Source organism: Amblyraja radiata, chromosome 13, assembly GCF_010909765.2.
Source record: "Amblyraja radiata isolate CabotCenter1 chromosome 13, sAmbRad1.1.pri, whole genome shotgun sequence".
NCBI classification, from domain to species: domain Eukaryota; kingdom Metazoa; phylum Chordata; class Chondrichthyes; order Rajiformes; family Rajidae; genus Amblyraja; species Amblyraja radiata.
Window position 1 is genome coordinate 4,557,793 of NC_045968.1, and position 72,089 is coordinate 4,629,881.

The following is a 72,089-nucleotide window of genomic DNA, read 5'->3' on the forward strand; positions in this document are numbered from 1 at the left end:
GATTACAATCGAGCCGTTCGCAGTGTACAGATACATGATAAGGGAATAACGTTTAGTGCAAGGTAAAGCCAGTAGAGTCGAATCGAAGGTACGCAAAAAGGCTGGAGAAACTCAGCGGGTGCAGCAGCATCAATGGAGCGAAGGAAATAGGCAACGTTTCGTCCCGAAACGTTGCCTATTTCCTTCGCTCCATAGATGCTGCTGCACCCGCTGAGTTTCTCCAGCATTTTTGTGTACCTTCGATTTTCCAGCATCTGCAGGTCTTTCTTAAACACAGAGTCGAATCGGAGATAGTTTAAGGGTGTCCAATGAGGTAGATAATAGTTCATAACTATTGGTGGTGTGGCGGCACTGCGTTGCAGCTGCGGCTCGCCTGCAGTCCGTTTGTCTTTTCTGTTTTTTGTTTTCTCTGGTCCCGTTTTTACAGTTTATTTCGGTTTATTTAGTTGTGTATGTGTGGGGGGGGGGGGGGGTGTAACATGTTTTTTGACTCTTCCTTCGGGGGGGGGGGGGGGGATGCGACCTTTCCTGCCGTATCATAAGAGATTAGTATACAACCTTAAAGCACACGGCATTGGGGGTTCAGTATTGATGTGGATAGAGAACTGGCTGGCAAACAGGAAGCAAAGAGTAGGAGTAAACGGGTCCTTTTCACAATGGCGGGCAGTGACTAGTGGGGTACCGCAAGGCTCAGTGCTGGGACCCCAGCTATTTACAATATATATTAATGATCTGGATGAGGGAATTGAAGGCAATACCTCCAAGTTTGCGGATGACACTAAGCTGGGGGGCAGTGTTAGCTGTGAGGAGGATGCTAGGAGACTGCAAGGTGACTTGGATAGGCTGGGTGAGTGGGCAAATGTTTGGCAGATGCAGTATAATGTGGATAAATGTGAGGTTATCCATTTTGGTGGCAAAAACAGGAAAGCAGACTATTATCTAAATGGTGGCCGACTAGGAAAAGGGGAGATGCAGCGAGACCTGGGTGTCATGGTACACCAGTCATTGAAAGTAGGCATGCAGGTGCAGCAGGCAGTGTAGAAAGCGAATGGTATGTTAGCTTTCATAGCAAAAGTATTTGAGTATAGGAGCAGGGAGGTTCTACTGCAGTTGTACAGGGTCTTGGTGAGACCACACCTGGAGTATTGCGTACAGTTTTGGTCTCCAAATCTGAGGAAAGACATTAATGCCATAGAGGGAGTGCAGATAAGGTTCACCAGACTGATTCCTGGGATGTCAGGACTGTCTTATGAAGAAAGACTGGATAGACTTGGTTTGTACTCTCTAGAATTTAGGAGATTGAGAGGGGATCTTATAGAAACTTACAAAATTCTTAAGGGGTTGGACAGGCTAGATGCAGGAAGATTGTTCCCGATGTTGGGGAAGTCCAGGACAAGGGTTCACAGCTTAAGGATAAGGGGGAAATCCTTTAAAACCGAGATGTGAAAAACTTTTTTCACACAGAGAGTGGTGAATCTCTGAAACTCTCTGCCACTGAGGGTAGTTGAGGCCAGTTCATTGGCTATATTTAAGAGGGAGTTAGATGTGGCCCTTGTGGCTAAAGGGATCAGAGGGTATGGAGAGAAGGCAGGTACGGGATACTGAGTTGGATGATCAGCCATGATCATATTGAATGGCGGTGCAGGCTCGAAGGGCCGAATGGCCTACTCCTGCACCTAATTTCTATGTTTCTATGTTTCTATGTATCCCCCGTCTCTGTGTCCGTCTGCACTGAGGCCTATCGCGGAGCTGGCGGCCTCCAACTGCGACCGATAGGCCTCAGTGCAGACCGACCTTGAGGCTGCGGAGGCAGAACCAGGACTTACCAATGCGAGGCTGGCCGACTTCGGGGCTGTGGTTGCGGTGCGACCCAACTTCCGACCCGACTTTGGAGCCTCGGAGGCTCGGCCGCGGGCCCAGCGGACGACATCATCGGGAACTCGCAGGTCACAGGTTGGTGACCTGTTTTTCGGAGCTCACGCAACTACAGCTGCGTCCGCTGGACTGGAGGGCGGCTGCTTCGACCGCCCCGGGGCCGCGGAGTTTGAACCGGCCCGTTTGCGGAGCACGGATTCAGCCGCGGGACTTACTTACCATCACCCGGCGGGGTCACAACATCGGAGGCTTGGATTGCCTCAGCGCAGAGGGAGAGCAAGGAGGGAAGAGACAATGACTTTGGGACTTTAAACTGTGTTGAGTGTTTGTTATTTATCCTATGTTATGACTGCAGGCTAAACCATTTTGTTGTACTGAAAAGTGCAATGACAATAAATTGAATCCAATCCAATAACTGCTCTAGTTGTGGTAAGATGGTTCTGTTGCCTGAGATTGGGGTTGACAGGGAAAGATGTATCAGCCATGATTTAAATGCAGAGTAGGCTTTATGGGCCTGATTCTGCTCCTGGAACTTATGAACTTAAGAACTTATGACGTGTTGGTATTGTAATGTGATGTGTAAACTTCAGATTGTAAATTAATATTTTGCTTGTTTGAGGTTGGGGAGAATAGAATAATTGCTGCGTTGCATGGTGAAAATGCATACGGAAGTTGTTTAAGGCGGTTGCAATGTGGTATCATGTAAATGTGATACAAAATGTTCTGCAAGGTATTTTGTTTCAATTTAAATAAGTCTACTTATTTCCCATTTTTACTGTGCTATACGCTGGAATAAATAGAGAAAATATGTTGTTATCCACTGTATATTGTGCTTCTTCAATGATCTTGCATTATCTAATAAGTGTGCACATGGTACAGACAGATACAATCTTCCACTCGTGTTCCTCACTATGAGCCTGAAATGTGCTTTGATACAACCCTCAGGACAATAAAAGACTTCCTGTCACAGTGTGCAGGCAGCAACAAGACAATCTTACGGCCTGACCTCAAATGATGTAAAACTGGTTTCTAAAAGCAAAGTACAAAATCCCTCCATATCTACAGGATGTTGTAATTATCATGTTATTAAACTTGACACCTTAACACCACATGAAGGAGTTTTCATTAATACGGAAAACAAGAGCTGTAATAACCTTGGTTTCTCCCCCCCCCCCCCCCCCCCTTTAATTACATTCCCATTGGCAATTGCCTTGTATAATGAAATAATGTATTTAAGGGCAATTCAGCTAAAGGGTGTTGCGGAATAGAGTGAGTAAAAAAAAGTGCGACAAATTGACGTTTAGATATTATAAACCGGTTCAGCATGTTGCATTATTTTTTTGTTTGATTGGTTGCATCTGTTCAGTTGTGTTATGTGCCACAAGCCTCCCTTCATCTAATTGCAACATGATAGCAAAGTTAGCTGTGTTGCCCTGATTTAACATTTGTGTCGCATTCATTGTGGTATTTGTGTCTTACAATGCACATTCATCCTCTGATCTTTTACAGTGATACCGCATTTGTTGATAGCACTCTACCGCTGTGAAGCTTTTGAATTGGATATTTTCCTGGCTTGAAGTTGCAAGATTAGTGTGTTTTTATATATCGCACAAAAGATCGACTGGGCAACTTTGACAGAGTGATAAATTCCAGATAAAACAAACAAATTCAGCTCTGAGGGTTTTGAAAGAGAGCACTTTTTTTAAATTCAGGGATAAGTGGGTCAGCTTGTCAATAAGAAATATATTGGTGGGAAGATGACAAAATAGGACATAAAATACTGAAATCTAAAATGGAGTCATCTGCCTGTATTAAACATCTCGTGACAACGTTACTTTGTTCATTATGATGGAATATTGAGAGTGGTCTTCTTCATCCTGTTTTTTGTTAGAAGCAAAATTGGTTTCTGAACCATAAAACCAGCTTCCGACTGGGTTGGGATCAATTGTCCTATTGGGAAAAAAACAGAAACAGTAGAAGGACAATTTCAACCCAGTTTTCCAACAAATCTTTTACATTTTCAGATTTTTTTTCCGGAATAGAACATTTTAATGTGTTACATTTATATGATAAAGATTCCCATCTGAAGGGATTAGGGAATGGAGAGGCGATAAGAAAGGGATTTACTTCCAAAATTCAGAAACATTTGGATCAGTCAGTTGTCTTTTTGTAAATCGTCAGTCAAGGCAAAAGTAGACACAGGGAACTGCAGTGCTGGTTCACAAGAAATGGGCACAAAGTGCTGGAGTGACTCAGAAGGTCAGGCAGCATCTCTGGAGAACATGTTAGGTGACGTTTTGGGTCGGTACTCTTCACATTGATTGTAGGTGGGAGGAAGAAAGCTGCACAAGGGGAGAGGCAGGACAAAGCGTGGCAGGTAATCGATGGATATAGGCGAGGGGGGGAGTGGGGGGGGGGGGAGATTTTAGGCAGCAGCGTCACCTATCCTTGTTCTCCAGAGATGCTGCCTGACCCAGTAGATTAAATCATCAACTCGGGTTTATTAATTTTGTGCACATATGATAATAATAATAATAATGGATGGGATTTATATAGCGCCTTTCTAATACTCAAGGCGCTTTACATCGCATTATTCTTTCACTCCTCAGTCACACTCGGTGGTGGTAAGCTACTTCAGTAGCCACAGCTGCCCTGGGGCAGACTGACGGAAGCGTGGCTGCCAATCTGCGCCTACGGCCCCTCCGACCACCACCAATCACTCGCACACATTCACACACATTCACACACAGGCAAAGGTGGGTGAAGTGCCTTGCCCAAGGACACCACAACAGTATGCACTCCAAGCGGGATTCGAACCGGCTACCTTCCGGTCGCCAGCCGAACACTTAGCCCATTGTGCCATCTGTCGTAATGATGAGGTACAAGTACAAGTACAAGTACAATTCAAATCTTGTTTTCAGCAGTATCACAGGCACATCGACTCAGACAACACACAAAATCATAAGTTAAACATACAAATTATACATAAATCACATAAATTCTGCAATTCCCAAATGTCCAAGGTTAATGCCTGAAATGGTTCAGAGGGTTCCTGTGCCAATGTAGGATGAAGGTTGTGAGAATTGGTTCATATAACTGATAATTCAGGTCAGGTCGGGGGGGAGTTCCCCCAGCCATGGGTACCGTGTAATCCCGTGCTACCTGCTCTGTGGTCGGATAGTCGGTGACTAAACCGTTTCCCCCACCCGGTTTGCAAGGTGAGGAGGGGGCTGTGGACCACCCAGCAGGACCAAAAGCAAGACCAGTCACAAGGGCGGATGAGCTCCTAGCGAGCCAACGGCCATCCACACTTCAGTAGAAATTGCGATCACTGTCGTACACGGCATTGTAAAGGCACCGTGCCCGTTGATGTTTTCAACGATGATGATGATGAACTGATAATTGTAGGGAAGTAGATGTTCCTAAACCTGGTGGTGTGCAACTTGCACCGCTGGCCCAAAGGTAGCAGCGAGAAGAGAGCCTTTTCCTGATACATAGATCCATAGATACATAGAAAATAGGTGCAGGAGTAGGCCATTCGGCCCTTCGAGCCTGCACCGCCATTCAATATGATCATGGCTGATCATCCAACTCAGTATCCCGTACCTGCCTTCTCTCCATACCCCCTGATCCCTTTAGCCACAAGGGCCACATCTAACTCCCTCTTAAATATAGCCAATGAACTGGCCTCAACTACCCTCTGTGGCAGAGAGTTCCAGAGATTCACCACTCTCTGTGTGAAAAAGTTTCTTCTCATCTCGGTCCTAAAGGATTTCCCCCTTATCCTTAAGCTGTGACCCCTTGTCCTGGACTTCCCCAACATCGGGAACAATCTTCCTGCATCTAGCCTGTCCAACCCCATAAGGATATTGTACGTTTCTATAAGATCCCCTCTCAATCTCCTAAATTCTAGCGAGTATAAGCCAAGTCTATCCAGTCTATCCAGATGGTGGGGATGCTTGATAATAGATGACGCCTTCTTGAGTCAGTGCCTCATGTAGATGCTTTTGATGGTGGGAAGGGCTGTGCTTGTGATGGACCAGGTCGCTTGCTTTACTGAACATTGGAATTACCATGCCAGGCCATGATGCAACCAGTCAGAAAACGTCCTACAGTAAGTACATCTATAGATGTTTGTTGGAATATTTGGTGACCTGGAATGTTGAAAGCGAATGGCATGTTGGCCTTTATAACAAGAGGAATCGAATATAGGAGCAAATAGGTCCTTCTGCAGTTGTACAGAGCCCTAGTGAGACCACACCTGGAGTATTGTGTGCAGTTTTGGTCCCTTAATTTGAGGAACGACATTCTTGCTATTGAGGGAGTGCAGCGTAGGTTTACAAGGTTAATTCCAGGGATGGCGGGACTGTCATATGCTGAGAGAATGGAACAGCTGGGCTTGTACACCCTGGAGTTTAAAAGGATGAGAGGGAATCTCATTGAAACATATAAGATTGTTAAGGGTTTGGACACGCTAGAGGCAGGAAACATGTTCCCTATGTTGGGGGAGTCCAGAACCAGGGGTCACAGTTTAAGAATAAGGAGTAAGCCATTTAGAACGGAGACGATGAAACACTTTTTCTCACAGAGAGTAGACAAAAATGCTGTAGAAACTCAGCGGGTGCAGCAGCATCTATGGAGCGAAGGAAATAGACAATGTTTCGGGCCAAAACCCTTCTTCAGGCAGAGAGTGGTGAGTCTGTGGAATTCTCTGCCTCAGAGGGTGGTGGAGGCATGTTATCTGGATGCTTTCAAGAGAGAGATAGATAGGGCTCTTAAAAATAGCGGTCAGGGGATATGGGGAGAAGGCAGGAACGGGGTACTGATTGGGGATGATCAGCCATAATCACATTGAATGGCGGTGCTGGCTCGAAGGGCCAAATGGCCTACTCCTACACCTATTGTCTATTGTCTATTGTCAATTAACCTGCCCAATGTCTTCAAACTTCTAAGTTCATATTTTACAATGCTGGTAATTAAAGCATACCAAATTCACATCATCACAAATAATTTTCAATAAATTCTGTACATAAATGTTTGGTAAACTAGAGATATAATATTCTTAATCACAAAAAAATGCTTTGCTTCTTTTAAAACGAGCTCACCTATATACATACACCTGCAGGCTTCTAGCATTGCAAATAACTTTGAGTAGTGAATAAGTAGTGTGACTGGGTGTGGTTTAATTATTATCTAGAACAGGTTTTTGCGTCCCATTAGATATCCTGATTTAAAACTATTGACTTTTAAAATGATTATTAACAGATCATTTTCCTGTTCTCAAGCATTCTGAAAGATTTGGAAATCTTATTGTGGTACCTGTTGACATAAGATTTTTACGGAAACATTTTTGTGGAAGAATTCTTCCTTGCCCTAAACTCGCTTTATTCTAATCATGAGATTGCCAGCACCTTTGAAAAGAGGTCTGATGATCTGCTATCAGGCAATTTGCAAATCCTGATTTTTCAGCATCAGGTTTGCCCTTGCCTTTGATATTTGCCTTTACACTTTAGACTTTAGATATACAGTGCGAAACAGGCCCTTCAACCCACCGAGTCCATGCTGACCAGCAATCACCCTGCACTATCCTACAAACTAGGGCCAATTTACAATTTACCAAAGCTATTAACCTACAAAACTGTAGGTCATTGGAGTGTGGGAGGAAACAGGAGCACTCGCCGAAAAATCCACACAGTCACAGGGAGAACGTACAAACTTCGCATAGATCGCACACGTGGTCAGAATGGAACCCGGCTCTCTGGCGCTGTAAGGCATCAACTCCATCGCCGCGCCACTGTGTTGCCCTCACTTCCCCCGGGTTCTTGTGTTCCCTTTAAACTTACCTGGTTCAGTGGAGCATTTACGACAACATTTACAACATCTTAAAAAGCCAATTACAAGTATATTGGGGTGGTTATACCAGTAACATCCAATAGTCTCGAGCCTCTCCCAGTTTGGCAACAGGCTACGCAAATGATTGAAGGTTTTGCTGTTTAGCAATGATGCAGACAATTATTCCAAAGTCTCAATTCTACTTTCAGATATTGCTCAAAACACAAATGTTCTGGTCACAAATTTTTGCTTTTATGCTATTGATTTAAGTATACATCCTCAATTTATGAATATATGTTTAACCCCAACAAATAGGATATGATTCTCGGTCCATATGAATGCTAGCCCCCCCCCCCCCCCCCCCCCACCCCCCCCCCCCGCACCCCACAAATACTGACCTTGCAGTAGTTCAGTTTAGTTTAGTTTAGTTTACTTTACTTTTGTTTAGAGAGACAGTGCAGAAACAGACCCCTTTGGCCCACCGAGTCTGTGCCGACCAGCGATCCCCACATATTAACACTACCCTACACACACACACGTGGCAATTTTATATTTATACCTAACCAATTAACCTACAACTCTGCATGTCTTTGGGAGTGTGGGAGGAAACCGGAGATCTCGGAGAAAACCCACGCAGGTCAGGCAGCATCTCTGGAGAAAAGGAATAGGTGACATTTCGGGTCGGAACCCTTCTTTATACTTCATAGGGAGGATGCACAAACTCAACATAAACAGCGCCCAAGTTCAGGATTGAACCCGGGTCACTTCCGTGACCTAAAGTTTATATTGCAGGAAATGGACGGATTTCACAAGTAGAACAATCAAAGTTACCAGATGTATATCTTTATCCTAAGATCGATCACAGGTTAAGCTTTGATTGTAAGAATTACTGTTTGTGGATCTTGCATTAATGTTTACATCAAAAGCAAACTCACTAAAGTTGGATGCATTTGTTATGATATATATTTCTAAGGCTCGCTGTGGGAGATATTGGCTCCATTTTCCTGAAATGTCTATATCTTTACTCCTGACTTAGAAACATGTCTTCTTCACTTTTCGTTTTTGCAAATGAGCGCAGTCAAGCTGGGCAATGTAGAATGTTATACTTCAGTGTTTAATCAATTTTAATTGACCACAAGCCCTTTTATGTGATTCTGAGAACAGATGCAGAGCACATGTCTGCACAAGTTGTATCTTAATTTCTCTTCATTCAAAACGATGGGCCAGGACATTGTGCAGAAGCGCGGGCGGTTTACTGCTTAATTCCTGACACTTCCGCCCGCAACTGGTTTATGGTCTCCTTGTAGATTTGATGACCCAAAGTTGCTGTCTGTCTGCTGTCCACGGTTTTTGCAACTGCATCCCAAAATCAGGCTTGCATGCATCTTACAAGGGGCAGAAATTGCAGCAACAGACTGACATTAGTTCAGTTTATTAATGTCATGTTTACCGAGGTACTGTGTAAAGGTTTATGTTACATGCTGTCCAGTCAATGTAAAGATGATACATGATAATCAAGCAGTCCGCAGTGTTCAGATACAGGATAAAGGGTACCACATTCAATACAAGATGAAGTCCAGTAAAGTCAGACTAAAGATGTTTCAAAGGTCTCCAAAGAGGTAGATGCGAGATCAGGACCCTTCTCTAGTTGGTGAGGGGCTGGTTCAGTTGTCTGATAACAGCTGGAAAGAAACTATCCCTGAATCTGGGTGTATGCTTTTTCTAACATCTTTACCTAACATAGAAAACATAGAAACATAGAAAATAGGTACAGGAGGAGGCCATTCGGCCCTTCGAGCCAGCACCGCCATTCATTGTGATCATGGCTGATCATCCCCTATCAATAACCCGTACCTGCCTTCTCCCCATATCCCTTGACTCCACTAGCCCCTAGAGCTCTATCTAACTCTCTATAAGAGAGGTCCATCCAGGGACTTGGCCTCCACTGCCCTCTGTGGCAGGGAATTCCATAAATTCACAACTCTCTGGGTGAAAACTTTTTTTTCTCAGCTCAGTCTTAAACGACCTCCCTTTTATTCTTAAGACATTAGAATAGACATAGACATTATTCTAAGACAACTCTGTTGGGAGAGGGGAGAAGGTAGAGTGACCGGGGTGAGACTGGTCCGTGTTTATGCTGGTGACCTTGCCAAGGTAGCGTGGAAGTGTAGAACCCATGGAGATAACACTGGACCTGTCACCAAATGTGATTCTGAAGAAGGGTTTCGGCCCGAAACGTCGCCTATTTCCTTCGCTCCATAGATGCTGCTGCACCCGCTGAGTTTCTCCAGCAATTTTGTGTACCTGTGATTCTCTATTGGTTGAGTTGAGCGATACAGCACGGAAACAGGCCCTTTGGCCCAGTGAGTCCACACCGACCAACAATCACTCATACCCTAGTTCTAGGTTATCCCAGTTTCACATCCTACGCACCAGGGGCATTTTACAGAATTACAGAAGCCTATTGACCTGCAAGTCTTTGGAATGTGGGAGGAAACTGGAGCATCCATAGAAAACCCACATAGTCACAGGGGCAACGTGCAAACTCCTGTATGCAGGTTCGAGCCCAGGTCTCTGTAATGCAACAACTCTACTGCAGCACCACTATACTGACCCTCTGTAATTTCAGTGGGGGGGGGGGGGGGGGGGGGGGTGGGGTGGAGTGTCTTAGCTTGCTGTTAGTTACTGTCTGTTGTGTGGGGCCTGCACTGTCCCTTGCCCCTGTTCCTCCTGCGCATGTTGCCTTTGCATCGTAGAATACCCTGTCGGCAAGCATGGCCTCACCTCAATGAAAACAGCGGCGTCTGCCTGGGTTATTAAGCTAGATAATGGTGACATTTCTTTTGTAGATCAAAGCTGAATTTTAGACAAATTTATACAGCAATGTCATAGAAACATAGAAACATAGAAAATAGGTGCAGGAGTAGGCCATTCGGCCCTTCGAGCCTGCACCGCCATTCAATATGATCATGGCTGATCATCCAACTCAGTATCCTGTACCTGCCTTCTCTCCATACCCCCTGATCATACCCTTAGCCACATGGGCCACATCTAACTCTCTCTTAAATATAGCCAATGAACTGACCTCAACTACTTTCTGTGGCAGAGAATTTCCCAAATGCACCACTCTCTGTGTGAATTTTTTTTTCCTCATCTCGGTACTAAAAGATTTCCCCCTTATCCTTAAACTGTGACCCCTTGTTCTGGATTAGAGTTCTGGACTAGAGTCAGAGCATGGAAACAGGCCATTCGGCCCAACTTGCCCATACCGCCCAACATGTCCCATCTACACTAGCCTGCGTTTGTCCCATAAATCTCTAAATCAGTTCTGTCCATGTACCCGTCTGAGTGTCTCTTTAACGTTGCAATAGCACCTGCCTCAAGTACCTCCTCCGGCAGCTCATTCCTTACACCCATCACCCTTTTGTGTAAAAAAAAAAAGATATCTCTTGTGTTCCTAACAAACCTATCCCCTCTCACCTTAAACCTATGTCCTCTGGTTCTCGATTCCCTTACTCTGGGCAAGAGACTGTCTGTGGTTACCTGATCTATCCCTTTCCTGAATTGTTACATAAATGTGTTCAAGCATAAGTGCATGTTACTCATTTCTGAATGAGAGGCATAACAATAATGTTGCATTTTTATCGTAAAGCATTCTAGGGCCTTTCGTGGGTACTGTTCATCAAAGTCTTCTGGGACTGAACTGAATGTAAATAAAACAGGAGACCAACATTCAGATGTACAGGAAGGTTTCTCAGGAGTGGCTTTAGAAGAGATTTTTTGGATTCAAGCACTTAGGCAGTATTAAGAAAGAAGCCTAAAGATCAAGGAGAGTTGCCAGATTATAAGAGCTGATAATAGTGAGGAAGGGTAAAGTCATAAAGGAATTTGAAAACTAGGCCGAGAATAATTAAATCAAGGTTTTTGTGGATCAGGGCTTCAATGCAGGTGCTTGAGCAGTGAGATGAAGGTTGGTGCTGGATAATATATAGTCAAAAGAGTTCACGTGAATAGAGAACATTATGGTTCACTTTAACATTTCAGGCTGGTTTCATTGAACTTCTAGGCGGGCACAAAATGTTGGAGTAACTCAGCAGGTCCGGCAGCATCTCTAGAGTGAGGGAATGGGTGACGTTTCTGGTTGAGACTCTTCTTCAGACTGAGAGTCAGGGGAGAGGGAGTCTGGAGATATGGAAGGGTAAGGTGTGAAAATGACAGATCAAAGCATACGATGATCAGGAAGTGTAGAATGGTTCCTTGTTAGCTGATGGGAAGGTGACAACACGGCATACAATCAGTAACATTGAACATCTCTTTTACTGGATTCTGAAACTTATTTATTTTGTTCTACTGAAGACCATGCAGGTGTCCAATTCTTTGTGACTGAAACCCTCGTCGAAGGAGATGTAAGTTCATAAGCTGATGGTGACTATAACCAACTTTTGGATCTTGAATTTGCTCTGAAATTCTTCCATCATCTTGACCCAAAGAGGAGCAATTTGCATTGTTTTTACAGCCCAAGTGGGAACATTTCACCCAATGCTTTGAATACAACATTTATGCTCCACAAGTCTCCACATGGCCAACCCCTTGCAGTAAATCCTTCTGAGATCTATTTATTATTTAATGTGTCTTTTCGCCATTGAATATAACTGAGAAATAAACGTCATTTCATTTAAAAATTCTCCATCTTGCCTCCTATTCCTTTTCTCCAGCGAAACACCCTCTATTCCTTTTCTCCAGAGGTGCTGCTTGCCCCGCCAAGTTGCTCCAGCATTTTGTGTCTATCTTCGGTGTAACCCACCATCTGCAGTTCCTTCCAACACAACCTTCTGTGGTCCTTGCCCAAAGCTTCCTGAAATCCATAGATATCATGCTGGCATCATTTATCCATTAAATTATACCTTCCACCTCTTCAAACAAGTCTCATCAGTTCTGTCGATCTTCATAGACATGGAAACTCCTTTTGCATGGTGCAATCTATTTTGTACACTGGACAATAGACTTTAGACAATAGACAATAGACAATAGTGCTCAGGTTGTGCTGTTTACTCAATTGCCCCCAACTCTTTCATGTATATGCATGAAGACTTGTCCATACAGATGATGGATTGATGTCAAATACATTGCAATAAATGTGTTTACCTCATGTAAAGAATTTATGCAGAGAAAGTCATAAAACCATTGAGGTCTGCAGAATAAAAACATGCCAAACACCTTTCAGACCCCTTAGTTTCAAGTGCTTTTGAAGCCAATGAAGAATTTCTAGACTGTAGAAGTCGCGTTTTTTTTTTAATGTTCATTTAATTGCATCTTTCAATAAAATATTTCCAATTCTTCCCACCGATTGACTAGCCAGCACTATCTGGCCTTGTGTTGTGTCCTTTTGATTTGAGAGGGTCTGACGTTGTGTCTCAGAGGACAGAAGTGGCAAATTAATCTATATGTGGATGGATAGATATAGACATAGATGTAGATAGATGGCTAGATAGAAGCAGGACAGCATGGTCGCACAGCTGAGTGAGTTGCCGTCTCAAAGTGCCAGAGAGCCATGTTTGATCCTGACCTTGGGTGCTGTCTGTGTGGTGTGTGCATGTTCTCCCTGTGACCACGTGGGTTTCCCTGGGTGCTTCGGTTTCCTCCCACATCCCAAAGACCTGTGGTTTTGTAGGTTAACTGGCCGCTGTGCATTGCCCCAAGTAGGTAGGGTGTAGTTACAAACGTGAGGTAGCGTAGAACTAGTGGGAACGGTATGATTGACGGCATCAGCTTGATAGGCCAAAGGACTTGTTTCATCTATCTATCTGTCAGTCTGTCAGTCTGTCTCTCCATCTCTCCATCTCCCCATCTCTCCCCCCTCCCCATCTCCCCATCTCCCCATCTCCCCGCCCTCTCCCCATCTCCCCATCTCCCCATCTCCCCCCTCCCCATCTCCCTCCCCTCTCCCCTCTCCCCAGCTCCCATCTCCCCATCGCCCCATCTCTCCATCTCTCCATCTCCCATCTCCCAGTCTCCCCGTCGCCCCCGTCTCCCCGTCTCCCCGCTCCCCGTCTCCCCGTCTCCCCGTCTCCCCGGTCTCCCGCCCCGTCTCCCACGTCTCCGCTCCCGTCTCCTCGCTCCCTCCTCCCCTCTCCCCCGTCTCCCCGTCTCCAGCCTTCTCCCCCTCTCCCCATCTCCCCATCTTACCCCACCGTCCAATCCCCGTCTCAACCGTCGCCCGTCTCCCCGTCTCCCCGTCTCCCAGTCGTCCCCATCTCCCTCCCATCTCCCCCCGTCTTCCCCGTCTCCATCCCCATGGCTCCCATCTCCCCTCCATCGCTCCATCTCTCATCTCCTCCATCTCCCATCTCCCCATCTCCCCATCTCCCATATTCCCATCTCCCATCTCCCCATCTCCCCGTCTCCCCCATCTCCCCGTCTCTCCGTCTCCCTCGTCTCCCCGTCTCCCCGTCTCCCCGTCTCCCCCGTCTCCTCCCCCCGTCTCCCCGTCTCCCCGTCTCCCCCGTCTCCCCGTCCTACCCGTCTCCCCGTCTCCCCGTCTCTCCCCCTCCCCATCTCTCCCCATCTCTCCCCATCTCTCCGTCTCCCCGTCTCCCCGTCTCCCCGTCTCCCCATCTCCCCTCCATCCCCATCTCTCCCCATGTCTCCCCATCTCTCCATCTCTCCATCTCCCATCCCCCATTCCCATCTCCCCATCTCCCCATCCTTCGCCCATCTCCCCCTCTCCCCCATCTCTCCTCTCCCGTCTCCCCGCCGGCTCCCTCCCTCCCCCCCTCCCCCCCTCCCCATCTCCCCATCTCCCCATCTCTCCCTCTCCATCTCTCCATCTCCCCATCTCCCCATCTCCCCATCTCCCCATCTCCCCATCTCTCCATCTCTCCATCTCTCCCTCCCCATCTCCCCATCTCCCCATCTCCCCATCTCCCCATCTCCCCATCTCCCCATCTCTCCATCTCCCCATCTCCCCATCTCCCCACCCATCTGCAGTTCCCTGTGTCTTTTTTTTGTTTCTCTATGTGCACGAAGGAACTGCAGATGCTGGTTTAAACGGAAGATAGACACAAAATGCGGGAGATGATCTCATTTGAGATGCTGCCTGTCCCACTGGGTTACTCTAGCATTTTGTGTCTGTCTTTTATTTCTCTATGCTTTGGCTTCATGGTTTTCGTTCTTTCCTCTTTACTGTAATATTATCTAAAATGTCTTCATTTGTGGAAACTTCACAAGATACCAGCTGGAAACGCACTAAGAAATGCCTGGTGCCACTGTTCTTGTCAGCAAAATGTACAACAACTCCTGCTATCAGCCTCTTCTGAGTGCAAAGTGTTTTTTGATCGCCTTGTTATACGAAATAATGTTGGCTTATTTCTTTATTTAATTGACCACACACACACACACACACACACACACACACACACACACACACACACACACACATTAAACTATGACTATTTAGTGTACTGTAATTGAAGGGGAACCAAACATTGGTAAAATAAACTATTAATTATCCTTTCAAGGCAATGTCACCACTTTGGAATGGGGTCATTTATAGAATTCTTGTTTAAGCCTTTTACTTAAGCATTGTTTATAATGTTTCTGCCAAGATCTGGAGGCAACTCCTGATTACTTTGTAAGTTACTGGAGCTTTTGAGCATTAAGTGAACCTCGGGGCAATGAATGGAACCTTTCTATACTTCACTCCCTGAGTTTCAGGTAAAAAAAATACCATTTTGAATAATTGTATATTAATAAATGTACCGTAATATCTGAAAAATAAAATGGTTCCAGGGATGATGTGCTTTCAGCTGCTGTCAGTCTTTTTTTTTTCTCCTTTCAATAACATTAGAATTTTTTTACCTAAGTCAAACAAGGCTGACATGTATTGGTTGTTAAAAATCTTGAAAGAAGGAATAGCTGCCAGAGAGCCCTTCCTTTCACAAGTGATGTATTAAACATTTATGAGCATTTGGATGATTGAGAGGAGATGTGTATATTTAAGTATCAATCTCCTTGTCACAAAGCTGAACCAAGTACAATTGAATTCTTAATAAAGTTCATGCTTAATTTACCAATAAAGGTAATGCTTCCATCAACCCAGTGCTCCTGGATTTCATTATAATATTAAATGTGAGTGGAACACTGGCTGTCAAACTTGGAGCAGGATTGCTTTCAGATCAAGTGTGTATCAAGTATAGACTAGCTGCCCCGCTTGCTTATGCAGGACCATTGGTTTTCACCATTGGAAATAATTGATCTTAAAACAAAGCAGTAAATCTGAAGAGTGTCTACTCTGTGCTGGCGTGTTTGCTCAGTGCACGATGCTGCTTTAATAAGCTCGCCTTGAGAAAATAGCACGGATAAATCAATGGGAAAACACTTTCAAAATTGGGATATAAAGCAAATACAATTATTACTGAGATATGTTGTAATATCAGCATGTAAGGAACCTAACCAAGTAAATTGCTGAGATGTTATTATTATTATTGAGCTCATTAGTTTCTCATTCAAAGCACGTTTGCAAAACCACGACCTTGGTTCTGTAGGTTCTTCCCAACATCTATCGGGCTATTGAACATTACAAACCCCAATTAAACATCAATTTAAGGATAAGAGGGAAGTCTTTTAGGACCGAGATGAGAAAATCATTTTTTACACAGAGAGTGGTGAATCTGTGGAACCCTCTGCCACAGAAGGTAGTTGAGGCCACAGTTCATTGGCTATATTTAAGAGGGAGTTACATGTGGCCCTTGTGGCTAAAGGGATCAGGGGGTATGGAGAGAAGGCAGGGATGGGATACTGAGTTGGATGATCAGCCATGATCATATTGAATGGCGGTGCAGTCTCGAAGGGCCGAATGGCCTACTCCTGCACCTATTGTCTATGTCTATCAAACTGCTGTATGAACTGTCTTGGTTGCAATAGGGACTTTGAGCATTTGCTCAGCTTTGCTATAATATTATTTGCTATAAATTAAATGTTATTTTGTTTGTTTTATTACATTATCTATTGAGCATTGTGTTTACTGACTTGATATGCTGCAACAAGTAAAACAATAATTGTTTCATTTCAGTACATATGGCAAGTTAATACTCTTGACTCGATCCTTTTGATTGTTGTCTTGACTCTCTTGAATATAACTTGCATTACACCAAGAATGGCCGTGACTGCTAAGTGTTATCTTTTTGCTGCCTTGACAATATGATTACTTCAGGGTACACAAAAATGCTGGAGAAACTCAGCGGGTGCAGCAGCATCTATGGAGCGAAGGAAATAATCAACGTTTCGTCCCGAAACCCTTCGGGTTTCGACCCGAAACGTTGCCTATTTCCTTTGGGTTTCGTCCCGAAACGTTGCCTATTTCCTTTGGGTTTCGTCCCGAAACGTTGCCTATTTCCTTCGCTCCATAGATGCTGCTGCACCCGCTGAGTTTCTCCAGCATTTTTGTGTACCTTCGATTTTCCAGCATCCTTCTTAAACATGATTACTTCAGGGTCTGATGCATAAACAAAATGCAACTTCTTAGGGCCTGTCCCACCTAGGCGATTTTTTGGGCGACGGCCACAAACTTTTCAACATGGAGAAAAGTTTTCGGTGACAGTGGCGACAATTTTTGCTGTCGTAGGTTGAGGTAGGTGTTGCTGTAGGTTGTCGTAGGTGCTGTCGTCGATTATCGCCAGGTGTTGTAGGTGAGTTCCATTAAAACTAGTCCCAGGCAGTCGCCTAAAGAGTCGCCTATGTGGGACAGGCCCATGAGTAGCTGTAGAATTTAAAAGGGGATTCACACAAACGGCAGTGGGAGTTTGGAACGAGCTGATTTACAAGGATGTTGCCAGGGTTCGACGGCCTGAGCTACAGGGAGAGGTTGAGCAGGCTGAGACTCTATTCCTTGGAAAGCAGGAGGATGAAGGGTGATACAAAATCATGAAAGGAATAGATCGGGTGGAGGCACAGTCTCTTGGCCCCGAGTAGGGGAATCAAGAACCAGAGGACATTGGACACAGATTTTTGAATTGAATTCTGTCTTTACTTTGTGTACTAGTCATGTCTCTACTATTTATTTCATTCCCCTTACATGTTTTTCCTCTACCTGCTAAATTTTTGTAAGGTGTCCTTGAGACTCTTGAAAGGCGCCCATAAATAAAATGTATTATTATTATTATAGATGGCGACAGATGGCACAATGGGCTAAGTGTTCGGCTGGCAACTGGAAGGTAGCTGGTTCGAAACCCGCTTGGAGTGCATACTGTCATTGTGTCCTTGGGCAAGACACTTCACCCACCTTTGCCTGTGTGTGTCCTTGGGCAAGACACTTCACCCACCTTTGCCTGTGTGTGTGAATGTAATTATGTGAAGCACTTTGGGGTCAATGCAAGTTGACTAAAAATGTGCTATATAAATAAAAGAAAATAGGTTTAAGGTGAGGGAGAGAAGATTTAATAGGAACCTAAGGGATAGCTTTTTTATACATAGAGTGGTGGGTGTATGGAATGAGCCCTCCGGAGGAGGTAGTTGAGGCAGGTACGATCGCAACGATTAAGAAATATTTAGACAGGTACATAGATATGATAGGTTTAGAGGGATATTGGCTAAATGCAGGCAGGTCAAGTCAAGTCAAGTTTATTCATCACATACACATACGTGATGGGCAGTGAAATGAAAAGTGGCAATGCTCGCGGACTTTGTGCAAAAAGACAAACAAACAAACAACCAAACAAACAACAAACAGAATGGAACAGAATCACATTTTCTTTTCCATATTAAATATTGTGGACGGAAGGAAAAAGGGAAAAAACAGCAATTTTAAAAAAAAGCAGTAGAGTGGTTCAGTAAAGTTAGTCCCTGGTGAGATAGGAGTTTACAGTCCTAATGGCCTCTGGGAAGAAACTCCTTCTCAACCTCTCCGTTCTCACAGCATGGCAACGGAGGCGTTTGCCTGACCGTAGCAGCTGGAACAGTCCGTTGCAGGGGTGGAAGGGGTCTCCCATGATTTTATTGGCTCTGGAGTTGCACCTCCTGATGTATAGTTCCTGCAGGGGGGCAAGTGAAGTTCCCAGAGTGCGTTCGGCCGAACACACTACTCTCTGCAGAGCCTTCTTGTCCTGGGCAGAGCAATTCCCAAACCAGATTGTAATATTTGCATGGGATTGGAGTAGATGAAACATGTCGGTCGGTGTGGGCAAGATGGGCCGAAGGACCTGTTTCCATGCTGTATGACTCTATGACTCTCTCCCTGCCACTGATCGCCACATAGCTGCACATGACTCGAACAGGGGAAGAAAGCGCGAGAAACAACCGATGACTTCAGCTTCGTTTAAACCAAGGTTTCTCAAAATGCCGGCTACTGTAATCTGAGAAGCACTGACTTCATTTTGATTAAATGTCACAACATGTGACATGGATGTGATATACTCCTTATCATCAGGATGGTTTTACAATGAATCAAATCAGTAAAGCATTAGTAATTTATGAGGTGAAGTTCCCACCATTGAATATTTTGGAGGTCCACAAATAGAAAGGTATTTTGGATTTGATAAATTTCTCACTAAAGATATCAATAGTAGAGTTTCAGACATAAAATCATTTAATATATACACTGCGGTTAGGTTATTAATATTTGAAAGATGCTTTCTCATAACCAGTATTTTAATCATTTCTAAGTTACAAAATAAATATTTTTCTGATGAATTAAGTGCACCTAGTTACCAGTTTCAGGAACGTGAGCAATTTGAGGAGATCATAAAGAAAGAAATCCCTTTTATAACTCCATATTTTTGTTTTGTCTGAAAGTTAATTTGTAATTCCAGGTGTCACAGTAACACAGTGGTAGAGTTTCTGCCTTACAGCGCTAATAGCGCCAGAGACACAGGTTCAATCCCAACTACGGGTGCTGTCTGTACAGAGTTTGTACAGTTCTATCTGTGACTGTGGGGGTTTACCTGTGAAATCTTCAGTTTCCTCCTACACTCCAAAGATGTACATGTTTGTAGGTTAATTGGCTTGCAATATAATGTAAATTATAGTGTGTGTAGGATAGTGTTATTGTGTGTGAATCGCTGGTCGGCGCGGCCTGTTTTTCTAAACTAATAGACAGCAGATGCTGGAATCTTGAGCAAAAACACAAAGTGTTGGGGAACCCAATGGGTCAGGCAGCATCTGAGGAGGGAATGGGCAGCCAATGCTTCTAGTCATGACCCCTTTTCATTCCCGAAATGTCGCCCGTCCATTCCTTCCCCAGATGCTGCCTGACCCACTCAGTACTTCCAGCACACTGTGTTTTGTTCCACAAATTTACTGCTACTTTCCTCCATTAGAATTTGTAAAAACCAGTCACAGAAATCGAATCAAACCAATAGAACTATCCAACGTTGACCTGTGAAACTAAACTTTTACTCCCCAGAACCTCAACAAATTCCACAAATTTCAGCTAATTTCAATGTCATCACTTAACCAGTGCTTGTGGTTGTGATATGCTTTGTTCGATTCACAAACGCACATAAAATCTTCCACCTCACTTTGCACTAAACGTCTTAAATGTAATAGACACAAATGCTACACCAGTCTGAAGAAGGGTTTCGGCCTGAAACGTTGCCCATTTCCTTCGCCCCATAGATGCTGCTGCACCTGCTGAGTTTCTCCAGCACTTTTCGACTTTCCAGCATCTCCAGTTCCTTCTTAAACAAATGCTGGAGTAACTCAGCTGGACAGGCAGCATCGCTGGAGAGAAAGACTGGGTGACATTTTGGGTTGAGACCCATCTTCATATCTTCTTCTTCTTCATCTTGCGTATGGCGTGCACAACCTAAACTTGTAGGACAACTTGTTCTATTTGATCTTATTTGATTGTGCACACCGGGTTGATTGCATTGGTCGAAACAGGGCGGACCACGTGAAGGTTGCAATCTCCCGCCCCTTCAGTATCTTCGGTGTAATCGAGCATCTGCAGTTCCTTCCTACACATTTTTGAAATGTAATGTTCAGCCTTAGACTGTTATTTTCTGAAGTGAATATGCTGCCAGTGTTATACAGCACTTAGTCAAGGGCTTAACGGCAGAAAAGCTCTCAGTGCTACTTGTTTGCATGGCACTTGGTGTCACACTTGCAAAGTATTCTATTCCCATTTGGATGACAAATACAACTTTGCGACCGTCAGAGAATAAAGGGTTCTTTTCAGATGTCTTCAATAACTCTTCAACGGCACCTTTGTGTGATAGACTTTAACAACAAGTGCGCTGCCTTCCTGCAATAATCTCAAATCCCAAATACATATTGAACTAAATTAAAAGTAAACCAGAGGTCACATATTTCCTTGACAAGCAGCCTGCCTCAGACTCGGGTCATTTAACCTTTAACAATGAATGCTTTATCTACATTCCTCCTCTAACCATACATTATGGAATCGCAATAACAAAGTCTTCACCTTTAGGTTCCAATCCAGTCTGATTTCTGATTGCTTCGAATGACAGCCAAAAGAAAGTCCAGACTCCTATTCTGCCCTTGCACTAAATTTCAAATCTTGACAATCATTGATGGGAATTGAGCGATGTTTAATATTCTGAAAATCGTGGCTGCCGCTACTGGTCTCAACAACAAAAAAATTGGGGAGAAAATGTGCATAACCTATTTATCATATTGACCTGTGTGTATGGCAGGTGGTTAGTGTTCGTGTGAAGCCACAGCCCCCCACCCCCCCCCCAGCGGTCTCCCCTCCCTCCCCTCGCCCACCCCGTCTCCCCCTACCCCCCTCTCACCCCCTACCCCCTCCCCCCCCCTGTGTGTGTGGGGGATGGTTAGTGTGTGTGTGAAGCCGCAGCAACCCCCCCCCCCCCCCCCCCACCGCGCGTTGTGGGGAACAGACCCAGCGGGTCTGCACTTGGTCTAGTATCAACTAAAGCTTAAATACTGAACACAAAACAGCAGAGTGTGGTCCTAAAGGTGAAATTCCTTTCAAGAAAGATTTATATTTGTTCCTAATGATGCCGCTATTTGCAAATCATGCTTTTTAAGTTGCTGTTTAACGTTCCGTCCAGCAAATCATCTAGTGGTGAACTCCAATCGGTTTTAAAATCTGACAATGGTCCTGATCTTTGTAGACTCCATTCACTTCAACCGTTGGTCTCCAGTTGCACAACTTCATCAAAAGAATACTACCAGGATCCTTTTTCTTTTGATTTTTTTTTTTGCTAAAATGTGAGCTTTGAAGCAAAAGGGTGGGAAAGTGGCCAGGAGACTTTATACTACTTGTACGCCTTAACTAGGTCGACTGAAGAATGAGATTGTAAAGCAGCCACCTGGCACCTTTTATGTTCGATTTAAAATATTGGATAACCATAGAATAATACGGCACAGAATGAGGCTATTCGGCCCATTGCACCTATGGCAGCTGTTTGGGAGAGCTACTCATACCCTTTGTTTCTTCCCAAGGCACCTTAAGCTTCCTAACCTTCTTTTGCATATTAGCAGTGAAATTCTTTCACAACTTTTCAATCAGCGCATTCCAGGTCACACTAACAAGCCATGCATAATTTAAAAAGAAAACATTGATTTTGCCCTGGTTCTTAAAATCTGTTGCCCTGAGTTACACGCCGCTGTGCCACCGGAAGCAGTTTCGCCTTAATAGCTGTGTGATGTGGAACTGTAATCTGATCCACTCTTCACCACATCTGCTCTCAGGGGAATAAGCAAGCTTTAAAATCTCCATGTTACTGAAGCCCCTCAGCTATAGACGCTGTTGGAGCAGCAGTAAAGTTACTGCCTTACAGCACCGGAGACCTGGTTTTGATCCTGATTACAAGGTGCTGTCTGTGTGGAGTTTATCCATTCTTCCTGTGACCTGCGTGGGTTTTCTCCAGGAGCTCCAGTTTCCTCCCACACTCCAAAGACATACATGTTTGTAGGTTACTTGGCTTGTTATAATTGAAAATTGTCCTTAGTGTAAGTGTTCGGGGATCACTGGTCGGCACGGACTCAGTCAGCCGATGGGCCTATTTCCGCACTGTATCTCTAAAATTAAACTAAACTAAACCACTCCAGTAAATTTACTTTGCACACTTTCGCTAAGTGCGGGGTTCAGATTTAAAAACAAGGAGAATCCAACGCTGTTGAGAAAGATTTAACATGCTTGTTCTTGTACACTATGCTTCCATTAATACAGCTGAGGGTCCATCACACATTTTTAAACATCCTTTTCAACTACTGAGATCTCTAAATCTCTGTTAATTTTCCTTCAGCATCTTTTCACACACTGCTTTAAAATTATAACTGTTTTGTTCATATTATCCCTCCTCATTGTTCCAACAAATGTTCTCTTGCATTTTCTTGCACTTTATCCGTCGTCCATTCTGCCTATTACCTCTTAAAATGCTATCCCATCCTTTTTGTTCTTACATTTCCGCATTCTTGAAAAGCTTTGAAATGATCCCTTGTAACACGATGCCAAATTAGACCGTATATCAAAAGACCCCCAAAATAATCCCATGTGCTTTAGATTTACAAACAAATCCTTCTGACCCTTTCTTTCCACAATGTGATTTTGTTCCTTTACATTCTTTGCATTGGAAGCTGGTCTGAGAGAAAAATGTAAACCTCCTGCAATAACAGTGAAACTTAGAAAGGTAGGCTCAGTGTTGGTGACCACAAAAGTATTTGGATTGTCATCAAGCCCTTTGTCCTTCAGGGAAAGAAATCTTCCATCCTTAATACATCTTCCATCCTAAATATTTGTGACTCCAGACCTCACCATTGTGACTGACCCATAATCACATTCTGAATTGGCCTGCAGCACTCAAAAAGATGAATTCAGTTTAGTTTATTCTCACATGTACTAAAGTGTAGTGAAAATCTTTTGTTGCATGCAAACCAGACAGTGGAAAGACAATACAAGATTACAATCAAGCCACTTGCAGTGTATAGGTACATGATAAGGGAATAACGTTTATTGGAAGGTAAAGCCAGCAAAGTCCGATCAAAGATAGTCCAAGGGTCATCCAGGAAGCAGATAGTAGTTCAGGACTGCTCTCTGGTTGTGGTTGGACGATTCAGTTGCCCGATATCAGGTTGGAAGAAACTATCCCTGAATCTGGATTATCTTATTAATTGTATAAATCATTATCTGAAATGATTAACAATTGCCCGTTCAATCCCAGTTCCATAAGCAAACATGAATATCCTTAGTCACCTGTACACCTTGTATTGGGCTGTAGAGAATGGCAGGAGAATTAACTCGTGTAATGTAAAATGTGTCTTTAATTCAGCAAGAAAGCCACCTGCCTTCATCATTATCCTCTTGCCAAATGTAAGAGCTTGGAACCTGTAGCCACCATATGTGACTAAATCTTTCAGTTTCTTCTGCAGTGTGCAAACATGCCTCAGATCTTTGATATTTAATCTACCGATCACCAGCGAATTCCATTCCTTGGGCTTCACTTTTCAAGCCTACAATTTGGCAATGGATCAAATGCCTTTGGAAGTCGCACATACCACATCAATTGCACTACAAAGAACGGAGCACATGGAACAAGCCCAGGCCTTTCATCCCACAATGTCTGTGCCAAACATGATGCCAAGTTAAATGTATCTCCTCGGACTGCATGCGATCCATTCCTTAGAAACATAGAAACATAGAAAATAGGTGCAGGAGTAGGCCATTCGGCCCTTCGAGCCTGCATCGCCATTCAATATGATCATGGCTGATCATCCAACTCAGTATCCTGTACCTGCCTTCTCTCCATACTCACTGATCCCTTTAGCCACAAGGGCCACATCTAACTCCCTCTTAAATATAGCCCATGAACTGGCCTCAACTACCTTCTGTGGCAGAGAGTTCCAGAGATTCACCACTCTCTGTGTGAAAAATGTTTTTATCATCTCGGTCCTAAAGGATTTTCCCTTTATCCTTAAACTGTGAGCCCTTGTCCTGGACTTCCCCAACATCGGGAACAATCTTCCTGCATCTAGCCTGTCCAACCCCTTAAGAATTTTGTAAGTTTCTATAAGATCCCCCCACAATCTTTTAAATTCTAGCGAGTACAAGCCAAGTCTATCAGGAATCAGTCTGGTGAACCTTCTCTGTACTCTGTACTCTGTACTCTCTCTATGGCAAAACTGTACACAATACTCCAGGCGTGGTCTCACCAATACCCTGTACAACTGCAGTAGAACCTCCCTGCTCCTATACACAAATCTTAGACTTAGACTTAGACTTAGATCCTTTATTTGTCATTCAGACCTTTTGGTCTGAACGAAATGTCGTTGCCTGCAGCCATACATGTAATAATAAACAACAAAACACACAATAAACACAAATTAACATCCACCACAGTGAGTTCACCAAGCACCTCCTCACTGTGGTGGAGGCAAACATCTTAGGGCTACTGTCTCTTCCCTCCTCTTCTCCCTCTGCGCTGAGACGATACCCCAGCGGGCGATGGTAAGTCAGTCCCGTGGCTCACCGAACTCTGCGAACGGGCCGGTTCAAGCTCCACGGCCCGGGGTGGTCGAAGCTGCCGCCCTCCAGTCCAGCGGAGGCAGCTGTTGCCGCGGGAGCTCCGGAAAACAGGCTCCAGCCTGTGACCTGCGAGCTCCCGACGATGTCGTCCACTGGCCCGTGGCCAAGCCCGGATTCAGGTCGCCGCTGCCAGAACGCCGCCTCAGCTACTGGAGCACCGCCTCAGCCCCGCGCCGGGCCACCTCAGCCACCGGAGCGGCGTCCCGGCCGCGAACCGGGCCGCCCTCACGGGAGAGCCGTCCCAGCCTCGAGTCATGCCGCTGCCACCGGAGCGTCTCAGCCCCGCGTCGGGCTGCCCTCACCGGAGCGCCAAGTCGTGCCGCTGCCCGAACGCCGCCACAACTCGAAGACGGCCAGCCTCGCGTTGGTGAGTCCTGGCTGGCTCTACCTCCGGAGCCTCGAGGTCGGTCGCAGGTTGGAGGCCACCAGCTCCGCCATTAGGCCTCAGCGCAGACGGAGGCAGAGAAGGGGGATACGACAAGAAAAAGTTGCATTCCCCCGAAGGGAGAGACAGAAAGCCCAGTTTCAGCCCCCCCCCCCCACACATAACACAACCTAATAACCAAAAATTTAACTAAACAAGACAAAAAAAACAACACAAAAAAGTAAAAACAGATGGACTGCAGGCGAGCCGCAGCCGTTTAACAGCGCCGCCACTTCCGAATGCTAACATACCATTCGCTTTCTTCACTGCCTGCTGCACCTGCATACCTACTTTCAATGACTGGTGTACCATGACACCTAGGTCTCGTTGCATCTCCCCTTTTCCTAATCGGCCACCATTTAGATAATAGTATACTTTCCTGTTTTTGCCACCAAAGTGGATAAGCTCACATTTATCCACAGTATCCACATTTATCCACTTCCTTCTATTCCCTTCATATCCAAGCACCTATCCAAAATACTCCCGATGCCGGGGCAAGACCACCCGGTGAGAACGGCCAGGGACATCGGGCCTCCGTAGAGGCAATTGCGGTGGCCTCAATAGGCCTGACTTTGGGGTGAACATGGGGTGGGGACTGGGCATTGTGCCTTCCTCCACAGTGGTAACCATTGTGGGGGGATGATTTTTTTGTCTAATTGTAGTCCTGTAGGTCTGTGTCCAAGATGGCTGGCGTGAAGAGAGAGTGGACGCTGGCGCGCTTTGGCTGCCGCTGCTCTCTCTTCACACTGTGTTTTCGATTTTCTGTTTTTGGATTGAATTCTGTTTTTAATTTGTGTCTCTGTGATGTCTTTTTTTACCTGTTCTATTCCGATTATATGTTTTTATTCCGATTAATATGTAAGGTGTCCTTGAGATGTCTGAAAGGCGCCCATTAAATAAAATTTATTATTATTATTATTACTTTCCTGTTTTTGCCACCAAAGTGGATAAGCTCACATTTATCCACAGTATCCACATTTATCCACTTCCTTCTATTCCCTTCATATCCAAGCACCTATCCAAAATACTCTATAATATGCCACTATTATATCTGCCTCCACCATTATCCCCGCCATAAAATCTATATCAATATATTGAGTGGAGATATTACTCTTGGTGCTGTATACACCCCTCTTTCAACGTTCTTGTTCCCCACTACAATCTCTGTCTGAAGATGGGTCTCGTTCTGTATCGTCACCTATCCATGTCCTGCAGAGATGATGCTTGACCCTTTGAATTACTCCACAATTTTGTGTCTTCTTTTTGTTCAGAACTTTACACCTTCTGGATGGAATATATACTCTTCCAAATGGAAGTTATTAACATAAATCAGTGGAAGCGTTATCTCCAAATCTTAACCCTGTGCACGGTGAAGAGGCTAGCGGAAGATGCCCCAGTCAATTGTGAGGTAATGTATATGGAGGAGGTGAAAAATGATGCAGACCTTCACATGGCGGGATATTAAATAGTGACAAGGAAAAGGCAGAGCTTTGAATGACTGCCCAGAGATTGCTGACAGTAGCAGGATAGGTAAACAAGGTTTTAAGGGAATCCCTGGATACTTAGATTTACTGGATGAGACATAGAAGATAATTTATAGGGAAAAAGCAGGAAGATAGGATGAAGAGACCCGCCGTGTTCGACACCTCCGGGCTGCGGGTCTGCGGAGCGGAGCGGGCGGCGCCGATTTCAACATCGGGAGCCTGGGAGCTCCAGGCCGGCGCGGCCTTGTCGGCTTCGGAAGCCGCGGTCTCCAGCTAGGAAGCGGCCGTTCCAGGTGGCCCAGCCGCTGAGAGGACTCTCCCGACGCCGGGGCAAGATCACCCGGTGAGAACGGCCAGGAACATCGGGCCTCCGTAGAGGCAATTGCGGTGGCCTCAATAGGCCTGACTTTGGGTGAACTTGGGGTTGGGGACTGGACATTGTGCCTTCCCCCACAGTGGTGTCCATTGTGGGGGGATGATTTTTTTTGTCTGTAAGTAATCCTGTTAGCCTTTGTCCAAGATGGCTGTCGGAAGGGAGAGTGGACGCTGGCGCGCTTTAGCTGCCGCTGCTCTCTCTTCACATTGTGTTTTTGATTTTTTGTTTTTGGACTGAATTCTGTTTTTAATTTGTGTTTCTGTGATGTCTTTATTATTTATTTTATTCTGATTATATATTTTTTATTCCTGTTAATCTCTGTAAGGTGTCCTTGAGATGTCTGAAAGGCGCCCAAAAATAAAATTTATTATTATTATTATTATAAGAGATTGCTCTATCAGACATTTTTTTTTTAAATTATAATTTTTATTAGAAGTAAGTACAGTCATATGGCACCAAAGTGCCTAATATATATTTTCATAATACATTTTATGTACAACTTCTTCTTTTTTTTTTTTTGTTACACTGAAAAAAGATTAGAATAAGAAAAAGAAGTTAGATAGTAAAGGATAGAAAGATGTGAAATATATAGTGTGTGAAAAAAGAAAACGAGTAAATGAAGAAAGTTGAGAGAGAGAATAGAGAAAATAAAATAAAATAAAAAAGAAAAGGAGATCATTATTTATAATCTTGACCAACCCTCGTCCAGTCCAGACTTGATTGCCCAAATGTCTTCTTTCTGCATTACTACAATAGCACTAGAACAAATTTCTTGGTTAAAGTTATCCTGCTTTTGACGAGGTTGCTAATTAGCTGTATGGCATCAATTGCAACAACAGTTCAAAAATACCACAATGGCCAAAAAGTGCTTTTGCACCATTCCTGTAAAAGTGCTGAAATGAAATAATAGATGTAAGATATTATATTTTGTGTCTCTGTAAGAAAGATTGTTCATCGGAAAGAACCTCATTTTATATTTGAAGGAGACTTCATGTTCAAGTATCATTGTGTTCATGGTGAATGGCAGCGAACTGTGTATCTATCATGTACAACCCTGCCTCAGTACTGAATTTCTATGGATTTGTGCTACTGTGCTTGCTCATCATACTTTGTTCATTGCACTCCCATGGTAGAGTTTACTTAAAACAACTGATAATTTTGTTGTATTATTTATTGTATATTTATTTGTGTTGTGCTTCTGAAGTTCCCTGTAAAGCTTCAGCAAGCAAGAATTTCATTGTTCTGGTTCACATCCGTTGAATCGAGGCAAATAAATACTCTTGATCTCTTGATCTTGATATTCATCTTGGGAATACAAGTTAAATTCAAAGCAGCCTTCTTAAATAGTTTCAGGATAATTTGTTTGGCGTTTGTCCTCCGATATTCTGATTTCTCCATTTCGAAAGCAGTGGGTGGAGGCCTGCGCTGTCAGGTCTTATGACAAGAGAAGTTTAACAGTTGCGTTGCCTGCACCTGGTGTCTATCTTTATCCTGCACTCTCAAAGGTGTACAGTCTTGGCCCGTTTCCTAATTCATTCGTTAAAGGGCAGCACTGTGGCACAGCGGTAGAGTTGCTGCCTTACAGTGCCAGAGACCCGGGTTCGATCCCGACTGTTACATTCTATTACATTCTGTTACATTCTGTGTGTTGTTTGTTTGTCTTTTGCACAAAGTCCGCGAGCATTGCCACTTTTCATTTCACTGCACATCTCGCATGTGCATGTGACGAATAAACTTGACTTGACTACGGGTGCTGTCTGTGCGGAGTTTGTACGTTGTCTCTGTGACTGCGGGGTTTTCTCCGGGTGCTCCGGTTTCCTCCCACACTCAAAAGATGCACAGGTTTGCAGCTTAATTGGTCAAAAAAATTGTTAATTGTCCCTATTGTGCAGAATGATGCTCGTGTACGGAGTGATTGTTGGTCGGCGTGGACTTGGTGGGCCAAAGGGCCTGATTACGCACTGTATCTCTAAAGCCTCTAAAGTGTGACTTGAGTTATGATGTGCATGTTATACCTGTACTTAATTTATCACGACAACTAAGTGGGCAATGGGATGAGGAATGACTCATGGAACTTAATACTTATAAGTACGTGTTGTTGCATTTTGTGAAGTCAAACCAGGGAAGGACCGTCACAGTGAATGGTCAGACCCTGGGTACGGTTGTGGAGCAGAGGGATCTAGGAGGACACGTACACAGTTCCTGGACATTAGAAGTTGGGATATTATGCTGCAGTTTGGCAGCACAGTGGCTGCCTTACAGAGAATGCAGCGTTGGAGACCCGGGTTCAATCCCAACTATGGGTGCTGCCTGTACGGAGTTTGTACGTTCTCCCCGTGACCGCGTGGGATTGATTTCGCCGAGATCTTCGGTTTCCTCCCACACTCCAAAGACATACAGGTTTGTAGGTTAATGTAAATGTAAAAATTGTCCTTAGTGTGTGCGGGATAGTGTTAATGTGTGGGGGTCACTGGTCGGCGTGGGCCGAAGGGCCTGTTTCCGCACTGTATCTCTAAAGTAAACTAAACTAAACTAAACTCGTAAAACGGTGAGCCCGCATTTGGTGTTGAGTGTTTAGTTTTGGTCACCCTGCCACAGGGAGGAGGTCATTAAGCTAGAATGCTGGAGAGAAGTTTTACGAGGATGTTTCCGGCATTTGAGGGCCTGAGCTAGAGAGAAAGATTGGGCAAGCTAGGACTTTTGGAGTGCAGGACGCTAATGGGTGATCTTATATAAAAGCATAAAATCATGAGGCGAATAGATAGGGTGTATACACAAAGTATTTCACCTCAAGTAGAGGAATCAGTAGCCAGAGGACAGTTTAAAAGTGAAAGAGGCAAGATTCAATAGACAACAGACAAGACAAGATACATTTATTTGTCACATGTACCAATTGGTACAGTGAAATGTGTGGTCATCATACAGCCATACGAATAAAAAGGAGCACAGAACACGATAGACTTTAACACAGACATCCCCACACAGCGGGATCAAAGTTTCCCACTGTGAGGGAAGGCACCAAAGTTCTGTCCCCCTCCTCTGTTGTTCACCCGTGGTCGGGGGGGGGGGGGGGGGTCCCGAACCCCTCGCTGTTGCCGCTACGGGCGGCACGATGTTCAGGCCCGCTCGCCGGATGATGGAACTCCGACATCGGAATGGGAGAACATTCTCAGCGGCTTGGACTTCCGAAACCTGAGGGGCAACTTTTACACTCATAATGAATATATGAAACAAGCTAGATGGGGGAAGGGCATTGAGGCAGTTATAAAATAGTATTTAAAGGACATCAGGACAGGTACATGGATAGGAAAGGTTTAGAGGGATAAGGGCCAAATACGAGCAAATGGGACTAGCTTAAATTGGGCATCTTAGCCAGCATGGACAAATTGTGCCTATCGGCCTGTTTTCATGCTGTATGCCTCTATGACAACAGCTAAAGTTGTGAAAAAGATGTTAATTGTAAATTAAGTTGGTTATACAAATGGATCTCAACAATAAAAACATAAAAACATCAGAAGTAAACTCATAAGGGTGTGTTTGAATCTAGGAGACTCATTTATATGTGGAAGTTCAAATCTTGAACTTAGAATATATTAGATTTTATTGGAATTTTAAGTGGCCATCCTGTTGTACTCTATAGAAACACAATATTTCATTTCTCTATGAGATGTTGACATAATATTGCATTAATATTTGAAAAAAAAACTGCTTTGTTTTTAATAAATGTGTGTGGAGGCAAGAGAAATAAGACTTTAAACAATAACAAATGATATTAATTAATTAGCCATCATTACTCTGTCTGTTTTTCACTTGTAAAGTAACTATTACTTTCTCCATGGAAATGCCATGGTGTAATCATTTTTCAATATTTTACCGAATAGTGAAAGGCTTAGATAGAGTGGATGTGGAGAGGATGTTTCCACTAGTGGGAGAGTCTAGGACCAGAGATCATAGCCTCTGAATTAAAGGAAGTTCCTTTAGGAAGGAGTTGAGGAGGAATTTATTTAGTCAGAGGGTGGTGAATCTGTGGAATTCTTTGCCCCTGAAGGATGTGGGGACCAAGTCAATTGATATTTTTAAGGCAGAGATAGATCACTGGTGAACAATTACACAGTATTTGGTTTCTCTCCGAATTGTGTATTGTTGCTGTATATGTTGTTTTTGTTTTATGCTTGTGTTAATTGTAAGGTGTCCTTGAGAGTCCTGAAAGGCGCCCTATAAATAAAATGTGTTATTATTATTTGTATTTACTCCACTTTTTTCAAGATGAATGCAAGATTGTTGAGATATATAGCGGTGATAAAGTTGATCCACGTGGTATTTATGGTTGAATATCCAAGTACTTTCAAACTTTGCAAAAAGAAAACAGGGGTTTGGTGGCAGTGTTTAACAAAGGTCTGGATACGTCTAGGCATTGGATTTTACATCAGTGCTTTATTTCCTTACAATGAGATCCAATTTTAATTTCATCTCTGCTAGGTCATGCTAACAATAATTTCTAGATGGGAATTATGAAATTGGATGGAACAGGTCTCGCCGAAAACCACATTAGTACACCTAACCTGTTTCATTATATCGGTAACGCACCTTAAAATGTCACAAGTTGTACAATGCCCATTTGTCATGAACTCAACATAAATTGGAGCTCTAAGCTTTAGACAATAACTAAACCACATTCAGACCTGGAACATATCACAGTGAATTGTTGATTGTTTTTACAATTTGTAGAGATGCTATTGACAGTGAGATGTTTAATGGGGCAGCTTAAGATCTGACTTTCAAGTTTTCAAAGACCAAGTTTTCAGAAACATATAAAATTATAAAAGGACTGAACAAGCTGGATGCAGGAAAAATGTTCCCAATGTTGGGCGAGTCCAGAACCAGGGGCCACAGTCTTAGAATAAAGGGGAGGTCATTTAAGACTGAGGTGAGAAAAAACGTTTTCACCCAGAGAGTTGTGAGTTTATGGAATTCCCTGCAACAGAGGGCAGTGGAGGCCAAGTCACTGGATGGATTTAAGAGAGAGTTAGATAGGGCTCTAGGGGCTAGTGGAGTCAAGGGATATGGGGAGAAGGCAGGCACGGGTTATTGATAGGGGACGTTCAGCCATGATCACAATGAATGGCGGTGCTAGCTCAAAGGGCTGAATGGCCTCCTCCTGCACCTATTTTCTATGTTTCTATGCAAGGTTTTTACCCAAAAAAAAGTGTGATCTTTGCAGCAGCATTTGACTGCTGGTGTACTCATTCATTGGGTAGCTAAATAGTAACAACACGGAAAAATGTTATACTGGACGCATTGTAGTGAAGAGAATAGGGCAGACACTTTAATGAAGAAGACATCATCTTCAGAGACACAGTATCCTACATGGACCTCTCTTAGATGAACAATGTATTCACAGGCTTATATTTACCAAGGCTGTCTCCATAAAGGTAAACAAATTCTGGAGCAAGACCACCAACCGAGTTGTGGTGTCTGGTTGCCTCATGGAGGACAAGGTCATGGTGACCTTTGGCTTTCTTGCCACCAGATTATCTAAGTAGCTGCAGCAAATCTCTGCCATGTTTCCCCATTTGTGGCTCATTAGGGAAGGATAGACAGTGAGTAAAGCACAACGTTCTGGAGGAACTCAGCGGGTCAGGCAACCTCTGGAGAAGAAGCAGACGCTCAGTTTTCTCTCACACTCACGGTGCAGACTCGATGCAGACTCGGTGCAGACTCGGTGCAGACTCGGTGTGCCGAAGGGCCTGTTTCCGTGTTGTGTCCCTAAAACAAAAAACGAAAGAATGACAGCATTTGCATTATTTGTTACTGTTCAATTGTTTAACATTCAGGTCCCAAACATAATATAAGCAGATGTGCATTGGAAGAATGGTAAATTCAGGCTGCTAATAAACAGAATGGCAGAACTATAGGGGGCAGGAAAATGTTGTAAGATCTGTGCATGTAAACAAGACTTACAATATATATTTTGCCACAAATAAATACGAACCACATGAGCTTCATAACATGATCGAGGGCTGGATTTGCCGCAAAGATTCTGCTCCTGCATGCTAATATAATGATGGTGTTTAAATATAATGATTTTCTCTGAAGAAGTAATCGAAGCAAGAAATGGATATGGTCAAAAAATATTAATTGTCTTTTTTTTTTCTTACGCTTTTGATAAAATTGCATTTTGTTGAATTTGTTATTGCCTTGCACTCGGCCGATAACCACAATCTAATCATTATTTTGCTCAGTGTTATTTTGCAATCTGGAATTGAAGCTGATATGGCCTTGTCGTTTAATTGGATGGTGATAAGTACACGTCTGGAGTGTCAACATTTGATGGGCGGTGATTTGACAGGTTCATCATAAAATGGTAAAGGAGGTGGCTCCAGGGACCCAGGGGAGTTGGAACCGTAACACGCTGAAAGTGGAAATCAAGACAGCGAGAAACAAGCAAAGGGGCTGATCGTAACGAGTGACAGCCACTGTTGATAAAAATGCAATCATTATTTGGATGAAAGCATTGAAAGGGGAGAGAGGGGACCCAAATATAAAGGAAAAGCTTGTCTCAGAATTGAATAATGCCCCGTGGATTTTTCAAAATTAAATCAAATGGAATTTCAGATGTTATGGGGGGCAAGGCTCTTATTCTAAAGTAACAATATTTCCGTAGCTATCCCTTGCAGCACCATCTCAAGTCAAAATGGGCTCCGACAGTGTGCTAAAGACAGATGTTTCAATCAAGTGAAAGTGAAGTGCCTGCACTTGACTGATGTCAGGTATCAAGTCTCCACAGAGCATGACTGCTTCCTGCTATTGATTTCCATTTCACTACCTTTATAGACTAATCAGGAATAACCTGCTGAGTTTTATTGTACTCATCGCAAGATTGCACCAGTGACCACAGATTCCTGATAAAGATGCCTCTTAACAAATATAAGGAACAGATTAAGGGCAACGACCTGCACACTTTGCTTCCCCTTCCCCCAGTCCTTTCTTCTGATTTATGCTGGAATGCATTCTTCCCCATGTCGTCCCTTCCGGCAAATAGTGCTAGTGGCCATTTTTCATTTGAGTGGTTTCAAGTGAGTTTTGGAGGGATTGTTTTCTCCCCATCTTCTCCCTGATCGTTACCTCTATGTATAATTTCCACCAGGTGTCCCCAAGTATAAGTCAGGATCAGAGACTCCAACAGAGGCGCTGTCTCAAAAAAGCAGCCGGGATCATTGCATGCATTCCCTCATGCATAGGAGCAGGGAGGTTCTACTGCAGTTGTACAGAGTCTTGGTGAGACCACACCTGGAGTATTGCGTACAGTTTTGGTCTCCAAATCTGAGGAAGGACATTATTGCCATAGAGGGAGTGCAGAGAAGGTTCACCAGACTGATTCCTGGGATGTCAGGACTGTCTTATGAAGAAAGACTGGATAGACTTGGTTTATACTCTCTAGAATTTAGGAGATTGAGAGGGGATCTTATAGAAACGTACAAAATGCTTAAGGGGTTGGATAGGCTAGATGCAGGAAGATTGCTCCCGATGTTGGGGAAGTCCAGGACAAGGGGTCACAGCTTAAAGATAAGGGGGAAATCCTTTAAAACTGAGATGAGAAGAACTTTTTTCACACAGGGAGTGGTGAATCTCTGGAACTCTCTGCCACAGAGGGTAGTCAAGGCCAGTTCATTGGCTATATTTAAGAGGGAGTTAGATGTGGCCCTTGTGGCTAAGGGGATCAGAGGGTATGGAGAGAAGGCAGGTATGGGATACTGAGTTGGATGATCAGCCATGATCATATTGAATGGCGGTGCAGGCTCGAAGGGCCGAATGGCCTACTCCTGCACCTAATTTCTATGTTTCTATGTTTCTATCATCAAGGACCCAAACCTACTTAGCACATCCTCCCACAATGAGAGAGAACAGTCCTGAACTACTATCTACCTCATTAGTGACCCTCAGACTACCTTTGATCAGATTTTACGGGCTTTATTCTGCACTAAACATCATTCACGTTATTCCCTCTATCATATATCTGCACCGTGGACGGCTCGATTGGAGTTATGTGTTGTCTTTCCGCTGACTGGTTAATGCACAACAAAGGCTTTTCACTGTACCTCGGTACACGTGACAATAAATTAACCTCACAACTCAGACACCACCATGGCCATGCTCTCGTTTCACTCCTGCCATTGGGAAGAAGGTACAGGAGTCTGAAAAGTGTTATGTCCAGGTTCAGGAACAGCTTCTACCCAACAACCATCTGTACATTAAACACTACAAACTCCAACCAAACTCTGAATTACAACTGCCTAGTTTGCATGAGGGAATTTGGGTTATTATATATTTTTTTATCATGTTTCTTGTTATATTATCTATCAACTACTTTACAAACCTGCTGTGTTGCTGATCCAAGTAGGAACTTCATTGTTCCATTCTGGTACATATGACAATAAAACACTCTTGAATCTTGACTCTCGGTATATCCATTCTTTTGCCTATAAGGGATTAAGGCAAGAGAGATTGAGTAATGCATTTTGACTGCCGCCTTGGGTACGATTGGCCAACTCAGCAGAGATGAGCATTAAACTGTTCTCCTGACTAATTATTAATTACTGCTCATTAAACTGCATGTCCCCCACCGTGGTCATCATATTAGTTTTACTATCGTCCTGTTGAGTTTCACTTGCTGTATAACTCGTTATCATTAGCAAACAGCCAACAATGGACCATTGTGGGCTCCATCATTCCTTGATCATTGTTACTGGATAGACTCGGCTTGTACTCGCTAGAATTTAGAAGATTGAGGGGGAAGTCCAGAACAAGGGGTCACAGTTTAAGGATAAAGGGGAAATCTTTTAGGACCGAGATGAGATAAACATTTTTCACACAGAGAGTGGTGAATCTCTGGAACTCTGCCACAGAAGGTAGTTGAGGCCAGTTCATTGGCTATATTTAAGAGGGAGTTAGATGTGGCCCTTGTGGCTAAAGGGATCAGGGGGTATGGAGAGAAGGCAGGTACAGGATACCTGAAGAAGGGTTTCGGCCCGAAACGTCACCCATTTCCTTCGCTCCATAGATGCTGCTGCACCCGCTGAGTTTCTCCAGCATTTTTGTGTACCTACCACAGGATACTGAGTTGGATGATCAGCCATGATCATATTGAATGGTGGTGCAGGCTCGAAGGGCCGAATGGCCTAATCCTGCACCTATTTTCTATGTTTCTATGTTTCTATGATCTTCTAATAGAAACTTACAAAATTCTTAAGGGGTTGGACAGGCTAGATGCAGGAAGATTGTTCCCGATGTTGGGGAAGTCCAGAACAAGGGGTCACAGTTTAAGGATAAGGGGGAAATCTTTTAGGACCGAGATGAGAAAAAAAAATTCACACAGAGTGTGGTGAATCTCTGGAATTCTCTGCCACAGAAAGTAGTTGAGGCCAGTTCATTGGCTATATTTAAGAGGGAGTTAGATGTGGCCCTTGTGGTTAAAGGTATCAGGGGGTATGGAGAGAAGGCAGGTACAGGATACTGAGTTGGATGATCAGCCATGATCATATTGAATGGTGGTGCAGGCTCGAAGGGCCGAATGGCCTACTCCTGCACCTATTTTCTATGTTTCTATGTTACTTTTTGCATATCTTTCATTCATTTGTTCTATATCTCTCATTTCCCTTTCCCCTGACAGTCTGAGGAAGGGTCTTGACATGAAACGTCACCCATTCCTTTTCTCCAGAGATGCTGCCTGACCCGCTGAGTTACACCAGCTTTTTTGTGTCTATCTTTGGTTTAAACCAGTATCTCCAGTTCCTTCCTACACATTTTGCCAACTAATTCTCACTGTGAGGTAAACTTGAATATGTCTCGAACATGGAAGTAAATATGGATATCAAGAGACCATTCATCCCATGGTTTAGAAAAAGAGTTAGCCTGGATAATCTCACCTACTTGGATTAGATATGCAGCCTCACATAGATCTTCATTTCCATATCTAAGTATTTTGTAAGGGTGATAAAGATTTCTGACTCCTAAACCCTGTTGGGCAGTGAATTTTTGTCTCCTTACCATCCTTTGGATGAAATGTTTTTTCATACTTGGATGAATTCCAGAGCCATCAGTGGAAGAATGTGTAGTCTTTGGAAAGGGCACAGAAGAGGTTGCTGCCTGGACTAGAGGGTGCTAACTCTACAGAGGAGGGAGAGACTTGAATTGTTTTCTCTGGAATGCCAGAGATCGAGGGAGAACTGATAGAAGTGGATAAAATTATGAGAGGCATAGACAATAGACAATAGGTGCAGGAGGAGGCCATTCTGCCCTTCGAGCCAGCACCGCCATTCAATGTGATCATGGCTGATCATCCCCAATCAGTACCCCGTTCCTGCCTTCTCCCCATATCCCCGCTATTTTTAAGAGCCCTTTCTAGCTCTCTCTTGAAAGCATCCATAGAACCTGCCCCCACCGCCCTCTGAGGCAGAGAATTCCACAGACTCACCATTCTCTGTGTGAAAAAGTGTTTCCTCATCTCCGTTCTAAATTGCTTACTCCTTATTCTTAAACTGTGGCCCCTGGTTCTGGACTCCCCCAACATCGGGAACATGTTTCCTGCGTCCAAGCCCTTAACAATCTTATATGTTTCAATGAGATACCCTCTCATCCTTCTAAACTCCAGAGTGTACAAGCCCAGCTGCTCCATTCTCTCAGCATATGACAGTCCCGCCATCCCGGGAATAGAGAGGGTGGACAATCAGAACCCTTTTACCCATAGTGAAAATATTAAAGACTTGAGGGTATAGCTTTTAAGTGAGAGGCGCAATGTGTAAAGGACTTGTGTGGGGCAAGATTCTTCAGCTGATGGGCGCCTGGAGCATGCTGCCTGGGGTGGTGGTGGAGGCAAAAATAATAATGTTATTTAAGAGACTTTTATAAACGCACATAAATAAATAACGTTGGGGATATGGATCATTTGCGGGCAGAGAAGATTAGTTGATCTTGGCATCATGTTCGGTACGGTATGAAACAGGCTGCAATCTTCTAAATGCTATTTCAACGTTGTTTGTCTCGGTAAAATAGATCAGATATAATTACGGGCAATGCAATCATCCTTCATTTTCTGTAGCATATTTATTTTAATGAAGGTAAAGATTAAATGACAATAGAACTATTGGCAAGATTTTACAGATGAGTGGTGACTGAGATCATCTTGTATGTTAAGGGGCTGTCCCACTGCATGTGGTAATTCAAGAGCTCTCCCGAGTTTAAAAAAATAATCTAACTCGTGTCAAGCACGTAGAATGTACGTAGCGGGTACGTCGGAGCTCGGGACGTCTCTTAGCGGCTCGTAACACTAACGGCAGGTACTCGGGAAACGCGGTAAGCTCGTGAAGATTCTTATAGAAACTTACAAAATTCTTGAGGGGTTGGACAGGCTAGATGCAGGAAGATTGTTCCCGATGTTGGGGAAGTCCAGAACTAGGGGTCACAGTTTAAGGATAAGGGGGAAATCTTTTAGGACCGAGATGAGAAAATCATTTTTCACACAGAGAGTTGTGAATCTGTGGAATTCTCTGCCACAGAAGGTAGTTGAGGCCAGTTCATTGGCTATATTTAAGAGGGAGTTAGATGTGGCCCTTGTGGCTAAAGGGATCAGGGGGTATGGCGAGAAGGCAGGGATGGGATACTGAGTTGGATGAGCAGCCATGATCATATCGAATGGCGGTGCAGGCTCGAAGGGCCGAATGGCCTACTGCACCTATTTTCTATGTTTCTATGTGAAGACTCGTGAAGATTTTTCACCATGTTGAAAAATGTCCACGAGAGTCCCGAGTACCTACAAGCGGCCATTACCGTTATTCTCCGAGTTCAAATCAGGGGAAACTCGGGAGAACTCTTGAATTAGTTCGTACAGTGGGACAGCCCCTTTGGGAGTCAGGTTATAGGGACATAAAACCATGGAAGGATACAGCACAGAGCCAAGCCTTTAGGACCACCAAATCCGTGCTGACTTTCAAGTGACCATTTCTTTACACTTATCCCACCCTGATCTGTTTTATTCTCCCCACATTCACTGTGCTATCTTTTTTTGACTGGCTGTTCAACTCGAACGTTTTTATAATCAATCATTTGAGCAGCAGCAAGTCAAGGACCTTTGTGCATGTAATTTAAAAGTGAAGTCCAGGACTTGCTGGATAACAGATGGTGACAGACCTGCCTCCGCTCCATCACTGAAGTCCAGCATTACACTGGGGAACTCAGTGCGAAGACTGGTGCAGAATGAGAGCCTCGGCTGATTTAAATGACATTATAAGCAAAGTGCTACCAACTAAATGGGAAGGTAAATTAGTTTAAGGTACACAAAAATGCTGGAGAAACTCAGCGGGTGCAGCAGCATCTATGGAGCGAAGGAAATGGGCAACGTTTCGGGCCGAAACCCTTCTTCGTTTAAATTAGTTTATTTGTTCAATTTACTTGACTTTAGACTTTAGAGATTCAGCATGGAAACGGGCCCTGCGGCCCGCCGAGCCTGCGCCGACCAGCGACCACCTAATGTGCTAACGCTATCCTACATACTAGGGACAATTTACAATTTTACAGAAGTCAATTGACCTACAAACCTGTGCATCTTTGGAGTGTGGGAAGAAACCAGACCACCCGGAGAAAACCCACGCGGTCACTGGGAGAAGGTACAAACTGTGACTGCGTGGATTTCCTCCAGATACTCCTGTTTCCTCCCACATCCCAAAGACATGCGTGTTGGTAGGTTAATCGGTTTGTGTAAATTACCCCTGGTGTGTACATGGTGGAAGAGAATATGGGATAACATAGAACTACTGTAGACAAGTGATTGATGGTTGGTACGGACTTGCTGGACGTAAGGACCTGTTTCCATGCTGTGTCTCTAAACTCGGCTCAACTAAACTAAGATTTATTATTGTCACGAGCACTGAGGTACAGCGGAAGGCTTTGTTTTCTGTGCTGTCCAACCAAATCAGATAATACAATACATATATACAATTAAGCCAAACTCAAGTACAGTAGTTTGAGTAAAGGACCCAAGTTGACCTAAGTGTTTGACTACAATTTGGCCTCTTCAGGAGATGACATGGTTTTGGCGAGAGAGTGAATATATTAGAATGCAAACGATCATAAGTGGTAGGAGTAAAATTAGGCCATTCGGCCCATCAAGTCTACTCCACCATTCAATCATGGCTGATCTATCTCTCCCTCCTAACCCCATTCTCCTGCCTTCTCCCCACAACCTCTGACAGATGCACAAAAGACAGCATGATTGTTTGGGAAAGGCTAAACCGACCATGGGCACGTTCTCGGTTGGCCAGTGTTTATATTTGAAGTAGATTAATTCAGGTAACAGAATGGCTGTACAAAATCCCACCTCCATAAATAATTTATTTGTCAAATTAATTCATCGCTTCAATCGCGCAAATCTGCTTTCTAATTCGGCAAAGCTATTCCTTCGCTAGCTTACTTTAGAATGCAATCAATGATTCATTTTCCCTGTGAGCACAATCTATCAATAGTAATCTTATCACTACATGAAAATCTTTCTCCTCATGAACCGTTTCACAGTGTCAGGAGAAAATAATTGAATTAATTTAGCGTTTCTGCCTCTCATTGTTATTCAACCTTTTCGGTTTAGTTCCGTTTAGAGATACAGCGCGGAAACAGGCCTTTCAGCCCACCGAGTCGACACCGGCCAGCGATCCCCGCACACTAACACTATCCTACACACACTCGGGACAATTTACAATTTTTACCGAAGCCAATTAACCTACAAACCTGTACGTCTTTGGAGCGTGGGGGGAAGCCGGAGCACCCGGAGCAAACCCACACAGCCACGTGGAGAACGTACAAACTCCGTAGAGGCAGTGCCTGTTCTTTGTGTGAAGTTTCCTTTGTTAAAATAACAAATGTCACACAAGAAAACAGCTACACCACACTGTACAGGCAAAGAATGAAAAGCATCGCAACGTATATCTTTAAAAGTCTGGTTCAAATCAACGAAGTCTGGGAAATAAATAATGATATCACAATAATACTTATGAAACTGTCAGCGGCTTCTAAATATTTCAACAAAACATGTTGATTTTTATCAACTTTGGCCTATTAAAGAGACTGGTTGATGTCCTCCAATTGTCAGCTAAAATTGGCTTAGATTTCTGGCAGCAAGGAAGAGGCAACACTGTGAATTTTCTGTGGAAGTTTTGGAATTAGTCAATTCGGAGAGGAATTCATGAAATAAGATTAGACATTGTTCTCCATTGGAACTGGTCCATGGAAACATGACGATACAACAGATCAGTTGCTGTTTTCACTTAAGGCTGCAGCACAACACTATCCAAGCAAACAAGCTGGAAAGGGCGCAGTGAATTTAGCCGAGATTCTTGCCAGGACCTGAGGGCCTGAGCTACAGGGAGAGGTTGAGCAGGCCAGGACTCTATTCCTTGGAGTACATACAGGAGGATGAGGGGTGGTCTTACGGAGGTGTACAAAATCATGAGAGGAATCGATCGGGTAAACGTACAATGTCTCTTGTCCAGAGTAGGGGAATCGAGAACCAGAGGACATAGGGTTTAAGGTAAGGTGAAAATGTTTAATGGGAACCTGAGGGGTAACTTTTTTACATAAAGGGTGGTGGGTGTATGGAATGAGGTGCCAGAGGAGATAGCTGAGGCAGATACTATCGCAATGTTTAAGATACAGTTAGAGAAGTACACCTACAGTAGGCACCTGAGAGCCCTGGAACAATACCATCAAAGATCTTTCTTGATTCAGCTGGGAGGACAAACGCACCTATCATCAGCGATTTGGAGGAAGCCAACATGACCAGCATCACCAGCACAATAATGCAGCGCCAACTTCGATGGACTGGCCATGTCATCCACATGTCCAACACACGTCTCCCCAAACAGATTCTGTACTCTCAATTGAAGGAAGGTCAGCGAGCCCCCGGCGGGCCAAAGAAACGCTTCAAGGACAACATCAAGAACAGTCTGAAGAAATTCCACATCACATCGAGCAACTGGGAGCACATTGCCGGAAGGAGCTGCACTTCCTAAAATTGAGTTACGCCGTGTCGCAGAGACAAAACGACAGCACCGTAATGAGAGAGAGAAGGGGGCTCGACGACTACCAACCACCGCCAGTCTCCACTGCCCACGTTGCACCAAGCTGTGTGGATCGTGGATCAGCCTCTACAGACATCTGCAGACCCACAAGTTGATGACCTTATGGAGCGGACAGTCATAAAAGGATATGGGTCAAACGCAGGCATGTGGATGGGGCATGCTGGTTAACATGGGCAATTTGGGCTGAAGGGCCTGTTTCCACGCTGTCCGTCTCTCTGGCCCTAACATGATGTGCAGCGATCTTATGTATACATATCACAGGCCGTCTTGGTTACATGAAGAAACCGTGTGCTGGCTCCATTAGAACCTCCCCAAAAGTTAGAATGTAAAAAATGGCAGGGCCACCGAAAGTGATTCGAATTTTAGAAATAGAAGTGGTTCTTTTTTTTAAATATTTTGAATTATGAAGATCACAGTCAATCAATCCATTTTTGGGTGTCCAAGCTTCATTGCCCTTTGCAAAGTGATGTTAAGTCACCTTGAACTGCTATAATCTTTTTGGTGATGGTACTGGTACAACTCTGTTAGTGATAAAATGTGGAGCATTTGATGACACATGAGCATATGATGGCAGCACAGTGGCACAGTGATAGAGTTGCTGCCTTACAGCTCCACAGACCCTGGTTCCATCCTGACTACGGGTGCTGTCTACACGGAGTTTGTACGTTCTCCCCGTGACCTGCATGGGTTTTTTTCCTGGGAGGTCTCCAGTTTCCTCCTACACTGCACAGACGTGCAAGTTTGTAGGCTAATGGGCTTGGTAAAATTGTAAAATATAACTGTAGGATAGTGTAAGTGTGTGGAGATCGCTGTGTTCTTCTGATCCCCCTTCTGACACTATGTAAGGTTTGAGACCACTTAAGGCCCTGCTGTGACTAGCACAAAGACAACACGTCCGACATCTTGTAAGTAAGATTTAATCTGAACAACCCACGGAAACTTCTCGAAGGTCACCTGACCTCAATCACGAGGCACAGGCATTTATATTAAAGGGGCACTGGCATTTATATTACATATACGTCACAGCTGGTCGGCGCAGACTTGATGTGTTTCTGCACTGCATCTCCAAACCAAAATCAAAAAAATCTTTTTTTCTCTCTTTTTTTGTATGGCTTTGTAAATATTTAATTAGTGTATAAATGTAAATAATTTGGTGTACATATAGCTGCTGGTGTACATATGGTGTACATATAGCTGCTAAATTTGTATAAGATAATTATAAGCAGTTGAATAAGGGGTGGGAATTAATAAGCTTTGGCTTCTTCCTGCTCCTTTTCGGACACATACAATTTCATTTATTTATAGATATTGTTTATGACACTTCATAAATATTCTTGTTTTGTTTTTTTGTTTTTTGTATGCTGTTTCACACTTGCTTTTTATTCTTTTATTCTGTTCGAAATAAAGAATTAAATTAAATTTAAAATTAATTAAATTAAAATGAACGACAAAGGAACAGTGAACTATTTCCAAGTTAGGATGGGGCACAATGTGGAAGCAAAGTAGCAAGGTGCGGCTGCATTTGTGATTGCAGGTAGATGGGGTCGTAGAGAAGGCTTTGGACATGCTTGCTTTTAAAACTGTGGCATTGAGTACAAGGGGCATGGTATCGTGTTGCGACGGTACGGAATATTGTACATCTGATGGGCCTCATCATTTGGAGCATTGCCATTCTGGATGCCGCACAGCAGGAAGGATGTGATAGTAATTGGGAAAATGCAGAGGAGATTCACCAGAACGTTGTCTGGTGTGGTAAGCTGTAGTTCAGGGGAGAGAGAGCTAGGCTGGGTTTATTCTCACTGGGGCTCGTGAGACCGAGCTGCGAATTTATAGAGTGATACAGTGCGGAAACAGGCCCTTTGGCCCAACTTGCCCACATTGGCCAACATGTCCCAGCTACATTAGGCCCACTTGCCTGCGCTTGGTCCATATCCCTCCAAAGCTGTTCTATCCATGTACCTATCTAACTGCTTCTTAAACATTGGGATAGTCCCAGCCTCAACTACCTCCTGCAGCAGCTTGTTCCGTACACCCACCACACTTTGTGTGGAAAAAGTTACCCATATAACCATATAACCATATAACAATTACAGCATGGAAACAGGCCATCTCGACCCTTCTAGTCCGTGCCGAATACGTATTCTCCTCTAGTCCCATATACCTGCGCTCAGACCATAACCCTCCATTCCTTTCCCGTCCATATAACTATCCAATTTATTTTTAAATGATAAAAACGAACCTGCCTCCACCACCTTCACTGGAAGCTCATTCCACACAGCCACCACTCTCTGAGTAAAGAAGTTCCCCCTCATGTTACCCCTAAACTTCTGTCCCTTAATTCTCAAGTCATGTCCCCTTGTTTGAATCTTCCCTACTCTCAGTGGGAAAAGCTTATCCACGTCAACTCTGTCTATCCCTCTCATCATTTTAAAGACCTCTATCAAGTCCCCCCTTAACCTTCTGCGCTCCAAAGAATAAAGCCCTAACTTGTTCAACCTTTCTCTGTAACTTAGTTGCTGAAACCCAGGCAACATTCTAGTAAAGAATGTTGCCCCTCAGATCTACCCCTCAGATCTTTTCCCCTTCACCTTAAACCTATGCCCTCTGGTCTTCGATTCATCTACTCTGGACAAGAGACTCTGTGCGTCTACCCGATCTATTCCTCTCATCCTCCAGATACCCCACTGTACCTTCATCAATGCAATCAGATGAGGTAGTGCAGTACTCAGGTCTGGCAACCACCGTGAACAGTCCCAGCATGTCCTCCCTGCTCAATAATGAACTGCCTTCCTGAACCATCTCAGTCCTTCTGAGAAAGGAACTGTTATTGTACCGTTGGGGAGGGAATTAATTACAACCATGAAGGAAAATCTCACCCTATGTTTTTAGCTGGATAAGATTAATCAATTCTCATAACATGCCTCAATGTAATGACTAAAGGCAATTAAGTTATCACATCCACCGCTTGTTTTTTTTAACAACATTAGCTCCAGACATTAATTACTGCTCTCCACCAAATAAAGAAAATGTCTTAATTACTCAACGAGCAAAGTCATCTTGTGGCTGTTCAACGTTTCGGATTTTGCCCTCTAGATGGTTGATTTAACTATTTGTCACCAGGGTGGCATTAATGGGAGGAAGTCAGAATGCAAACTTGAACAGACACAAAATGCTGGAGCAACTTAGCAGGACAGGCAGCATCTCTGGAGAGCAGGAATGGGTGACGTTCGGGTCGAGGCACTTCTACAGACTGACGTCAGGGGAATGGTCGGTACAGAGATAAAATATAGTCGGTGGGAGAACTGTGAAGGGGGAGGGGATGGAGAGAGAGAGGGAAAGCAAGGGCTACTTGAAGTTCGGGAAGTCAATGTTCATACCGCTGGGGTGTATGCTACCCAAACGAAATATGAGGTTGCTCCAACATTTTGTGTCTATCTTTCATTTAAACCAGCATCTGCTGTTCTTTGCTACACACAATGCAAACATGGAGTCTGAAGAAGGGTCCCGATTCAAAACATCAAGTATCCATGTTCTCCAGAGATGCTGCCTGACCTGCCGAGTGACTGCACCACTATGTGACCTTTCCTGGCAACTTGGGCTCTGTCTCTCCCAGAGCTTAAAGCTCCAAAAACCTCTGCAGCTACTGAAATTATGACAATCGCACATGCAATACATACTTAGGAGATGTACAACAGGTTACACATACTTGGACATGACAATCCAGGGGTGGCACAGTGGCGCAGCGGTAGAGTCGATGCCTTGCGGCGCCAGAGACACTGGTTCAATCCTGACTACGGGCGCTGTCTGGACGGAGTTTTTACGTTCTCCCTGTGACCACATGGGTTTTCTCCGGCTGCTCCGATTTCCTCCCACACTCCACAGAGGTGCAGAATTATAAATTAATTGGTCCCTGGTGTGTGGGATAGAACTGTTGTACAGGCGATTGTTGGTGGACGTGGGTTGAAAGGACTATTTCCACGCTGTATCTCTAAACTAAATCAAACTAAAGGCTACAATTGCCCTCTGATCCCGTGTGCTCCTTCCCAAGGGATACCCAGTCGCAAACATAATCTCGGGAAAGAGGCAGGCAATCGGGATGGATAGACCCATTGAACACTGTTGCTTGGGTCTAAGAATAGCCACCTTGCTCAGGCGCCAGAAAAATGAGTCTATGATTCAATGACTCTATCATTCTACATTCAATGACCCCTCAAGAGCGCAAGATAGCTCCTGATGATAAATTAGCAGCACAAAGCATTTTTTGATCACTCAGCTCCAGACTACACAATCTCTTCCAGCTCATACAGCTGATCACATAGTTTAATAGTTCAACCATTACTTTCTCATCAAGTTCCTAGAAACAGTGATATGTTCTGTTTTGCATACAATCGAGTAAAATCATAGTCCACTTAAGTATAATGCATAAGTAAAAGATTACATTGATTGCAGTGTAAAATATATAGTCAATTTCTTCTAAGGTAGTACACAAGGAGTCACATTTATTGGTGCCACCTTGTACTTTTAAGTATCATGTTCTTAGAAACATTGAGTCTTTTCTTCGCCTTGTCCAGGCGGCGGCTCTGGATTGAGGTTGTAATGCCCCTGTCCCACTTAGGAAACCTGAACGGAAACCTCTGGAGACTTTGTGCCCCACCCAAGGTTTCCGTGCAGTTCCTGGAGGTTCCCGGGGAGTTTTGTCAGTCTCCCTACCTGCTTCCACTACCTGCAACCTCCGGCAACCACCTGCAACCTCCGGGAACCGCACAGAAACCTTGGGTGGGGCGCAAAGTCTCCAGAGGTTTCCGTTCAGGTTTCCTAAGTGGGACAGGGGCATAAGGATCGGCCTGGACTGGCGTGATCATCAGTACATTGACAGCAGTGTATGTGGGATAGTGTTAGTGTGCGGGGATCGCTGGTCGATCCGGACTCGGTGAGCGGAAGGGCCTGTTTCCAAGCTGTATCTCTAAATTAGAGCTAGATAGGGCTCTTAAAAATAGCGGAGTCAGGGGATATGGGTAGAAGGCAGGAATGGGGCACTGATTGGGGATGATCAGCCATGATCAGATTGAATGGCGGTGCTGGCTCGAAGGGCCAAATGGCCTACTCCTGCACCTATTGTCTATTGTCCTATTAAACTAAACTCAACTAAACAAGGAGCTGTGGATCGGCTGTCTTCGCAGGATTATGTGTTCTCTAAGGAACTGCAGATGCTGGTTTGCAAAAAAAAAAGCACAAAAGCACAAAAAGCACAAAATGCAAGAGTAACTCAGCGGGCCAGGCAGCATCTCTGGAGAACATGGATAGATGACGTTTCAGGTTAGGCCCTTCTTCAAACTCCTGAAGATGGGGTTTGGAGAAGAATTACCTATCCATGTTACCGATCCATGTTCTCCAGAGATGCTGTCTTTAATTAGTAGATTAGTGTTGTGTTGGCGTTGTGCAAGAACAGAGGCCTTTGATTGGTGTTGCATGTAATTTCTGACCAATTTTACTCTTTCACATGGCAACACATGATTCTGTAAGCCTGAGTCTCAGACCCAAGTACAACAGTTCAGTGCACTTCAGCGGGTCACCTGTTGCTTTTCTCCGGAGATGCTGCCTGACCTGTTGAGTTACTCCAGCATTTTGTGTCTATCTTCAATATAAACCAACATCTGCAGTTCCTTCCAGTGTATTTGTTTTGTTTGCAAAATTGTAAATTTGCCTAATCTCACAAATGTGAAGCAGAAAGCCAATTATATTATCATCAAGACACAAGCTCGAGAAGTGAATTATTATCCTCCACCAATTAAAGAAGGTTTATTAATTACTGATAAAACAGTGAGTTAAGAGATTTGATGACATTTCTAACATAGATCTGATGCGAAGAAGTCTCTGTGTGAATGTCTCTGACAAATATATGCAATAAGTTATTGTTGTTAGCTTCTGCACATTGCCTATTTAATGTGACTTTTGAAGCAAAGAACTACTTCTGGCTGGATAGACACAAAAAGCTATCACAGTAAAAAACAATTTATTTACAGTGGGTTAAAAAGGTTCAATAATTAGTATTGTAGGGGCATTTATGCCACATATGAAAAATTGGAATCTTGAGAATGGCGCTCAACACTTTTCAAAGCCTTCACATCCTTCTAGAATTGCATGCAATATTCCAAGTTTGGCATAACCAAAATCCTGTTAAGGTTCATCATGACTCCTGACTCATATACTCAATGTCCTGACCAATGAAGGCAAGCATCATACCATACGCCATCTTTACCAATTTATCACCTTGTGTTGCCACTTTCAGGGACTTATAGACTTGGACCCCGAAATACCTCTCTACATTAATGCTGTTAAGGGTCATGCCAATAATTGTATATTTTCCCCTTACATTCGAGCTCTTAAAGTGCAACACCTCACACTTACTCAGATTACACTCCGTTTTCCATTACCCCTCCCATTTCTGCATCTGATCTATATCCTGCTGTACACTTTGGCAGCGTTCCTCAAAGTCCAAGACCCCAGAAATCTTGGTGTCATCTGCCAAATTAATAACCAACCCGTCTACATTTACATCCAAGTCATTTGTCTATATCACAAATCAGCACAGCACAGATCCGTGTGGAACTTAACTGGTCGCAGACCTGAATATCGTCCTTCCACCACAACCCTCTGTCTTCTATCAGTCAGCCAGTTCTAAATCCAGCCAAATCACTTAATAATAAATTACTGTTACGGATGTATGAGTCAAAGATAAAATGAACCATCAAAGCTGTTCCTCCATTCAATTATATCTAGTTGTTCCACAACTTAACACCATTCATCCGGCTTTGTTTTATATCCCTTTAAACCCTTAATTAACAAAAAGATTAGTAAGGCCAATTCCAAATTTTGGATTCAATCCAGCCTGAGCATCTTTGAATGAATAAGGGCTAACGAAATGACAAGCCCCTCCAACCCACCCACCATTCCCCACTGCCCTTGTTCAGGAACAGACAGACAGACAGACAGACAGACAGACAGACAGACAGACAGACAGACAGACAGACAGACAGACAGACAGACAGACAGACAAATAGGTAGATAGATATTTCCTTTTCTATTTAGTCTTTACATTAGAGATACAGCGTGGAAACAGGCCCTTCTGACCCACAGAGTCTGTGCCTATCAGTGATCGCCCCATACACTAGCACTATCCCACTCGGGACAATTTACAATTTTTACCGAAGCCAATTAACCACAAACCTGTACGCCTTTAGAGTGCGGGAGGAAACCGGAGCACCCATGGAAACCCCCTGCGGTCATAAGGCAAACGTCCAAACTCCATGCAGACTAGCACCCATAGTCAGGATCGAACCTGGGTCTCTTGGCTCTGTAAGGCAGCAACTCTACCGCTGTGCCACCGTGCTATTTGAGTGAACATAAACCATGTCCAAACAACTTAAATGACTGTAGCACCATTATCATTCAGATTAATGTGTGCTACACCAGAGGTATAGTTAGTATATCCTCCCAAAGACATGGAACTCAGATCCAAACCTGTGCAATGGCAGAATTTTCAAAGGTTTTTATGTTTCATGGTCCTTATATCTACCTTACATTGGATAAAATGAATTGATTAGTTAGAAACGTAGCTGCCTTTCCTTGAACACGTGAATCAATTGATTTTTTTTAATGCAATTGTCGTACTTGATGGAAGAAAAGACATAAATCTGCCTACAGTGGGTAAGGAAATGAAAACACTTAACTTTTCAGGATGTAATCAGACTTGCATACTTTACTGTGTCTGGGTATTCTGTGGGAAGCCTCAAATTGGTCTGATTCAAAGCAGTACTTCATTTAATTCCTTCAATTTTTTCCTAATTCAATAATTCAGGCAGCATCTGTGGCAAGAAGTACGCAGTTCACATTATAACTCAATGAACTTTTTATTCAAACTAAGCCAAGTTCTGGAGGTGAGTGTTGGACGTGAGTAAGTTAGATATGCTGGAACAGCGAGATCCAAAATTCAGCAGATGCTGGAAACCTAAAAGAAAAGAGACCTGACCTTATGTCCTGCATGAGCGATCTCTTCAGTGGGAAGAGGAAATCTGACTTCACAGTACAGGTTGGGGACCATTCATCAGACCTGGCCATTTCTATCACTGACTGGATAGAGTAATAATCGGAAATTGTTTCAGTGAATTATCAAATGCACTTTGTCGGAATGTGCAGCATCGGGTTACACGATCTTTGTATTGTCAATAGTTAAATATGAGGTTTATGAAAGAGATTGAGAATCTGGGGTCATAGTGTCGAGCCCTTAAAGTCAGTTAGGCAATAGAGTTAAGTGCCTGTCCCACTTGCATGCGATTGCGTGCGTTTGGTGCGACCAACCAGAAGCGGATGTCGCGCTAAGTTCGCGCGTGACGTCATTTACGTCATGCTTACAAATCAGCTGGGCAGGAGGCGGGCCGACTGAATTTGGGCGTCGCACGGCGTCGGGCAGTGATGTCATCACGCAACGCCACGCCGGGCGGTGACATCATCACGCAACGCCGCACGCTAGGCGTACGCCATCAAGACGCCGCATACGACGTTAAGACGCTGCGTATGACTGCAATGCGCCTGCGTGCAGACACGGTCCGACAGGCCGTTGGCACGCGAAGATTTCGCCCACTGCAAGAATTTCGGAGCCCGCGCGATGTCGGGACCAGCCCCGCACAACTCCGTGCTTCTAAGTGGGACCAGCCCCGCGCGGCCATATGGTGCCTGTACGCCTCAAGCGACCACGAGGTCGCGTAATTTGCGAGCCAAAGTCGCGTAAGCGGGACAGGCCCTTTAGTTGTTGATCGAAGGAAACAGGAAACAAGGGAGAGAACTTAATCCTGTCCTCAATAACGGGGCTGCTGTAGATATGGTTTCAAGTTCATCGGCATCTAAACCCCCAGCATCTTAACCTGGTCCCTACCCATTGACGCGTTGATCAAGAAAGCACCTCAATGTATTTACTTTCTTTTGCAGAAACAGGCCCTGTGGCCTCTCGAGTCCACACCGACCTGCGATCCCCGCACATTAACACTCTCCTACACACAACAGTGACAATTTACAATTATACCAAGCCAATTAACCTACAAAAACCTGTACATCTTTGGAGTCTTGGGGGGAAACCGAAGATCTCGGAGAAAATCCTCGTGGTCACGGGGAGAACATACAAACTCCGTACAGACAGCACCCATAGTCGGGATCGAACCCGGGTCTCTGGTGCTGTAAGTGCTCTAAGGCAGCAACTCTACCGCTGCACCACCGTGCCGTCCTCTTGGACTTCTACAGATGCGCTGTAGAGAGCATCCTGATGAAATGCAACTTCAACCTAGCATGGCAACTGCTCTGTTCCTTAGAATTTGCAGTCAAATCTCTGCAGATTTAAGCTGGTTTAAAAGTAAATCATGCTTGAAGTTGACCCACCTATTTCTTAAACCACATCCTCCGCCTACAATGTGTATTTTGAATGCACCATCACTGCCAACACTTGGTTTTTACAACTTTTCAACATGCCTGTTTCACAGCCCTTTCAATCAAACCTTTAGGCATCAAATGCAATGGTATTTTTAGACTAATAAAATGCATTCCAAAGTGTTGATGTACTGACACACCCAACAGGTCTTCAGCGTGATTATTCAACCTTCTGGTGTATATGTATGTAAATGCTTCCATCACTTGGCCTGGCAGGAAGATTGTGAACAAATTTAAGATGGAGAAAGGAACTTGAAAACAAAACATTGAGATAAATTACCTATATGCAGCACGACAAAAATTATTGAGTGTAGCACAATTAATTATTTAGAAACGTCGGCAAAAATGAACACATCTAAGCCTCCACCATTCTGTTAGCATTTGTGTTGGTTTCAGCACCAATTTAGTGGTTGCCCTTTCAACGCTTTCACAACGGGATCAATTTGTGTTGGCACGACCATAGAATCATACAACATGGAAACAGGGCGTTTGGCCCAACTTGCCCACAGTGGCCAACATGTCCCAGCTACACTAGTCCCACCTGCCAGAGTTTGGCCCATATCCCTCCAAACTTGTCCTATCCACGTACCTATCTAACTGTTTCTTAAACGTTGGGATAGTTCAAGGGAGTCAAGGGATATGGGGAGAAGGCAGGCACGGGTTATTGATAGGGGACGATCAGCCACGATCACAATGAATGGCGGTGCTGGCTCGAAGGGCCGAATGGCCTCCTCCTGCACCTATTTTCTATGTTTCTATGTTTCCAATCTCAACTACCTCCTCTGGCAGTTTGTTCCATACACCCACCACCCTTTGTGTGAAAAAGTTGCCCCGCAGATTTCTATTAAATCTTTTCCCCTTCTACCTTAAACCTATGCCCTCTGGTCCTCGGTTCCCCTACTCTGGCCAAGAGACTCTGTGCTTCAACCGATCTATTCCTCTCATGATTTTACACACTACCGAGATTTGAGAGGTTGTGTCTATTCTCCGAATACTTTGGACAATTTGTTATGTATCTCCCTGCTACACCACTTCAGTTTGGGGATTGGCCACTGAACCAGCGCATACCCCAATGTTTTACACTTGCTTGCACTTCAATTAAGTTATTGTCTAGCTCTTGCTGTTCACTGTTTTTACAAGAAACACGGCGCTATTAGAACAGTGGTTCAATTTCACATAACTGTGGTAATCCTTTGCCTTATAATTTAGGCTCTTAAATTACAAATGGTTGAAGCTTTGCTGATTTCCAAATTGGTTCCTTTCATTTGCGGGTTTTGGTTCATATTTCCATCAATCGCAGACGTACAGCTTTTAACATTGGAAATTTCTGATAGATCATGCTAAATGGGTGTTTGACGGCACTGGGCCTGTACTCGCTGGAGTTTAGAAAAATAAGGAGGGATCTCATTGAAACGTACCGATTAGTGAAAGGCTTGGATAGAGTGGATGTGGAGCAGATGTTTCCACTAGTGGCAGAGTCCAGGACTAGAGGTCATAGCCTCAGAATTCCAGACGTCCCTTTTGGAAGGAGATGAGAAGGAATTTCTTTAGTCAAAGGGTGGTGAATCTGTGGAATTCTTTGCCACGGTAAGGCTTTGGAGGCTAAGTCAATGGATTTTTTTTAAGGCAGAGATAGATAGATAGATACTTGATCAGTATGGGCGTCAGGAGTTATGGGGAGAAGGCAGGAGAATGGGGTTAGGAGGGAGATATAGATCACCCATGATTGAATGGCAGAGTAGACTTGATCGGTCAAATGGCCTAATTCTGCTCCTATCACCTTAAAACATCTTTGAAATATTGCATATTGGACTACTTTCCTCAGTGTCCAGAGACAACTTAACTAAGCAACCAATTTCATATTTGCTGCTCAAAAAACAAAATTTATTTTCCAAAAAATCCATGGCTACAGCTCTGTGGAAATTTACCTGAAGCGAGTGATTAAGTTACTTGTTAATTTTTCAGCCTGAAGGTTCGGGCTGAGGTCTCAGGTGTCCCTGACAAGAAGAGTACATATATCAATTGAATTCATATCAAGTACTCTTTTCCCTAATCTGCCACAGGGGCAGGTAAGACTTAGCACTGGTGGATACATTCCATTGTCATCAAACAATATTGCAGTCCCCCAAAATTAGTTTTGAATCTTTTTATTCGGGGTGTGAACAGAGTCATATAGTATGGACACAGGCTATTCTGCAGCGCTGCCCATGCCAGGTGTGCTTTATAATAGATTTAGTCCTATTTGCCGATGTTTGCCCCATATTCGGCTAAACCTTTCCAATCCATGTACCTGCTGAAATATCTTGTATATATCGCCATTGTACTATAGATTCCTCTGCCAGCTAGTTTCATATTTGCACCACCCACTCTGTGATGAATTTGCTGCTCAGGTCTCTTTTAAATCTTTCTCCCTTCACTTTGATGGTGGTGAATCTGTGGAATTCATTGCTGCAGAAAGCTGTGGAGGCCAAGTCATGTATACTTTTTAAGGCAGAGATAGATATATTCTTGATTAGTACGGGTGTCAAGGCTTATGGGAAGAAGGCAAGATATTAGGTTTCGGAGGGAAAGATATACCAGCTATGATTTGAATGGCAGTAGCATGATGGGTCGAATGGCTGAATTCTGCTCCTATCACTTATGAATTTATGAACATATGAACATTTTAAACCAAAGCCCTCTAGTCCTGGACCCCTCTGCTCTGGGATAAAGATTGTGATCATTCACTTTAACGATTGTTCTCATGATTTTTTGTCCATATACAAGGTCAGCCCTCAGTCTCTGACGCTCTAGGGATATCCAACCTCTCCCCAGAACTCGAGAACTTGAGTCCCACAACATCCTGGTGAATCGTTTCTGTGCCTTTTCCAGCATAACGAAGTCCTCTCTATAACAGGACAACACACAATAAGCCAAATGTAGTCACACCAACTTGTTGTCGAGCTGTAACACGATGTCCCAATTCCTGTAGTCTATACCCCTAAGGGCCTGTCCCACGAGCATGCGACTGCATGCGGCAAGCGCGACCAAACCAGAAGCGGGGGCCGCGCGGAGGTCGAGTGAGTGGCATGAAGTTCGAGCGAAGTCCGCGGGAAGTTCGTGCGTGACGTACGGCGTCGAGGCGGCTGCGGGCCGGGAGGCCGTTGCCGCGCAGAGTTTTTGAACACGGTCAGTTTTTCGGAGCCCCACACGATGTCGGGACCAGCTCCGCACAACTCCATACGGCTCCGGCGATCAAAGTGGGACTGGCCCTGCGAGGCCGAACGGCTCAAGCGACCACGTTAGGTAGTGCTTGTCGCATGGAGTCGCATGCTCATGGGACACGCCGTTAGGTCGCGCTTGCCGCATGGAGTCGCATGCTCGTGGGACAGGCCCTTCACCAATGAAGCCAAGTGTGTTAAATGTCTCCTTCACTCACCTATCTACCTGTGCCGTCCCTTTTAAGGAACCGTATGCCCAACCTCTCAGACTCTCTGTTCTATAATACTACCCAACCCCCTTCCATTTCCTGTGTAAGTCCTGGCTTGAATTACCAAAATACATCATCTCACACTTGTCCCGAGTTAAATTCCATCTGCCATTCCTTGACCTATCAACCTCGTTTATCCCAATCCTTTTGTAACCTTAGATAACCTTCATCACTGTCCACTATAAATTACAATTCAAACACAAAGTACATGTGCTATAACACCAGGATAAGCGCTCAACCAGGCAAACCAAGCCCAAAGCCAAAGTGCTATCTAAGCTGATTATACAAGCTTATGCTAAGGACCATAACTAACTCCATATGCAACAATAAGCTACTTACATGTTAACAAGCACATACAAACTGTTGGTGTCATCCTCAAATTCACTCACCACACAAATGACATTGTCACCTATATCACTAACATAGATGACAAACAACAGAGGACCCAGTACGGATCCCTGCGCCTCTCCACTGGACACATGCCTCCAATCAATAAAATATTTGAATAAGCACAACACTAATTTCACGGGTATTGCAACCTACTGCCATAACTGGTGGGGGACCTCATTGAAATGTCACGAATAGTGAAAGGCTTGGACAGAGTGAATGTGGATAAAATGTTTCCACTCCATTAATGAATCTGGGAGAGTCTAGGACTAGAGGTCTTAGCCGCAGAATAGGAGGACGTTCCTTTAGGGAGGAGATGAGGAGGAATTTCTTTAGTCAGAGGGTGGTGAATCTGTGGAATTCTTTGTCACAGAAGGCTGTGGAGGCCAAGTCAATGAATATTTTTTTATGGCAGAGATAGATAGATTCTTGATCAGTACAGGTGTCAGGGGTTATGGGGAGAAGGCAGGAGAATGGGGTTAGGAGGGAGAGATAGATCAACCATGATTGAATAACAGAGTAGACTTGATGGGCAGAATGGTCTAATTCTGCTCCTATCACTTATGACCTTAACTGGTAATCCAGTTGGATTTTCCTTTTTTTTGGTAGCTCAAGTGTTTATGGCAGTGATCGTATTGACTGATGTAAATGCTCTCCTGTTGCAAAGCAAGCTGGCTTCTTGCCCAAGCTGGGAAAGCATTTTGCCAAAAGATGTTGGTAGATGGGGCATGTTGGTCGGCGTGGGCAAGTTGGGCCAGAGCGCCTGTTTCCACGCTGTATGACTCTATGACTGAAGGTCACTGTAACTCACCAAATGCAGTAAGTGCCATCGTCCAATGGTCAACTTACCTGTTTTGGAAATGTTAAGGCTGAGAAATATATAAAGGCTAAATATCAGAGCAACATAATGCTGCAACATATAGTTAATACAACAACAGCTATCATTATGTGGGGGAGGGGGGTAGGGTAAGGGGGAAAACGTTTCCCAGTCGCTTCCTGGTGAGGATGCAACTATTTCTCTGTCCCTACAAATAACAATTCTACCTGGAGCAACTAGGGTGTGAATTCAAGAGCTAGGAGGTAGGAAAAATGAGTGAGGAAATAGAAATGAAAAGGAATAATACACTTCCAAGAAACTCGGTTCTGTCAAGGTGAGAGTCTTAAGAAAGAAAGTCTTACGTTCTGATTTTAAATTTAGTCGCAGTTCCTGAAAATAACAACCAGGGGAAGGTGTGAATCAGAGATTAGATAATGCTGATTGTAATAAAGATAGTTACGAACATTGGAAGATTAATGTGACCAGTGGAGGATAGAATATGATTTAGTTTAACTACAATCTTTAGAAACCCAAGCAGTTAACATTAAACCTACAAAGTAGCAGGGATTGATCAAATGTCTTCTATAAACATGTCGGTGGATAATGAAACTGGGGATTCTATTAAATAAAATAGAATGAGAGAAAATAACTTGTTTGTGTAACAACTCCAGAGGACTTGAATGTGTTGCAAAGAAAGAGTACACAAGCGAAAGCTACTAAGTTATTTTGCTGAATAATAGGAGAAACTAATTGGATATATTCTGGGTGGCCCAGAGGAAGTTAAATGCTCTTTAGTATTTGATAAATTGGAATCATATTTCAAATTACCCCAAGCCAACAGTGAAGCAGACAGCAAGACATTTGTGATATATACGAAAGTCACAATTAATGTGGCTTCAACAGAAGCAGTCAGTGAACTGGAAGTTGAGTCAGTCTCGGAGGAATCCAGGAAGGCAATTGCTCGAAAAAAACACACACACACAAAGCGCTGGAGTAAGTCAGTGGGTGAAGCAGCGTCTCTGGAGGAGGTGGATAGGCGACGTTTCGGTTCGGGACTAAGTCTAGTTGGGACAATGCTCAATGAACTGATGAAATTGATAGAATGTGATTTCCCCTTCCCTGTCGTAAGATCATGTGATAGGGGTAGAATTAGGCCATTTGGCCCATCAAGTCTACTCTGCCATTCAATCATGGCTGTTCTATCTCTCCCTCCTTACACCATTCTCCTGCCTTGGTCCCCATAATCTCTGATACACATACCAATCAAGAATCTATCTATCTATCTCCGCCTTAAATATATCCACTGATTTTGCCTCCACATCCTTCTGTGGCAAAGAATTCCACAGATTCACCACCCTGAATCATCTACTTGTGATAGCAGATAAGCAGGTCATTTTAAAGACGATAGAATGGCCCTCATTTTAAATGGGCAATCATAGTTTTCTGAATAGTTTGACTACTGGAGAGCACTTTTCACAGGCTTTACTTTGGTCTATGTTCAATAAGGTATTGAGAACAAGATAGTTAGTGGCTGTAATGCTGATCCTGAGATGAAGGATACAACAGCAGACTGGAATAAAAACATGACTATCCTTCAATTACCTTAACAAGAAGAATCCAGCAATTATCTGCCTTCGAATTTGTTTCCATGGGTGATTGTTAAATGTCATGACAGCATGGAAATTGATAAACGATTTATTGATCTTGATTATTATGGGGAGAAGGCAGGAAAATAGGGGTTGAGAGAGAAAGGTAGAACAGCCAAGATTGAATGGTGGAGTGGACTTGATGGGCCGACTGGCCTAGTTCTGTTCCAATAACTTCTGAACTTATGATTTCATTGAACATTTATGTAACATTTATAAACCATGTTCAAGTTCAAGTTCAAGATTCAAGAGAGTTTATTGTCATGTGTCCCAGATAGGACAATGAAATTCTTGCTTTGATTCAGCACAACATAATATAGTAGGTATAAATAAATACAGAAGAGATCAGTGTGTCCATATACCATTGTGTATATATATATACACATAAAGCATATAAAGTGCAATAGGCTATTGCAATAGGCAATAGGCTACCACACTGAGAGCCAGAGATGTGGAATCAAGTGGACCTTTCAGTATCTAAAAGGATGGGAGTAAGGTGACCCACGGTGACTCTTTCTATTTAACAATGTAATTGACTCACTATTATGGTTACGCAAAAAAAAAGAGATTTGGGGTCTACTTGGAACAAAATCTACCCCATCAAAACTGATCTGAAGTGTCCAGACCTGAAACATCCCCTATCTATGTCCTCCAGAGATGCTGCCTGACCTGCTCAGTTACTCCAGCACTTTGTGCTCTAAACAAGATTCCAGCACCTGCAGTTCCTTGTGTCACCATCTGAGATAGGCTGGATTTAGAATCATTGGTGATCTCGTGTAAGTCAGAGTCTGACTCGACATCAGACTTGCTAACATGGAGCCATTTTGTGGGAAACTGAGACCAATGTTTAAAAAGCTGCCAAGTTTTATAAGGTGGCTGTGAATGAAGCATTCCAATGCACTCAGGTCAGTGGTGGGCATTCCGTCACCAGCGCTCAATTTAATGAAGTCATGAAGTCAGGGGGAGGTATCGTGGGGCAGAGATTGAGGGCATCTACTGAAAAAGGACCTTGATTTGAAACGTGAACTGCTTCACAACTCTCCACAAACGACCGGCTGAATGACGACCACTTTACCATCAGTGTTTTAATTTCAGATTTCCAGCATCTGCAGGTTTTTTGCTTATTTTCAGTGCATGATGTTCATGAAATTTAGCACTTGCCAAATGACACCACATCTATTATCATCAATATATATTTTTCTTGTCCATGTTAGAAATGTAATGGTTCAATGTGTATGAAGGAACTGCAGATGCTGGTTTAAACCGAAGATAGACATAAAAAGCTGGGGTAACTCAGCGGGACAGGCGGCATCTCAGGAGAGAAGGAATGGGTGACGTTTCATCCGACCCGAAACGTCACCCATTCCTTCGCTCCAGAGATGCTGCTTGTCCCGCTGAGTTACTCCAGCATTTTGTGTTTAATGGTTCAATGGTACTTTATGGTCACATGTACCGCAGTTCACTAAAGGTATTACTTTACATAAGCACAATCATAGTTAAGCACAAGTGTCTAGGAATAGTACACGGAGGCGTTATTCAAGAGTCGTCATGATTTGGCGCTATTTTTCATGATTCAAGTCTGAAGTTGTTAGTTTATTTTAGTTTAGTTTAGTTTAGAGATACAGCGCGGAAACAGGCTCTTCGGCCCACCGGGTCCGCGCCGACCAGCGATCTCCGCACATTAACACTATCCTACATCCACTAGGGACAATTTTTACATTTATCAACCCAGTTAAACTGCAAACCTGTACGTCTATGGAGTGTGGGAGGAAACCGAAGATCTCGCAGGTCACAGGGAGAATGTACAAACTACGTAGAGATAGCACCCGTAGTCGGGATCGAACGCGGGTCTCCGCCGCTGCGTTCGCTGTAAGGCAGCAACTCCACCGCTGCGCCACCGTGACCGCTGCTATAATCTACTTGTTATAACAGTAGAGCTCTTAACTTGGCCATAAAGTCCCATTGTTCTGGCGACGTTGCAGGATCAGCCTGGCCTAGCAAAGTTGTTGGCGTTCTCCTCTCATCCCCCGTGCCGCTGCAGGCTGCATCCAATCTGCACGGTCGACCTGTTGGAGTGGCGCCTGATCCAATCGAGCCCCAGGCTGTTGCAGTGCCTCCAGCGGCCCACTCCACCGATGCCTCGAACTATCGACCTGCAAACCGTCATCCCTCGCCTCACCCGGCCACTGTTTAGTCTTCATGCCCCGAGGGAACCTCCCGAAAACGACCAAGTAGCATCCAGAATGTTATTGAGGGCCCAATCTGCTTACCGCCGCTGTTGTATCCCAACATCCACCATAGCCGCCATCTTGAATCCTAAACTCTTATCAACAATGAAACAATTAAGCAATTAAGGAGCCTTAATAGATTAGGAATTTCTGTAATTACGGTAGCAATATTGCAATTGCATAGTTTAGAAATAACTTTACAGAGGATTTGATCTTGTATCCTCAATGAGAAATAAAAAAAATATTGCTGTTAATTTCAATTGGCAAAATTTAGAAGTTGTTAGAAGTTTAGAAGTTCGGCTTGTACTCGCTAGAATTTAGAAGATTGAGGGGGGATCTTATAGAAACTTACAAAATTCTTAAGGGGTTGGACAGGCTAGATGCAGGAAGATTGTTCCCGATGTTGGGGAAGTCCAGAACAAGGGGTCACAGTTTAAGGATAAGGGGGAAATCTTTTAGGACCGAGATGAGAAAAACATTTTTTACACAGAGAGTGGTGAATCTGTGGAATTCTCTGCTAGAGAATGTAGTTGAGGCCAGTTCATTGGCTATATTTAAGAGGGAGTTAGATGTGGCCCTTGTGGCTAAAGGGATCAGGGGGTATGGAGAGAAGGCAGGTACAGGATACTGATTTGGATGATCAGCCATGATCATATTGAATGGCAGTGCAGGCTCGAAGGGCCGAATGGCCTACTCCTGCACCTATTTTCTATGTTAGATGGATTAGCTGCATATCTACAGAGTAAAATGTAAATATTAAATACTTCATTATCCACTTTCCAAAAATGGGGTTATTTTATTTATAAGGTATACAGCTAGATATACCGATTCCATCAGAAGAATGGGTAGTTGCAGTCTTAAATTATGCAGGAAGCTGAAGATTGAAACCTTGACACACTTCCAGAGGTTGTCTGGAAGTGAAAAATGCGGCCATCAAGAGACAATAGATTCTTGACATGTTGAAGGAAAAGGTTTCCGCAAACGGAAGGACATCATGCATCAACCTACCTTTGAAATCAGGAGATGGGGCCAGGTGAAAATTGGGTATTCATTTGCGGAAAGGTCAAAAGGCTTCAGTTGTGGAGGTTATTATTAGAAATGAAGACAATCGCAAGTCTCCAGAAAGAGTTTGCTCTGAAAATGAATAAACACAAACACTTCAAACTGCTCTTTTCTTAAAACGGGGAATCTCTTGATTTTTAATTGGGGGCAAATTTGGTCCCACTCTGAAGCTGACAGATCAAAACCTTATGCAATCGAAATTTTGCAGTTGGCCTTATTCATAACCGATGACATTTTTAAATTTCTGTAGATATTTTTAACATAATAATTTCCCTTAAATTCATTTTCTTTTCATAGTTTTTCTCATGTTAAGTGATTTTTAACTCATTATATTTTCTGTTACGTGCATTTACCATTCTGCTCACTATATGTTATTGGCATGTACCAATTTGTTTGGAGTTTTAACCTTTTACATTCTTTCTTGAAATAACATTTTATGATCCTATGGTACATATGTTAAATTTAACTAATTTATTGACGTTAATACATTATGCAAACAGATAGTAGCAATTTGGTACATTCACAACTTAATTGCTAATTGAATGGCCTTATCCTCTGGTTTGATCTTGATATGGGTGAATTCAATGTTTAATGTAAATTTGACCACCACAGTTGACTTGCCTCCAACCACTTTGAAGACGTACTTCACTTGAATGGCAATATGGATGTACCTTCTTACAGTAGATGTTTTATTATAATACATTATATTTTATACATATTTGATGCATATTTGATAATCCCAATGATATACTGGCATCTACATGATTAGTTTTTATGTGCTTTTAATATCTAGATAGCTTCCAATTGCATATGGAGTCAGTTATTATCCAATAGCATAAGTGCATATAAGCAGTTTAGATACTATGTGTAGGGAGGAACTGCAGATGCTGGTTTAAACCGAAGATAGACCCAAAAAGCAGGAGTGATAGCCCTGTCCCACGGTATGAGTTCATTCCAAGAGCTCTCCTGAGTTTAAAAAAAATCAAACTCGTGGTAAGCACGGAGAATAAACGTAGCGGGTACGTCGGAGCTCATGGACGTCTCTTAGCGGCTCGTAACGCTAACGGCAGGTACTCGGGAAGACTCGTAATGGCAGGTAAGCACGGGAAGACTCGTGAAGATTTTTCAACAGGTTGAAAAATGTCCACGAGAGCCCCGAGTACCGACGAGTGGCCATTATCGTAAATCTCCGAGTTCGAATCACGGCAAACTCGGGAGAGCTCATCGAATGAACTCGTACTGTTGGACATGGGTTTAACTCAGCGCTGAGTTACTCCAGCCTTTTGTATCCATCTCCAGTTTAGATACTACTTTGGCTTTGGGCTTGGTTTTCTTGGTTGAGCGCGTGACCTGCTGTTACAGCACAAGTACTTTGTGTTTTAATAGTAATTTCAGGCGCAGAGATTGTTTTTATTATTTGGACCTGATTTCCAATGCAAGGCCCACTTTGACTGATATACAATTAATGTTCAGGTTGAGTGGCATCAATTCTTTTGCCCAACATAAAATGCTATCTCTGCATGCTTCAAGCTGGTAAAAGAGCAATAGAATCATTGCACGCCAGCCTCACTAAAGGATATTATTTGTAATAGTGGATGGATTTAGTGCAAGGTAAAGGCTGCAATGTCCGATCAAGGATAGTCCGAGGGCCACCATATAGACCAACATCACACTCTCAACTCTGATTCAAACTGTGTGCTTGTAAGACAAATGGAAAAGGTAAAAATGGGGTTGGATTTGTGCGATATTAAATGATGCAATGAAATGACAAATCAGACAAATATTATGACCTTCTCTAAGAGAATTTTCATGTAGTTATGTCAAAACTCACTGAAAACGCACACCTTCAGAATCAGGGACAGTTTCTTCCCAGCTGTTATCAGGCAACTGAATCATCCTAATGGGCCTGTCCTACTTAGGCGACTTTTTAGGCGAGTGCAGGAGACTCTGCGCTCGCCACATTGTCGCCACATGTTCGCTGGTGGTCTCTGGTGAGTCTCCTTCATGGTCGCGAGGAGTTCCTGCATTCTGGGAACTAGTCGCGGCCTCAGTATGATCGCCGCTAATTTTTCAACGCAAAATTGGTCGCCATGGAGAAAATCGATAATTCTGCAGTTGTAGTGGGGTCGCCATGTAGTTATGGGTATTCGAGGTAGTCGTAGGTAGTTTTAGTTCATTGCCTTTGCTGACTGGTCATTTTCATTGGCTCATTGGGGGAAAAAAAATGGAAGCAGGAGTTTTCAGAACCAAGGATAACCGACCGGTGATGTTAAATGTCCGCCGAACTTCACAGCCGTGTATCTCTGGCTTATTAAAAGTTGTCTGGCTTCTTAAAAGTTGTCTCCACTCCTTCTTCCCCCCTTCTCCACCCCTCTCCACCCCTCTCCCACCTTCTCCCCTCTTCTCCCCCCTTCTCCCTTCTTTTAAAGGACTTACTGTACACTGTGCTAGCCGTCTTAATTACAGCGCCAAACTTCCTGTTCATCGCGGTGGGTGTCTATATCACCTTGGCTTTGTACGGTGTGAATTTCAGACAGCATTCCCCCGCTTGCCCTGTCCCCCGCCTTTGCGACGTGTTTGTGTGTGTGTGTGTGTGTGTGTGTGTGTGTGTGTGTGTGTGTGTGTGTGCGTCCACTCTGACAGTCGCCGTTTCAGTTCCCAGTTTTTCAGGCGACTACCGGCACCTTGACAGACGCCAGCAGTCCGCTGAAAAATCGCGTAGGTGAGACAGGCCCATAACACCAACTAGAGAGCAGTCTTGAAACATTGAAACATAGAAAATAGGTGCAGGAGTAGGCCATTCGGCCCTTCGAGCCTGCACCGCCATTCAATATGATCATGGCTGATCATCCAAATCAATATCCCATACCTGCCTTCTCTCCATACCCCCTGATCCCTTTAGCCACAAGGGCCACATCTAACTCCCTCTTAAATATAGCCAATGAACTGAACAACAATTGAACTAATATCTACTTCATTAGTGACCCTTGGACTATCTTTGATCGGACTTTACTGGCTTTGCCTTGCACTAAACGTTATTCCCTTATCAAGTATACATACACTGTAAATGGCTCGATTGTAATTATGTATTGTCTTTCCGCTGACGTTAACACGTGATAAAAACTTTTCACTGTACCTCGCTACACGTGATAATAAACTAAACTAAACTGAACTGAACTGAAACAAGAGGCTTGTTTTGTAACGCATTATACATCAATTTCCATTTGTTAATTATTAAAATTCAAAGCTACGTTTCTTATTTTTTTGCAATTCTCAAATCAGAATAACCCCTCGTCCATCTTTTCAGATTAAATTCATTTATTGATAAATAACGGTCACTTTGACAACCGCAATATATAATTATGCAATATTTTCAGTCAATGGAGGACGTGAACAGTTCAGGCTGTCTATAAAAGTTTACAGCCAGCTCGTTTCCTGTCCTTTACTGCACTGACACAACCATCCATCATACTGGATGCTGCCAATATTTCATGGATTAAAATCATTTCCCTTTGCAAGATTCGCCTCAAGGATTGATGGGTTCAACTGTGGATAACTGATTGATCTGTATTTTCCCGCTGCACCCTGAGCATTGTCTTTCTACAAAATTAATATATCATCATTTATTTGTTTCCCTGAATGCAGACCAAAACAATCATGCGTGGTAATTGTGGTCAATTGCTCAGCCTTGGGGGAAGAGGGAGAGAAAGAGGAAGGTGGGGATTTAGGGAGATAGGGGAATTCACCTGGTGATTAATCTGGTGAAATCTTATTTACAGTCTTGAGACAGCCTTATGTTCTACATCCGGACACCAATGCTAAAGTGTAACTTCAATTTTGTTTCTGTTCTTCTCGGCTTGCTTGGCTGTAGTTTTATAGTTGTAGTGTCCCTGAATTATTAAATTGTGTGGTTTATTGATTGGAATCGGTGTAACTTGCTTTTATCGGTAACTGATGTTGCGTTTCTTGCATGTATGGAGTTGGTAATACTTTCATACAGAGTTTAGAGTATACCTAAAGCTAATGGCCAGTGCTTACCGTTGCAATGAAGTCAAACTATCAGCTTATGGAGTCATTACGATTTAAAGTTGACTGTTCAGGACTCTGCAGTGTGAGATGTGCTGGACCCAGGTGCAGACTCTGCATCAGCACAAGAGGGAACTGCTGCAGTTTCATGGTCTCATGCCCTTGCACATCAAGTGGATGAACTCTTGTGTTAAAACCCCATGAACTGTTTGCTCAACGATTGTATGTGGAAGATGCCATGGTGATGTTAAATTACGGGCACCTCCCCTCGTCCTATGTAAGGGTCGCGTCCTGTGGACCCGAGCACCAGTCAGATGACACAAATGGGAAACGGAAGTGCTACTGTGCAAGGGCAAGCTTACTACTCGATGTGGAGACCACGGGAGAGCTCCGACACAGAGACCATGTGGAGCTCCGACGTGGAGACTACGGGGGAGTTGTGATGTAGAGTCCACATGGGAGCTCCAGCGCAGAGACCATGTGGGAGTGCCGATGCGGGAGACCATGTTGGAGGTCTGACATGGAGACTATGGTGGAGCTCTGGTGCAGAGACCACACACGGGAGCTCCAACGTGGAGACCACACGGGATCTCCAATGCAAAGACCATGTGGGAGCTCTAACGTGGAAACCACATGGGAGCTCCAGCGCAGAGACCATATGGGAGCTTCAACATGGAGACCATGGGGGATCATCCATGAGAACATCTACCTGACTTGCGGAAATGGTTCGCATGCAACGGCAGTAGAGCACAACTACCAAGACTTGCAACTTGGAAATAAAGCAGTGGGGTGAAAGAATTGCTTAATTTACACAAGTCGCCTATTATGTAATTCGGAGAGTGCCGGTAATTGGAATGACATGACTTCTTGTTTTTTTTTTATTATTATTTTTATTAGAAGCAATTGTCCAAGAATAAAACATTCGGCATGTAACATTATACAGTTATTGTACAACTTCAATTTTGACCTTTTAACCTGAAATTTATCGCAGTCCCTGCCTCAAAAAGGCTGGCAGTATCATCAAGGACCCACACCATCCTGGCCACACACTCATCTCCCTGCTACCTTCAGGTAGAAGGTACAGGAGCCTGAAGACTGCAATGACCAGGTTGAGGAATAGCTACTTCCCCACAGCCATCAGGCTATTAAACTTGGCTCGGACAAAACTCTGAACATTAATAGCCCTTTATCTGTTATTTGCACCATCAGTTTATTTATTCATGTGTGTATATATTTATATAATGGTATATGGACACACTGATCTGTTTTGTAGTAAATGCCTACTATGTTCTGTGTGCTGAAGCAAAGCAAGAATTTCATTGTCCTATACAGGGACACATGACAATAAACTCACTTGAACTTGAGAGAAAACAAGAGAAGGAAAAGGTGAAAAGTGAAAAGATAGGCCCCTAGACTACCAAAGTAGTGGCCAAAGAGTGAATAAAAGTATAAAGAGAGGAAAAGGAAAAAAGAGGGAAAAAAAGGAGAGAAAAAGAAAAAAGTGGAGATATACCTTCCCCCCCCCCCCCCCCCCCCCTTGTCCCTCCCGTCCCCCCCCCCCCCCCCACTCACCCAACCCATAGTTGGATTTAAATCCAAATTTGTGTTGCGCCATGCTATCCTTGTAAGAATTCGGTAAAGGGTGTCCATGTCTTGAAAAATTGATCTGGAAAAATGACATGACTTTTGATGAAAATGTTGACTTTTGTTTTGTGTTTGAAATCTTTAAGAACCAATGTCCAATAAATGCAGTTAGTGATCTCGGTGCAAATACTAAAGAAAAAAATCCAGAGGCTGTCCTCAGCAATTCCCTTTTTCTACAGATTACAATGCTGCAGCCTTCACAGGTAAATCTACAAATGCTGTAATTCACGATCTTGCAGGATTTGGATACTTTTTGTTCTATTTGTACCGTTGACAATGTTGAGCCTCAATTTAATCGAACTTTTGTTTTAGCAGCATATCAAAACAAACAGTACTGAACAAAATCTTTAAGCCTTGTGTGTGACTTTGCTCAATAATGCATAAAGGTTATGCATCTACAAAAATATTATTTGCTTGGGAAACAGGCACTAACTACCCTCACAATTCCCCCTCTCCCTTCCCATTGACTCACACATCTGACTTTATCCTTCTCCTTCACCTTCCCCCTCATCCCATGTGCCCCACCTCGATTCCCACCTCTTTTTCTCCTCCCCCCTCCCATCCTGCTACTCTCCTCCCTCGTGCTTTGCAATTCACAACTCTTCAAGCCTGTCTCGCACCTTCTGCTTTTATCTCTGACCTTTGTTCCAACTATCTGCCTATCAAACCCCCCTTGCCTGCATCCACCTATTACCTGCCATGCTTTGTCCTGCCCAAAGATCTTATAGCAGAGCAAGATGGGTTACTGTCACGCAAACGTGTGGTACGCTCATGGGCGGATTCATGGGTGATTATAGGACATATTTTAGCGACCAGTCCCCGCCATCTTGTTCCGCCATCTTGCTCCGCCATCTTGTTCCGCCATCTTGCTTCCGGCCAAAGATCGGATGTTTGTTTCCGCAGCGGGGAGAGGGAGTGTGGGGCCCGGGGCAGCGGGGAGAGGGAGTGTGGGGCCCGGGGCAGCGGGGAGAGGGGCATAGGAGGGGGGGAGACATTGTAGTGTGGGGGCAGGCGAGGGAGTGCCGGGGGGGGGGGGGGGATAAGGCCTAGTGTGTGTGAAGTTGCGGGGAGGTTTACAATGTTTCTTATTTAATGTCCCTTGTCTAGTCTGAAATAAAGTTCATCATTGAATCAGAAGAAATATAATTGTGTGCGTTATATGATTATATACATTTATATCACATTCATGTATGTGTGTTTATAAACATTTTATTCTTTAACAAGAATTAACAGAATTATGAACTGACAGAATTATGAATCTAACCCTATATCACACACAAAAACTTCCCCCGCAATGTCAATCACCCTGCGGGTCGCGTCGGTTCTGGTTACTACAAAATCAACTCAAACACTGCTTGTGAGCCATTTAAAAAGAAATGATTTAAAAAACATTAAAAAAGACAATTACCAGAGTCAAATTTTATTCTTGACAAGAAGTATGAACTGACAGAATGATGAATCTAACCCTATATCACACACACAAACTGTTCCCCCGCAACATTGATTACACTGCGAGTCGGGTCGGGTCAGGTAGGCTCCGGTTACTAAAATGGGCGGTGAAAAATGCCCAGGATCCCCTCCGTAGCGTACTACACGTCAGCCCATTGCATTTCGCAGGAGTGGCCTATCTTGCTCTGCTCTAAGATCTTTTGTCCTGCCTCTCCCCTTCCCTAGCTTTCTTTCCCCAGCTACAATCAGTCTGAAGAAGAGTCTTGACCCTAAATGTCACCTATCCATGTTATCCAGAGATGCAGCCTGACCTGCTGAGTTATCCCAGCACTTTGCGACCTTTTCTGCAAACTGGAAATTCCTTCTTTCTTCACTACTTGCTGAGTATTCCCAGCACTTCCTTCTTGACCCAACTGACAGTAATCCCTTTCCTCCCCACTCCAAAGACATAAGGGTTTTGTCGGTTAATTGACTTAGCTAAGATTGTAAATTCTTCCTAGTGTGTAAGATAGTGTTGGTGTACGGGGTGATCTCTGGTCAGCACGGATTTGGTGGGCCGAAGGGCCTGTTTCTGCACTGAATGTCAAAAGTCTAAAAATGCTGCTGGGCCTACCAAATCCACCCAGCAGATGTGTTTTTTCTGCTTCACATTCCGACATCTGAAGACTCCTGTGCCTCCACCTTCTGCTTTTGTTATTTTCTTAAGTTCACATATGGAGGTACACCAACAATATTCAGGCTACTGATGACCTGCCACCGCCTTTAACCCAGACAAAAATCACGTGAGCGTTGCGTGTGGCGTACGCCCTTTTGGGTCATGTGCCTCCATGCTGAAAGAGTTCATTGTTCACTTCTTTGTCAATTGTTAAATCTTCGTTTAATTTTCTAATAGGCCATGGTGCTTTAGAGGCATGGGAGGGGTATAATTAGAGGGTCAGAGGCGTCTTGTTGAATTATTGCCACGTGACCTCTTGTTGGTCTAGCAAAACGGATAATCCAGCAAGGCTCAGGAATCAAGGATGCCGGAAAATCGATGGTGTACCTGTAGCAATTCATGTGGTGATGTTATTGTTGTGGGGAAAAGTGAATTCCTGTTCATGGTATTTGAAATCACATTAGTTCAAGTGTGGCTAAGCCCACACCACCGCGGTTTCTGGACATTGCTTGGGTTATTTTCAATGAAGCCAGCAAAGATAATGATCCTTCATTGCCTTTTCTTGAACTTTAGTTCTTATCAATTTGCAGGAAATGAATCAAAATTCTGCAATATTTTATTCAAATGTAGACACAAAATGCTGGAGTAACTCAATGGGACAGGTAGCAACTCTGGAGAGAAGGAATGGGAATTTACTCCAGCATGTTTTGTAGCCTGTCCCGCAGAGTTACTCCAGCATTTTGTGACGTCTGTCCCACTGAGTTACTCCAGAATTTTGTGTCTACCTTCAATTCAAACCAGTATTTGCAATGCTTTCCCACACATAAATATTTTATTCAATATATAAATATTCTGTTTAACCATTACATATATCCGTAATTTATCATTCTCTGTAGATTTTCCAGAGAGAGCTAAAAGATTTGCTCTTTTAAAATTTCCAAATTATTAAGGAGATAGCATCAGAACTACTGAAATCATTTTAAAAATATACTGATATAGGTTCTTTGGATGTTAAAACATCTGACAGGTACAACTGGATGATGAAACGTGCAGCTACTAGGAAAAGGAATAGGTTTTGTCTAAGATGGCAGATTGTGCTTTGGCAATGATGGGATTTCTTCCTGTTGGAGCAGCACGGTGGTGCAGAGGTAGAGTTGCTGCCTTACAGCACGAGAGACCCAGGTTCGATCCTGACTATGGGTGATATCTGTACGGAGTTTTTACGTTCTCCCCGTGACCTGCGTGTGGGTTATCTCCGGTTTCCTCCCACACTCCAAAGACGTACAGGTTTGTAGGTTAATTGGCATGGTATTATGGTACATTGTCCCCAGTGTATGTAGGATAGTGTAAGTGTGTGGAGATCGCTGGTCGGCACGGACTCGGTGGTCCGAAGGGCCAGTTTCCGTGCTGTATCTCTGAACTAAACAAAAATGCACGCTGATGGCGACCTTGGAGTTTTCCACTACCCTAAAAGTTGGGTAGTGGAAGAGGAGCTTAATGTGGGCTGGGACATTTGGTGGGTGGCTGTCTCTTATTGCTAAAGGAAACCAATGTGTAGATTAAATGTAACCTTTGGCTCCTTGCTGAATTTCTGGACCAAGAAAAAGATTAATCGACTTATACTTGGGACTCAAAATCAACTGACAAGCAGCACAGACTCGGGAATAGAAGTAATTCCTGCATCAGAGGCGCTCAAGATTATAGCCCAGGGACACTATTCACCTGTAAGGACACACAGTGCTGGAGTAACTCAGCGGGTCAGGCAGCATCTCTGGAGATCATGGCTAGGTGACATTTTGGGTCGGGACCCTTCTACAGACACAGAAGCAATGTGAAGAAGGGTCTGACTCGAAACGTTGCCTGTTTATTCCTTCTGCAACTGCTGCCTGACCCACTGAGTTTCCCTGGCATTTTTTATTTTGCCCAAGATTCCAGCAACAGCAGTTCGTTGCGATATTTGTAGACTTGTGTTCTTGTGGTACTACTCAGAATTAGCGAATATCAGGAACCTTTGGACAAACTGCATCTGTTCCTGAAACCATGTTGCAAGATTCTACATAACTTACCCCAAAATTGAGGTGGAATTGGAATATAAAGAAATATATTGTATTAATGTCTATAAACTAGATAGTACCAGCAGTGAAGTCCCATTCAACTCATTCCAGGCTGAGATGTAAAGAGGTAATATAACAATATGGTTACTGGCAGCATGAGAAAATCTTTTCTCTGATGGGAAAGGTCAGAAGAAGGGTCTCGACCCTAAACTTTACCTATCCATGTTCTCCAGAGATGCTGCCTGACCTGTTGCGTTGCTCCAGCACTTTGTGTCCTTTTGCATATAAACCAGCATCTGCAGTTTTGTTTAGTTTTTCAGAGATACAGCACAGAAACAAGCCCTTCGACCCACCGAGTCCGCGCCGACCAGCGATCTCCACACGTAACATTATCCTACATACTGGCGACCATTTTACCAAGCCAATTAACCTACAAACCTGCACGTCTTTGGATTGTGGGTAGAAACCGATGATCTCAGAGAAAACCCACGCGGTCACGGGGAGAATATACAAACTACATACAGTCAAGTCGCCGTCAAGAGAGTTTATTGTCATG